This window comes from Zeus faber (assembly GCF_960531495.2).
Source record: "Zeus faber genome assembly, chromosome: 8".
In the NCBI taxonomy this organism is placed as follows: Eukaryota; Metazoa; Chordata; class Actinopteri; order Zeiformes; family Zeidae; genus Zeus; species Zeus faber.
Window position 1 is genome coordinate 16,961,073 of NC_137195.1, and position 67,500 is coordinate 17,028,572.

Genomic DNA, 67,500 nt, shown 5'->3' on the forward strand with positions numbered 1-67,500 from the left:
TACCACAAAGTCTTGTGTCTGGTGTTGTACTTAGCAGGGGCCGGAACGACGAAGGGGGGCAGCTTGGTCCAGACCCCCCCCTTCCTGGGAAAAACAGAGAGTTGTCCCCCTTTATATATCATTGTAAACATTACTATATAAGTTTCAATAATATAATAATATGCATTGAAAGCACTCGTGCTGATTATAGACGCAAAACAATGCATTTCAAAGTTCAGAAAGATTGCGTCCACCCCGCAAATGCCTTACAGTGGTTTGGTCCACTGCCTCCACATTGGCCCTCAGTACGAGTGTCTGTGGAGCAGCCTCTGGACGTGGTGGCCGACCTCCAGTAAGTAGCCACTTTGCAAAGGTTAAATTAAAACAAAGGACGAGTCAGACTTTTTTCTTTACTTCTACCACTCTACCAGTAGAATAAAACGCATTTCCGGTTGTAGCCAGACGGCATTTTGTTTTGTTCGCTGCATTACCTCGCGGGTGAATCTTGTGCGTCAACGCGGCCGGCGTACTGGTGTCTCCTGAGGCACTGGTGCCCCCCCCACCCACATCTCTTCTTCTCAAAGCAAAATGACACCCTTGGGTACTTAGATCATCTTACTTTAGGCCTATGTTTATTGAGCATAAAGGGTGCAAGGAATTTGCCTCAAAAAAAAAATAAAACACCACTCACGCTCCACCCTAATATTGTACGCTTGGACAATGTGATGGACAGGAAGACAGGTAGATCTTGCCAAGACGACGTGGGGTTTTTCCAACAAGTGTCAGGTACAGCTACATACCACCATAGCAACTGCAGACAGACTCCATGTGTGTAAATAGGAAGAGCTCCAATTGTGTGGGAGATCGATTTTTATGAAGGTTAAGGTCATGGTGAAGCTTTTAGACTAAAAGTCTATTTGTGAGGCTGTCTAGATAACAACTCCTCCAGCCCTTGGCAAACAACAGTAACTTTAGGAATAAATACATTTGATTTACAATGTTTTGTCCATCCTTGTGACGTGATAACATCAACACGCCGCCACTGAGAGTGACACCAAGGAAATCAATCACATCAACGAAAATGTTGAAATCTCCGCCTTATGCCCATACTTGGATGGATGGGGGGATGGATGGAGGGATGGATGGAGGGATGATTGGATGGATGGATGGAGGGATGGATGGATGGAGGGATGGATGGATGGATGGATGGATGTACACCAATTCTGTGTGCCCATGTCCATAAGCCCCCAAGCCCCCCCCCCACACACACACACACACTCTCCATACCTCCCTTTTCTCCGTCCCTCTCCCTCCTGACACAGCGGCCATTGTCTCGCTCGGCATTATGGGAGAGCAGAACCGCTCGGCTCGAGCCTGACACTGCGCGACACAGGGAAGTCGATGTGCACAGATAATTGTCTTTTAATCAAAACAATTCCCTTTTCTCTCTCTCTATTTGTTTGTTTTTCTCTGTCTCTCTCTCTCTCTCTCGACCAACCCTCGGTGTGACACTCTTCTCTTGTTATATCTCTGGCTTCTCACTGCTTTTCTCCCTAAATTGCATTACAGTTATATTATACTACCCTACCCCCCTGTAATGAAACTTAAAACATTTTAAGAGGTGTTGATCCAATGTGTGGCTGAAAATATGGAGGTATGGACAGATGGAAGAACGGATGGATGGATGGATGGATGGATGGATGTTGGATGGATGGGTGGATGGACAGGTAGAAGGGTGGCTGGATGGACAGATGGAAGTATGGATGGATGGATGATGGATGGACAGATGGATGCATGGAAGGACAGGCAGCTGGATGGGTGAATGGATGGATGGATGGATGATCGATGGATGGATGTATGCATGGAAGGACAGACAGGTGGATGGCTGAATGGATGGATGGATGGAAAGAATGATGGATGGATGGGGGGACAGGTGGATGGATAGACGGATGGATGGATGGATGGATGGATGAATGGATGGATGGATGGACAGATGTGTGGATGAATGGAGGGATGGAGGGATGGAAAGAATGATGGATGGATGGGTGGACAGGTGATGGATGGGTGGGTGGATGGATGGATGGATGGACAGATGGTTGGATAGATGGATGGATGGATGGACAGATGGGTGGATGGAAAGAAGGGTGGATGGGTGGATGGATAGATGGACGGATGGATGGACGGATGGACGGATGGATGGCTACAGTTTCCAACTAAATGGGCAGTTATTGAGAGCACTCCACCTTGTTCTCTGTCTGAGCGGCAGGTTTAGCACAACTCAAAAAAAAAACAACAAATGTTATTTACTGAGTTTGCTTTTCAGCTGAGGGGCAAACTGCACCTCAAAGGTTACAGACGGTCGAAGGTCAAAGGTTACAGACGTGGTCAAATGCTGACTAGAGGGGAAAGTCACTCCGCCGCTTCGACGCCACGGTGGTGCGGTTTAGCCGCGGGTCTGGTGTGGAACGACATGGTGCAAAGGGAGTAAGCCCTGACTGGGGAGGTTCCCATCGGCTCCCAGAATAGCATTTGTTTATTTCTATTTTTGTTTTTTTTAATCTTCCAAGTTTCGTCATCATCATCAGCGGAGACCTTTTCAAATCACAGTGAATGAAAACCATGTCCATCTGTCTGCAGCACTGGATTAAAGTTAAAATCTAAACGCTGGATCAATGCCCTCAATTAGGACATGGTATACACCGTGACAACATGGTGCTGTGTGTGCGTTACATGGATTTGATTCCCCCAAGGCATCGCTGCCCCCGAAATCTGTCCTACTTGTCCCAAGATCCCATTCTGTCTGTCTACGCTTTGATTGGATGATCATGCTTATGACATGCTGATCATCTTCCTTTAAATGATGAATGAGATCATTTTATCATTAATAATGGATCAATAATTCTAACAGGCAAACATTTCATTTGCCATTTATTGATCGAAATGTTGTCAAAATATTTTGTAATAACTTTATAGCAAAATGACATAATTAGAACCTAGTTACTTGGTTTCCCACATTTAGTTGTTTGGGGGTTTAATGCAACAAATACACTCAGAGTGGATTTGTGAATTGAATTTGGCAATCAAAACCATATAATGGGATTATAAAACTATGGAATTAACATATTTTAATTGATAAATATATGGTACTCCTGGCAAGAGACTAGTCTGGCATTGACACATCACATATTTTGCATAATATACAAGCTATGCTCATAAACATGTGAATAAAAAGCATATATTTTCCAAAATGTTGTCATTATTTTCATGTTTTATATATTAAATCTTTTTTTATAATGATCATAAATTAATTTCAGTTAACTTTCGCTTTTTCATATACATTTTTAATATATTTAAATTTTAAATGTATATGGAAAATCTAAATTTTGTAATATATTCCTGAAGAAAGGTAACAATATATGGGCATACATTACAAAATATAGGCCTATGCGAATTCCTTGCGCATATTCAAATTTATTTATTATTTCTTTCACAAATGACACAGTTTACTGTATGTGTGATATACTGTATACACTCACTGAGCACTTTTTAAGGGAAACCTGTACACCTACTTATTCATTTATTCACATTTTCCACCGTGGTATGATTGCTGGTGCCAGACGGGCTGGTTTGAGTATTTCTCTTAATGCTGATCTCTTGGGATTTTCACGCACAACAGTCTCTAGAGTTTACTCGGAATGGTGAGAAAAACAATTTACCACCAATGAGCAGCGGTTCTGCGGACGGAAACGCCTCGTTGATGAGCCAGGTCAACGGAGGACGGCCGGTCTGGTTGGAGCTGACAGACTAACTCAGATAACCGCTCTGTACATCTGTGGTGAAAAACACCTCAGAACACGTGGAACCTTGAGGCGGATGGGCTACAACAGCAGAAGACCCCGTCGGGTTCCACTGCTGTGAGCCAAGAACAGAAAGCTGAGGCTGCGGTGGGCACAGGCTCACCAGAACTAGAAGAAGACTGGAAAAACACAGCCTTGCCTGGTGAATCTCCATTTCTGCTGAGGCACACAGATGGTAGAGGTCAGAATTTGTTGTCAAAAGCGTGAATCCATGGACCCAACCTGCCTTGTGTCAACAGTCCAGGCTGGTGGCGGTGGTGTGATGGTGTGGGGGATTTTGTCTTGCCACATTTTGGTCCCGTTAATAACAGTCACTCATCCCTTGAACGCCACAGCCTATTTGAGTATTGTTGAGGACCATGTGCATCCCTTCATGGCCGCTTCCAGCACGATAATGCACCGCGTCACAAAGCAAAAGTCGTCTCAAACCGGCTTCATGAACATGACAATGAGTTTGATGTTCTTCAGTTTCCTTCCCAGTCACTGGATCTGAATCCAGTAGAACACCGTTGGGATGTGATAGAACGGGAGATTGGCAGCATGAATGTGCAGCTGACAAATCTGCAGGAATCGCGTGATGCAACCATGTCAACATGGACCGGAATCTCCAAGGAATGTTTCCAACATCTTGTGTTTGAGGAATACACGGCAAGAAGAATTGAGAGCGAAGGGAGGCCCCACGCAGTATTAGTATCGTGTTCATAATAAAGTGCTCAGCGAGTGTGTGTGTGTGTGTGTGTGTGTGTGTGTGTGTGTGTGTGTGAAAAAATAAATAAACACAGTTGAAGTCCAAACACAGAGTGAATCAGAACCAGTATCCAGGGCAGGTACACAGAGCATCCCCAAATATAGCCCAGAGTACACCCACCTTCTCCTCTGTGTTTCTCACCACGTCCTAAACCCGCCTGACCAACTCTCTGTGCGATGGACGGAAAAACAAAATGAATGAGTGAATAAGAGAAGTGACGGACAGAGTCTTACCTCCTAGCAGACGATCTGCACCTTGTGGCGAGCGAAGCTGCAATGCCACCGGACGGAACCCGCACTCCACTGCTCCACTCCCTCATCCCACCCCCTTCTCTCCCTCACTCTATCTCTACCTCCCTCTTTCTCCACCACTCCATCCCTGCATGTCTCCATCCCTGTCTCTCTCGCTCTCCACCCCTCTATCACTCTCTGTCCACTCTCTCTCTCTCCCCTTCTTTACTGCTCTGTACATCTTTCTCTCTTCACCCCTTTATCCCTGTCTGTCTTTCTCTCTTCACCCCTTTATCCCTGTCTGTCTTTCTCTCTTCACCACTTTATCCCCCGTCTGTCTCTCTCTTTACCACTCTATCCCTGTTTCTTTCTATTTCTCCCCACTGTTCTACTCCGGTCTCTCTCTCTCGCTCTCTCTTTCCACCATTCTATCCGTCTCTCTCTCCGACACTCACTAAATTGAATTTAAAGGGCTTCATTAAAAACGAGACCTTTTACGCCGCGAATGCAAGTGGAAAACAAAAAGGTGAAGAATATAACATCTAATAAAAACAAGGGTCAGATCCGAGGATCCGTGAAATCGTTGAAATCGCTCCTCGACGTCGCCTGGACGAGCCAACCTGCCCCAAAGTCCATCCACACCCAGGCAAGAGGACGCCAGTCTTGCCCGGATGTTATGATGGTGACCCATATTACCAACAGCAAATACCAGTATTGAAACAAAGAAGGTACCATTTAAAATGCCTTGTAACATGACCTTCACTGGATGTGAGCAGGGGCGTGCATTTCGGGCTGTTAATCCAACATCATAGATATTCACTCACCTGTTTAGCGGAACAGACTTTGACCAGTGCAGCTCCTCAATGACTCCGCAGCAGCCTCGCTGTCCTGCTGAGGGCAGGGCAGGACGTGCAGGCTGTATTTATGAGGGCGTATTTCCTTCGGGGTCAGGGGTCAAGGACGAGGCGTCGCACTGTCTCGATGGAGAGAAGCTCGTCCACCTGCCCGCATCAATCTTATTTCTCTCCGAGAGTCTGGGAATGTATGTGGGCTACTTCCTACAATTACCTGTGGGGCCCATTATGATTCATATGGGGTCAGATATAGTGTACGGCTCTATCATGTGTATGGGTTACTGTTTTTTTTTTGGGTTTTTTTTTTTCCCCCCCTTCTTCTTCTTCCATTATTCTGACCAAACTAATCACACAATTGACTTTGGATCTTCAATCTCAATAAGTGTCTTGTCTAAAAGCCGCCAGGGAGCTGTGTTTTGGGCGATGTGGCTTGAAACCGTAAAATGGCAAAATCATGATTCCAAACGGAGGTAATTATGAAGAAAACAGCTTTGAGGGGAAGGGGTCTTTGAGTTTGACTACTTAAGCACAATGAGTAATTGAGACATGGGGCCTCCACACACACACCCACCAAGACTCCAGACAATATTCAATTCAAACATATAAATCAAAATCATATAAAGCATATCAATACCACTTTTAATTTGATGGCTATATGCTGAAGTGCACTAATACCTTGCAGTTTTCCTAACACATATAGAAATGAAGTTACAATTTTAACAACTCAAAATATATCGGAAAAGCATAAAAATAAAATATACCTACAGGGAATATAACCATGTTATATTGCAATCTATATACATCCTTATCAGAGAAGCAAGGAGGAAAATGGGAATCCATCAATCGGATAAGTGATTAAACCTGTGCTCGGACTGAGGAAATAGGAAATGTTAAGTTAGAAAATCAAAAACAAAGTAAATGATGAATGAGAGATCAAAATATATTTTTCTAATTTAATTTTTTTTTTTTATAAATGTTTGCAAAGTTTGCAAACCAATAGTGACAACTATAAATAAGATATATTTGTGGTGATGAGTTGGTTTCATTACATATGGACATGACACTGACATCTAGTGGTGTAACCGCGGCAATGAAATAAACGACCAGACCAGGTCTATCTTTTTCTAAGAGCTTTATTGTAAAATGTAAATTTTATCATTCCGGCTTTATATGGTATTAAAGTTAACTTGAGAATTTTCAGGTAATTACTAAAAGGCTGTACAATGTAAAGTGTTATATTTTTCAAACACATGGACTAAAACACTATAACATGAATCATGTGCATCACTACAAGCACTATCAGTATGCACAATGAAACAACAGAGCTGAAACTTTTGTTGTTAAAAACAAAATACATTCTTTACATGTAAAAAAAAATAAAAAAAACCCACACATCTTGTTCAAATGTCTTGAAAAAAGCCCCCGTATTACCAACTCTCATAAAGACAAAATGTAAAATTAACACTAAATATATCACTCTAAAAAGATGAAAGTAAAGTCTACTTTATATGTACTACATACTAGCATTAAAACATAAAAAGTTAGATTTATCTAAAAGTAAAACTGTACAAATTAAGGCACTTGCGGCTGCCATAAGGTTCAGAGGCACACACACAAAAAGCTCTACATTAATATTTAACAGTGATTAGTTCTCATGGTTAGAAGTCTGTACATTCAATATCTCTTTGGCCAATGGTAGAATATAAAATCAGCGCAGCAATCAACAGTATTTACAGTTTCTAAAAATCTATTGGGACCTTTTTTTTTCCCCAGGGATCATAGTTCGGTTAATGGACTTTTGTTTTAGACCACTAGACTCTCACGGCTCACAGCTCCGTTCTGTTGGAAGAGAACAGAAAAGTTTAGTTAAAATATGAGAAAAATATAACTGAAAGTGAATACAGTTAAATAATGTATTGATTGATTGGCTCAACGACGGAGGATGAGTTTACAGTCAATTAGCCTTTTTAAAGAGGCCTTTATGGCAGCAATGTCTTGTTGAAATAAGTTTTCACGAGTCAAAAGATTCATGCCTCACGTACTTAAAAGGGTATTATTTGGGGAAAAAATAAACTGCCTTTTGCTCTTATTATAAATGATGAATGAAACAATCGATCGTCACCTTTCTCAGGTTGCTCTTCTTGGAGGAGGACACGCTCTCCTCGTCGCTGTAGGGTGGAGGAGGAGGCGGGGGGAAGTCGTCCCTCCTGCCTGGGTAGGAGGAGGGCGGGGACAGGGGGAGAGGAGGGGGTCCGCGGGGGGCCCGGCCCCGGTCCGAGCGCTCGCTGTCGTCGTCCAGGCGCTCGCGGCTGCGCGCCCTCTGCTGCTCGCCGAGCTTCTTGCGCTCCATGGCCTCGCGCAGGAAGCTGTCGTCGTACGCGTCGCGTCCGCGGGGGCTGTCGCGCCCGCGGCCCCGGTCCATCTCCATCAGGTCGTCACGGCTGCGGCTGCGTCGCCCCTGGAGGCCTCCGGAGGCCCCGCCTCCTCTCCGGCGGTCATCGGGGGAGTAGTCGCGGCGCCTGCGGTCGTCGTAATCGCGGTCGTTGCCGCTGCGCGCACTGCTACTCCACCCGTCGTCCGAGCTGATGGAGGAGATACGGACAGAGCACCTCAGCCACAGTGGTGTTTGATAAAAATCAAAACTTATTGAATCTCGGCCTGTAGCCAGTTTTTCTACACCAAGCTTAGCTGACACTAAGACTGAGGAGAAGGTCTATTGTTTGATTACTGGTGTTCGAGTAAAAAGGAGGCAAAGAGCCAGGGAGTGCTCAGCAGCTCCTGTCTTCTTACAATTGACTCGTTTCTTTCTGTTAGGAAACTAGATGGGTCAAAAGTAGTCTCCTCAAACAATATGAAGGCCTTTTGAGAGCCTTGTTTAGGAGCCTTATTGAAACCTGCAGCAATAAAGAAAACAAAACACAGCGCACCCTCTCCTGCCTCGGGCCCCGTCGTCACGGCGATGAGGTGGGTAGTTGTCTCTCGGGTGGCGGCGTCCGATGTCATCGAGGTTTTCCATGGACCGGGCCCGCGCCCGGCCCTCCATGTAGCCCCCGCCTCCTCCGCGGGGCCGGTAGTCGGCGCCGCGATCCCGCTGCTGGGACACGCTGCTGATGGTGCTCATGGCTTCGTCACGGTCGTAGACCGTGGCCAGGGGGGGATGGGATCGACCCCCACGACCCCTAGGGTCGAGGGGGTCGTGCAGCGAGCTGACTTCACTCATACCATCCACTAGGGGGAGACAAAGAGAGAGCACTGTACTCTTTAGATCCCCATTAACCAGGAATTGTCAAAGTAGAAGAAGGCAGAGACATGGAGGCCAGTCTCGATTTTGGACTCATGCTCAGTCTTGGCAAGTACCCACGAGTGAGTACTCAGTACTCGCTCCAAGAAAAAAATAAAATAAAAATAAAAAAAGGGTATTCAGCAAAAAAAAACATTAAAAAAAAAACCAGAAAGAACAAATCGCTCATTTGAAATTCCGGCTGGTGGACACAATGGCACTCTACTCATGGGGAGGCTAATTCAATTTTATTTATTTGCGGGCGTAGAATTATTGTACAAAATGGTGAAAGGCAATGATGAAGGAAAAACTGTTTGACAAAACAATGCTTCCAGAAGCACTCAATAAATATTGTAATTGCAAGGTAAGAGAGTGTCTCTTGCATCATTTTTGGGTTTCTGCTCCGTCTCCCACACACCCGTCTGACATAGGTGTGCAAAGCATCTAGATCTGGCTTGAGTGCACATGTAACTCCACCATGTTTATGTAGTAGGGTTGCCGCAGTTACCGCTGTTGGGGCGTACACCGATGACATTACTTGCCCACCACTCCTCGCCATGGCATCCCTAATATGTAGCTCTTAAGACTGTTAAACAGGTTGCCATAGTAACTGTTCGAGCCGTTATGCATTTATGTTGATTAACCGTGATTTGAATATTAATGATATTGCCGTTTATATATTTTATGATCCAAGCACAACCATGATTGGGAAGTGCGCTCAGGTAAGATAAGATAAGATAAACCTTTATTAGTCCCACAACGGCAGCAGTAAAAAGGTGACAGCAGGAAAAGTAAGGTGGTAAGCTCACGGGAACAGGAAGTAAGGTGAAACAATGTCAGAGGCACAGTTTGACTTGACTAGCAGGGGTTTGTTTAAATGTTTGCGACGAAAATGGAATATTGGGATTGTTGTGTTGAACTGATAAGCTATGATCCGCAATAAATACATTAATGGACTCGAACATGCATCGCATTGGTTTAAATTACACGCGTCTGAAGCAGGTTCAACCCCGTCACCGGCCTCTCACTGGATTTTTGTTTAACACCCACGACAGATACTTAATCAAAGATCTGTCGTAATCTGCCACTCACAGCGATTGTAGTTGCTGGGTCTGCTTGGGTCCAGGTTAGCAAGCTCCCGTTCCATGTAGTAGATGGCACGTGTGGCGTTTCCATCTGGGTCCACCTGGATGCGATACCCGCTGCGAGCTGATGGGAAGGGAGGAGGAGTCAGAGAGAGATTTAGGCCTGGAGCTCAATAGCCTTGACTTATTTAAAACTCCTCAGTTTAAATAAGGCAGTGTGTGTCGCAGTGCATATAGAAACATTAACGTTATCTATCCACCTCCTAGGGATCACGCAAAAGTGATCATTAATCTAACAATATTGCACAAACTGATCACATTGATGTTTCCATTTAGATGCTCTCGAGTTGCATTACTTTTGGAAAAATGTTAGTTTTTGAGTTGAAGAGCCTTTTTGACAATATAAAAAAAAAAAAAAACACTTTTCCCCCCCACCTTGGTAGCAACGGGTAAAAGCACAAGGTAGACAGTGACAATAACAGTCACAATAACTCCAAAAGTCTGAGAGAATTAATCGATTTGAGCAAGATCATAAAACAAACCACAACAACAGAACGATGGCGTTACTCACTGGGGTCCACTCCGGCGGAGTCTTGATCATGCAGCAGAGGAACCTGGGAACCCTGCCCCACTGCAGAGACAAGAATACACAAAACCAGCACTGAATGAAGCTGGGTCGACATCATATGGTTCTACATATTCATTTTTTCCACACATTAATCAATTTCTTTATTTCTATGAAATGTATTTTTTAATCACTAATTGTTTTGCTCCTGACTAGATTTTTAGCTTACAAGTACTGTATCACTTGTTAAATACTTTTCATTGTTTGTGGACCATGGGGCAGCTTAATGACAATAAGGTTAAACTGAATAACAAAGCTGACTAGTTGAGGTTACACCTGTAGAGTTTGCTTCCGATCCAAGCTAAATCATCCAGTCACCAAAGTTTTTATAAAGGAGACGATGAATTCACCTGAGCTGGCACCGTCATATTCCCGGCCGTAACCGTTCATGGGCTGAGGAGGCTGGCCGGCTCCGTTGGGCAAGGGGAGCAGCGGCATGCCAGGCTGATTCATTCCCCCCAGGTAGGACGGCTGGGCGTACATGCTGGGGGCGTAGAGGGTCGGAGCGTACTGGCTGGGCACAGCACCTTTCTTCACCGCCTTGCCGGCCTCGTACACTGAAAGAGGGAGACACAAACCGCAATCGTTGGAAATTATCAGGCAGGGTCAATCCAAGGCCCTCAAATAGAAAGAAATAGAAAAGGAATGGTCTCATGCTCTCTGAAAGATCTATCCTCATGGATTTTACAGAGAAAAAAAAAAAAGAATGTTATCGCCTCATAATTTGTTGTTTCATGCATGGGAATCTCTTTTATGACAATTGTAATTAGTATCTGTACTGTGAATCATTTTTCAACTGAATCTCTTTTTTTTTTTTTATATGTATTTTTTCTATAAGTGCTTTGCTTTGAAAATATATATTTTGCTGTTTGGGAAATACTGCATGCTGGGAGATAAGGCATCCCTGTTGTTGTGTACTTACATGCACGTGGGCAGCAGCAGCGGTCGGGACAGCAGGGGCAGCTGACGTAGCAGCAGCAGGTGTGAGGGCAGCACTGGCACCAGCAGATCCCGATGAGGAGAAGCAGAAGCAAGAAGCCCAACACCACGAGTACGACCAAGAGCCAGTCTGGAGGAACAGGGAGGACGACACAAACACAGGTGTTACATCGGAGGTAGACACCATCAACCTGCCACTGGTCAATGAATTATTAGAAATGAGCAGCCAAACGTTTCACTTTTCTGCAGTCAAGTAAACCTCAGTTAAATCAGCTAAATCTGAGTCAACCCGCCAATGTTTCATTTTCTGTGCCACTATAAGTGTAATTACAGTACTATCAATAAAAAAAGCTGTTCTAGACAGATTTCTCCAAGAGTAACATGCATCATGATACATAGAACATTTCCATCCATACTTTGCTGTACAATGCAAACTCTTTGTTTTGAATGTGTTTGGATCTCATATTCTCGACAAATATGGATCAGAGAGAATTAAGTGACCCCCCCCCCCTAAAATTACAAAGTGTGTTCACTTTGTCGTGTCTGTGAAAAGGAGGTTGCCTGGCATCAAAGCCAGCAGGATTTCATGGCCCTGCGAACCTCAACAGAGGCATGTGTCAATGAGTGAAAACGCAGACATTTAATTATCTTCATGAATGGATTCACCTCTTTCTGTGCTGTGACTACAGGTAGGTGTAAACAATGGCATGGTTGTGGGGTAGGCCGTTTCTAGGAGAATGTGACTTCTCCACTTTTAAGAACAAAAGCAGTTTCCAAAAACAATGCAAGGTTGTCCACTTTGCAGTCCAGCAGACTGATTCAGTTAAACGTAATATACTTAACTTAGCTTTAACTTAACTTACACAGTAATTCTTATGACATAGCAAGGCCACACATAGGTAAGGGAACAAAGCAAGGAAGCTTTTTGGGAGCCTGCCAACTAGGTCTAGCTATGAAACCTGGAATAGATCAATGGCTGAAATGTTGACTGGGGTCAATATTTATTTTGAACAACTCACAGTCACACATTAATAGTTCATTTTGATCTATTTAGAGGTATTGAATACTAAATTCTACTAAATAAACTGTGTGTACTGTACTGTTGAAATCTCACCAAACCCAACAGGAATGAGTGTCGTTCAGGAAACCAAAACTTGATTGAAAAATAACCCCAAAAAACATGAATGAATGAACACAAAAAAAATGAAAAACTTTTTTTTCTACAATCAGTCAAAGTGTTTAATTTGAACGTCGCCAGAAGCCAACAGAAATATCTGTTTTTACTCACAGCGTGATCCCTAAACATAAAATAAATACAGCACCAGAGACATTAAACAACATCAAACACTGCCAAAAGCACACATAAATATGTGACTCGGTGGACCGGTAAAAACATTTTTATGAACAGATTCTACTGTGTTCAAAATGAAATTATGGGTGGCACATTTTACAGTAGAGTACAAGTGATTCACAAATGCCAAGTTGAGGTAAGAAATCTTCACTATAAGTAAGTTAAGGGCCCTAAATGGGGAAATGTAAAAAATTAACTTTTTTTTGCAGTATTCAAAACAAAAGATTTTTTTTTCCCAGTATCGATATTATGAAGTGGCAAACCATTTGAAATGTGTAAGGAAATATTTACTACAGATGATGGTTATTAAAAAATAAATAAATAAAAAATCTGCTTCTGATGGTTTGATGTAATGTCAGTAAGCGTTAAGGCTGTTTCCCTTAGATGTGTAAACATGGTGGATGCATTTGTCATTTAGAGGATTTAGACAAAGCAGACAATCAGGTCTGTCCTTCCAATACCATGTGTTAGACTATTCTTTAAGGAAAGAATGTCACACATCACAGAACAACCTCTTAACAACACATCAAGCGATGAGTTCACTTCTCTTTCTTGCTAAAATGGTGGCTGACTTGGCTGAGTTCAGTCCTTTCATTTGGCCTTTTACCGAAACGCAGATAAGAACTGTTTACTGATGAAAGGCCTTTTGTTGGAGCAAGTTAGTGACAGACTCTCTGTGCACAGTGCTGAGCCAAAGATGAGTAGAAAGAATGACTGTGTTGATAAGTATAATCCAAGAATAAAAGATTGTATTAAACTGTGGAACTTTTTTTTTTTTAATAAATATTAAGTGATAAAAGTTTTTATAATTTATATATCTATAAATTGTTTTGTTTTTTTTAATAAATCACACACACGGTATATGGAGCACCAGTGACATTCGTCATGATGCCATGAAGAGAGGAAAAAATAAAAAAATAAATAAGAATCTTTCCAAACATGTCCGAGACTAATCAACAGACACTACATCTCCAGGACTAAGGGTACTACCTTCCATGACCAGTAAGTCAATGCCAGGCAGGAGGTCAGTAGTATTTGACTTTCTCTCTGTGAAAGAAAGATAAAGCCGCAATTACTTTAAAGTGACTTCCGGTCCTGTGACCCCTTTAACCGCTACTGCTCTTAACCGCAACAAATTTGAATATTTAAATCCATTTATTGGAAAGCTAATGTGGCGATAACCACAATTGAAGTAGATATTGATAATTCAGCTTCTCACCATTTAAGTAGCAACCCCAGACAATGTTCAGCTAATTAGCTTTTTTTTTTTTTTTAAACCTAAATGAAAGTGATCATTTGAAGAAATTAAAGTTTTGGTTTTTTTTTGTTTTTTTTTAAAACAAGCCAATGAGAAGAGCGGCTGAGTGAAATACATCGCACGGCCATCTTGTGTGGGTGCGTGTGCACGTGCAGAGTGAAGTCGGTGTTACCTACCCAACACTATCAGCTCCGTATAGTCCTCACTGTTTCCCGAGAGATCCTGGGCAGAGACCACGGAACACAAGTACACGCCGCTGTCGCCCCAGGCCGTCTGGCCGATGTTCAGGTCAGCATCTGTGGAGAGAAACACAATTGGTAGCAGCTGACTGGAAACGACCGTAGTGTCAAACGGAAAACTGTCAAGTTGCAAAGTAGGTTTTCTTCATGGCATCGCTGTTGGCATAGAACTTAACCTGTCCCTCATTGGACAGTTGTCTTTGGACTGTATATCTCTCATGCACTGATACTGCATACATAACATTTAAGCATCAGCTAAGACATATATCGAACAGATCCATTACATCCACTACAATATAGACTGCAAGGTTTGCAGTTCTTAGAAGATAATGATTGCCATATAACCCATTTCATGTCTCTACGTGTCAAAAGAAGCAGGAAAATCAAGTAACTTTGTTTTAATATGTGAGAGATGTGATGCGACTAGTAGCTGACTTTAATAATAGCGTGCAGAGTGCTCTGCGGTGAACTCACTGTTGAGGATACTGATCTTGCGGCCCTCGTACGCTTTGCCGAGCGTGACGGCGTTCCCCTGCTTGGAGGCCACGATTTGCACGGTCCTGAGAGAATCGGCGCACTCGATGTTGGCGTCGAAGTTGGGGTTTCCTTGAGCCAGAATGTTTTCGGCACTGCTGGGGTTAAGGGCCGCTTGGATGGGGTCGCGGCAGTAGGACTTGTACTTCCAGGTGATAACAGGGGGCTGAGTGGAGGTGGTCTGGTAGTTGCATGTGAGGGTGACGGGCTGGAAGAGGATGACTATGTACCTCTTGGTAGGGCACTGCACCGAGATGGCTGTGGTAGAGCCTGAGAAAATACATCAGAGCAATCAGGAGAAAGGCAGAGATTACCCTCTAACCTCACTGTTATTCATTATCAACAAAGTACTACCTTCACATGCAATGTATGGATGAGTGCTAGTTCACCTCAAACACTGTGTGTGAAAGGCACTGCTTGAAACAATGTCTTTCATCAACTACATTAAGGTGGCGATGAGTAAACATATTTGCAGACATGGGGTTGATATACGATACGCACAAGATTACCCCCACATTTCTTCACTCCTAGTATCACCAACACTGGGCGGATGAGTCACCTGTTGCGTTATTGTAATGGCACCAATACCTGGATCCTGACCAAGTTACTTAGTGAATGTCTATATTACTATTCAGACAAAATATGTTTAAAATGTTAAATTAAATAAACAATTTTTAAAAAGCGAGCCCATCTTAAACGGTAGTCTGTGGCTACCTTTACAACGGTCAAAACGGTAATGGTTTTGAAAGCAACCGCCATTGGAATAATATGCTTCAGTTTGCTTGAGGCGTATGCAAATTATTATTATTATTATTTATAATTATAGTTTCCCCCGAAAAAGTCCATTCCCACTCGACACTGGAAATATTACTATGTGATTTATTTGATCAAAACAGGAGAAAAACAACAGCATCCGATGTCAAAACAATAACGACACTTTCCTAGTAAAAAGTACACATTGCGTCGGGACCACCTGACCTTAAATGAATACGTCAAGGAAAACCAAATAAAAAAATAAAATCTCAACCAAAACGTAAACATAATGTATTTTTTGGGGTTGTTGTTTTTTTTTAACGGTTTTGGGCGACAAAGTAAACTGTAGCCTCCGTTTACCGTGTCGGCCTACGAGCTGAAGGGCCCGGCCCTGGGCGGGGGGAGAAACTCGGAAAACAAGGGCCTACCTGCTGCCATTAAAACGGCCGCCGCCACGGTCCAAAGCGCCTTTGAGTCCATCTTGTTGGAGTTTCGAAACGACGCTCCCTCTTATCGTGAGTTTTTTAATCTGTCAAACGATCCTGCAAAAGAGAACGTGGAGAGGCGGACATAGTACGGACGCGGGCCTCACCCAGGTAGAGCCAGCTCCATTTTGTTTGTCTGCGGAGGGTTTGCCTCCAGTCGACAGGTGAGCGTCCAGGTGACACGTATTGCGACACACACAGGGGGGTTGTGGCTACGAATGGGTGGTTAATGCGTTGACGTCATGTATTATTTTAATCACAGGTACACTGACTAGAAGGTTGTTGTTTTTTTAACTCGATGTGACGCATACGTAAATAATGTTTCACTATTTGTTTAAATGATAACGGGTCGACGTGACCAGTATGTGGAAATACCCCCTTTCGTGCAGTTGGTACGATCCAAAGTGATAATGTAAGCCAAGTACTGTTTGTTAATTTTTAACCCGTCGGTGAAAACACAGAGAGAGAGAGTGTGTGTGTGTGTGTGTGTGTGTGTGTGTGTGTGTGTGTGTGTGTGTGTCTGTGTAAAAAGAATTTGCTCTCACCTTATAATCTTTTTTGCAAGATTACCCATATTTGACATCTAACCCATATTAAGTTGGCACTTAAGAAGAAACAGCATCAACAATCCAACAACAACATGTGCTTGTATGTGTGTATGTATGTATGTATGTATATTATGTATATATACATAATTGCCTATTCCGTATACATAAGCATATTCCCTGGGCTATTAGAAATTTTTCCTAGGACATATTGTGTGTTATCACCGGGTGCGTTGCATTACATTTCACTGCATACATGTATGAAAGTATGTATATGTAAGTGACGAATAAAAATCTTGAATCTTGAATCTTATGGATTGAAACACCCAGAATTCCATTCAGAATTCAAATATTTTCTCTCTCTCTCTCTCTCTCTACTTTTAGCTTTAAATGTTAAGTGGGAAATTGTCGCCTTAAGAAAATAAAATAACATTTAAAGTATTCTCAAATAGAGAGGCAGACTGAGGGAAGCATGGAGTGATGCAGTGCTGGTACCAGGCCAGTGCACACACACCGCCCTCCATGGCTCAGGGCCAGGCTCAGGCTCAGGGCCAGGCCCGGGGCCAGGGTTACTGACAGACGTAAGGCGGGGATGAGACGTCGGTCCATGGTCAGTCTAAGAGTCTCGAATCGGATTACGATGTAGATTCAGGTTGTTTGGGGGTGGGAGGAAATCCACGTTAACATTAACCTCCATGCAGATGGTTACCTGAGCCCAGAACCAAACCCTGCAGGGGTTTAAAAAAAAAAACACCCAAAAAAAAAAACATTTTAAGAAAAGCAGCGAATTTTCAACAAAATTCACTCTTATTTTGTGCTTGCTCAAAATGCGTCCCAAGTTTCTGTCGTCGCCGTCAGATATTTATATATAAAAAGTATAAAAGTCAATCAAATCAGTCAACCCCATGGTCAGCTATACTCCTGAGGACCCCCTTTCCACACGTCACATCTGCTAAATGGCATAAGGTCCAACAAGCTCCTGTAAGTTTACTATTTCCCGCCAATTATTGTAATATGTTGTCGGAGAATTTCTCCTGGGTGGTCGGTGAGGTTGTTCTGCCCGCTACAGGAAAACAAAACTGAGAGTATTAAAGATATTTATCGTGCAGAATAAAGAGAATGATTCAGAGCTGCTTCAGAGCAGTGTTCTGATCAGTCTGCCCTCGCTTCTACCGATGAGAGGTCGTGTGCCATTGCTCAGGTGTCATTCACAGGACTGTGCCCCTCAATCACATTCATTCAACAAACTCTCAAACTCCGGTCACAGATACAATCTTACTGTTCCATAAAACAAACCACAATGCTCTGTCGAGCCCCCCCCCCCGGGGATTGTCCTTATCTCCACACCAGGCTGAGTGAAGATGGAATGTGATCTTGTTTTTCATTACTACAGTAGGCATTGTTTACAAAGAGCAGTCTCTTCATACAAACTCTGAGAGACTCAGTAAAAACCCAGAGGAAATGTGTTTTTATAAAGCTACATAACATACAAAAGGCTATTGTCCTATATAAAATGTGTGAAACATCATTCAAAGAATTGATCATGTGCATTTTTCTCTCACAATAGTTATTGAGGTGAGTACCGTCACAACCATGACGTGTCCACACTGTCTCTTTGGTACATAAATAATTGTTTTAAATTATGACGCGAATGTATGTATTTTAAATAAAGTCCAGCGGCGGCGAGCAACAGAGGGAAAACAAGATGGCGCCTGTATTCAACTCATGCGTGTCATGTGAAAAAGTGTGTTGATGTCACCACCGTCAAAAACATCCAAATCATCCTCAACGGAGGCTTGGATATAATTTATGATCACAATAAATAGTAATATGGCTTGTAATGTTTCATTCACGTAATACTTAATACGTCACTTAATTTATAACATACATAATTTCCCCTTTGTTTCTTCCACATACAAGCCTACAATATTTCCTAAATATGTGTATCCCCAATGAAAAAACCCATAAATAAATTCAGTTGCACCATTTCATAATCATTTTATAAAATTTCACCAAATTCAACATAATTTGATTCATTGTAATTTTGCATAATTTCATAGTAATTCCATTCAATTCTGATATTCCAGCAGCTATCGATGGAGGAGAAACAGGGACATGAAAATAGAAAAAAAAATCAAATTTAAAAAAAAAAAAAAAAAAAAAAAAAGCAGAGAGTTAAAGGAGGGATACCTGAGAAAGGAAAAGCAAAGATGGAAGTAGAGGATGGGAAGCCCAAGCTGTTAGTGTTTCGAATGAAGGCGAAAAGAGGAGTAGGAGAAACACAGAAAGGCTATGTGCTTCGAGCCAGGTGAAGCTATTCTGGTCAAACTGATGGAGCCGGATGGTGCAGGAAGGACGAGGGAGATCTACTGCACCGCCCGTCTGCTGGAGTCATGGACCTCATGGAAAATGTGTATTAATCATCCACTTCCTGATGAAGCTGACGGAGCGTTTTGGAAGACTTTCCATTTTTTTTTTTTATTGTATTATTATCTTAAGTTCCTGGTGTGTTTTCTGATGTTTATTCTTGAACATTGCAGTTTTTCTGTCCTTTCTATTTTACTGTTCACTGTTGTTAATATTTACAGAAGGATAAAATGCACATGACACATTTTTATTTGTTGTGCCAAATTGTTGAATACAGTTGTTAAGCAAGGAAACACAGACGTGAGTCGTGAAACGGTTGAAGATGTTTGTTGTAATAAGGCCACTGCCAACACCGTCAGATGGAGCTTTCTTTGTTCAAATTAATTTGCTTACAATCTGTTCCTCCAATGCAGTTGATTTATTAAAGTAATTGTCCCGTTAAAATAAAATGTTTTTTTAATGTCAAAATTGTTATTTTCTATATTTAATTCTCATGATAAAAGTTGCATGATGTAAGTATGTAAAGTACATGTGAAATAGTATAAAAAATGAACAAGTGAATATTCAACATTTAACAGCATACTGTATGTGTAGATACAATGATTCAAAACCTAAATCTACATAAGACTATTTAGCTTTTTATTGTGTCTGACTGTGTTGGCTTAACGACAGGGAAAACACATTTTATGAAAAAAAAAAAAAGAAAAAATCAGGAGGTTGCACCGAAATATTACTTGATTGCTGAGACCTTGTTCCATAAACATACGTTTAGATTTCTTAATATATAAATCGATATATTTTCAAAATGAAAACCTGTCATATCCAAATTCTCAACAGTCAGTGAGACTTGAACATACAGGCGTCAGATAAACTTCCAGAACAAGGCGTGGACACCCTGGGGGCCCTGACTTGGGAGAAAGAGGCGTGGAAGCAGGAATAAAGAGACAAGTATGTTGACTCATGTTCAGACCTGACGCTGCGGCCATCTCACACTGACGCACAGGTAGGTCCTCGATGAGGTTTCTGTCGAATGAGCTTGGGCATCGTTCATTTTTCGTAACTTCATTCATTCCAGTGTGTAGATAATGGCTGATACACATTGATTTATAAAAAAATAAAAAATAAAAAGGAGAGGGAAAGGCATATTTACTGTGTTGAGTCTGTACTGACTGAAAGCTGTTTTGGTGAGGGGATTTTATTTTATAGTGATGGTGATGGGTTAAAATCACGTTATCTTTAACTTATCAAACATTTGAATTTCTTCAGTGTGTTTTATTTTTATTTATTTGACTTCAAAACCACCAAACGGCCCTTCTACCTACTTAACTACCTACCTACCTACCTGCTTACCTGCCTACCTACCTGCCTACTGTACCTACCTAGTAGGAGGGAACTGTCCTGTGTATGACAGGATCTGAGATGCCTTTGTGCCCCGAAAACACGATCGGCTTGTTTTGATGTCGTTTAGTGGGTTACATCCCAACAACCTGGACGGCGGCTCTTGAGTTCAAGGCAGATGGGCCGTCCGAGTCAGATCACATCTCCTATCTGTTGTTACAACACTCGGCTCAAGCGATGCGATAAGGTGTGTGGTAAAGGGGCAACAGAGTGCTGAGCTGAGGTCTATTTTATGTTCCTGAAACAAAGCTTGGGTATTTACCCGACAACTCCGGCCACGGTTGGCCAAGCATTAATTCACAGGATCTGTGGGATGATTTATCTTTCCCCAGAGGCTGGTAACTCAAGCGTGCTACCAAAACTGGTTTCTCTGGATGTAGAAACTCCCATTGGAGATTGGACACCTCCATCAGGTTCATTCAGGGCTCAGAGAATGTTGTCGGGGTGCATTTTCCTTTTTGTTATCGTTTAGCTCCACTGCGATATGGAAATGAATTTCTTTAGTACTGTACAGCCACCTATATACTGCACGTGTGTGTGTGTGTGTGTGTGTGTGTGTACACATCCCAGCTATTGTCTTCTGACCTTATCCTGTGCGCAGCATCGCTTTTTTTGATATTCTGTATATATTTATCTATGTTTAGATTTTTATTCTTTGAGTATGTTTTTCTTCTTTTTATTTAATTTTTTTTTTTACTTTTTGGTATTTTTCTCCATTTTTCCATCCTCGTTTTTATGCTTTCACACTGCTTATGTTTGTTATGCAAACGGTCGTTTGGGCAGCGGCACCGCCACAAATCCCTCGCACCCGAGCGTGCACTGGGCCTAAAGGAACTGGTTTCCCTCCCAGATGGCATACTCCACCGGCACAATAGCGGCGGGCTGTTTCGGCAAGGTGTACAAAGAGAAGTACAACGACACCTGGGCTGCCGTGAAGAGGGTCCCACAGCACCTGATCGACAGGAAGGACCTCGAAAGAGAATGCGAAGTGTACAGGTAGGCGTGCCCGGGATGGCCGTTCAAGGGCCTTATAATGTTGTTATGGAGACTTACACAAATGGGAATTGTTAAAAAATAAATAAACGAACAAACAAATAATTTAATAAATAAATACCATTTTATATATATATATATATATATTTCAAGCCATTTAAAACACATGTTTTTTAAATGACGAGTTGTCCAAGTACAAAAAGTCACGTCATTTGATGTGAAATCCACACGTTTAACCACGTGCCACCACGTTTGGAACGTAGGTGTGTTTTTTTGGTTTTTGTTTTCAAATCCCATGTCCGATGAAAACTTCCAAAAAAAAAAAAAAGCTCCAAAAAGTCACACCGTTTCACAAGACTTTTTTTTTTTTTTTTTTTTAATTCTCTACGTCTGCGAATATTCTGTAATATAACCGTTCTTTGTACGTTGCGTGCCGCGTCTCACTTCAGAATAACGCACATTTTGTTTCAATTTCTTTACTTTTGGATTTAGAATTGAGTGGAAGGCGTTTTTCAAAAGGTAATCGTTTTATCCCTCTCTCTCTCTCTCTCTCTCTCTCCATCCGGAACCACCAAACGCGGATCGTCAGAAAGTGCAGCCATCCCAATATTGTCAAACTACTGGGGAACATTACCCTCAAGAGCTCGAAGTGGATTATTCCTATGGAGTTCATTTTCGGAGAGGACTTGGAGACCACCATCTTCTCAGCGTCAAAGTCTAAAATACAGGTAGGGTCTGGCCGCTGCTGACCTTAAAATGTGGATAAAATAAATCTGTATTCTGATTAAAAAAAATAAAAAACAATAAATTATTATTATTAATAATAATAATAATAATAATAATGAACCAAAGGCAATTGGTGTAAGTAATATAACTTATTATGATGGCATTCATTCATTCAACGATTAGTTTGTTCAGAGTCATGGCTGCTTATTATTCTGAAATGTTAAAGAGGAGTTGGTTATGAAACAGACTGAACAGGTCAGTCCGGTTGAAATGTCATTTCCTTATTCATTTTCGTCCGAAAATCGAGTGAAAGGGTGGAGACAATTGAGTTATTAAATACAGAAGAAAATCTCCAGTTACTGTATATCCCCAGGTATCTCGAAGGCTTAAGGTACGTCACCACAGAAGTGCATCCTTTACATATACACAGGAATATTAACTGGCTTACGACAGTTATCTGAATTACTCTTCGGCTGTTTTTTTTTAACTAAAACGTCAACATGTCAGGACAACATGAAGCCGGTCTGCTGTCGCCAATCGCAGTCAGAAATAAAACAAACAAGTTATTCTATTATGACGCTCGTTTCTGCAGTTGACCACGGCCAACAGGGGCACCATTATAACTGGGATGTGCGAAGGTCTGCTTCACCTTCACTCCAAAGATGTCGTCCATCAAGACCTGAAACCTGACAACATAATGGTGAGCGACGGACGCGACGGTTCTGAAAACACAAGACAACCTGTGCAGTTAAAGTCATGGTTCTATGAGGGGGTGACAATAAATACAAAAAAAAAAAAACCCCAAAAAAACAAAACAATGGACAGTCTGTTTTATCGCTAATAAAAAATAAATGTTTTCCCTCGCTTTGGACGAAATGACAATGTCTTGTTATTGTACAGCACTCACTGAACCATTTTGCTTTACTGAACCGTTTGTTAAAAGAAACGTGTCCTTCCCAGGTCGAACATGGAACCAACAGGGCGGTCATCATCGACCTCGGCCTGGCGAAATTCTTCCGCGGCGGCCTGAACTCTGCCATAAACAGGGGAAACGATGCGTACTCCGCCCCGGAGGTGCTGAGGATGGGCGGCCAACGGGACCAGCGCTCGGACGTGTGGGCCATGGGGAAGATCATCGCCGAGCTCTGCGCGAGGATTAGACTGTACACGCCCAGCGTCAGCCCGGAGAAGATCAAGGAAACCCTGAGGGGTCAGCCGTACTGCCAGGCCGTCTGCAGGATGGTGGAGAGCGACCCGGCTCGGAGGGCTTCCATGCTCGGCGTGATGAGTGACATCAGGAGGGCGGGTGGAGGAATTCTCGACGCCAGGCCCCTGGCGGGGCACCTCCAGCCGCCCGCAGCCCGCCACGAGCTGCGAAACCGCTCCCCGTCGCCGTTAAACGGGACTCCGTCCCGGTTTCAGCGGTCTGAGTCACCGCGGAGGTGGGACCGCGCCCCTTCCCCCAAACCGGAGCCCGCAGCCCTGCGGCCTCAAGCCCCCGTGCAGCGCTCCCCCTCCCCGCGGCTCAGGGAGGACGGGAACAGGAACCCGGCCCCGGTCACGAACACAGCGGGTCTCGGCCAGGACTTTATGAGAATGATGCTCTACAGGGAAGCCGCGAAGGACGTGCCCCACGGCCTGCCCACCACAGGGGTGGTGCGGGTGCGTCGCTTTGAGGAAAAGGACGGAAAGGTGGAAATATTTGAGCAAAAAGAGGTGGTGACAGAGGGCGGAAAGATCATCAAGTACAATGACATCAGAATTAACAAATAAAAAAAAATAAAAATAAAAAGGGCACATTACAAAAATCCCTTTGGGGATGTTGTGGGAGGAACATGTGCTGGGAAATGTATTATTTTAAGTGTAGTCGTTTCGGAGCCATGTTTTGTGGCATTTGTATTGTCGGCTACGTCACTGTCACGTAATGTTAACGGTGGTTGTAGTGAAGATATGACTGTTCACCTGTCAATAAGGAGATACAGGAGCCCTTGTTTCTCTACACTAGACATATCATTTTAATAGAAATGGAACTTCACTTCCGCTCCAAATTGAAACTGGCTGTCGATATCCAGCCCTGGATACTTTACCAACTTCATATGTCTGCACAAAAGAAAAAAAAAAAAAATGCATTTCCAATCAGCAAGACGATACACTCAGTTTCAACTTTACCATTTTGTTGTCTCGAGAAAACCGAAAAAAATATGCCGACAGTAGAATATGTAACAAAGTCAAGAAATTGATTTGGTATTGGTATATGTTTAATTTGGTGAAAAGACTCAACTGTGAATATTTCTGAACGTCTAAGCTATGACTGTATGCTTGCCCTATTGATTGAACGGTGTCTCTATATTTCTATTTAAAATACCTTTTCAAAACCTCTACTGCCAAGTTGTTCTTTTGTACATAAATGAATACAGTTTGAACTGTGCAACACAATGTTTTAATACGTTTTAATAATTATGATTGAAAGATTAAAGACCAAAAAGATGACTTTGAGTAATTAATTTTATTAATCATAATATAAGGCCACTCGGGACTGTGCAGAATTGACAGAGCGGAGTAAAAAGACAAAAAAAACAAAAAACAACAAGTTGTTTATGGAAATGATCAAATCAGATATCAACTTGCACGGAGTGGATTTGGAACCATACGTTTTAAAAACACCAGAAGAAGGATACAAGGTTCATATCCCTGATTATTAACCAGTGAAATTCTCTTTCAAAAGCCCCAGTGAGTGAGGGGTCAACCTTCTAGTTCAGGAGTCTCGAACTACAGGGCCACATCCAGCCTGACGCTACATGGTGATAATACAGTATTGATAAATCTGGCCTGCAATTTTCTTTTTTTTCTTCTTCAAATCACAATGCTTAATGAATCCACACAAATGTACATAATGTTTTTAAAATATAAAACAGAATTAAATAGATCATAAGAGTGCTATTTCTAACAGGATTACAAGGCAATTCACTAATGTGCGGGAGGAAAAAATAAAATAAAATAAAACAGGCCAGTTTCCCCTTGGAGCCCAACACGACACCCCTAGAAGAAGACAACCTGGCCAGTGGCCCCCAGGTCATTAGAGTTTACGACCACTGTTCTAGAGGCTCCCTGGGAAGGCAGGGATTCACTTTGGTAAGAAACCCTCTACAGGGGACAGATACTGGGCCTTTTTTGTAATTTTCTTAAAGTGGGTAAAAAAAAAAAAAAATTACAAATTAAATTAAATAACCAAAGCAAAAAAAAAAAAAAATAACTGGCTGTAGCACTTAATATTGGGATTCAGGATAATTATCAGCATAAGACGATTGACCCTTTACTGGAAGACTGAGGTTTAAAGCATCTGCCCTGCTGCCCTTGAGCAAAGGGCACATGTTTGGGTCAGCGAGTAGCAGTGACTGGGAAGGCAAGCTTTTTTTTTTTTTACCTCCGTTGATACATAAAGTGTCACATATGGGGAAAAACAGACGGAAACCCGCAACTCTAAACACATTCACACTCCTGACATGACCGGGCCTCGACGTTCCAATCAACACACACACACACACACACACACACACACACACACACACACACACACACACACACACACACACACACACACACACACACACACACACACACACACACACACACACACACACACACACACACACACACCATAATTTAGTGTTAATTATAATGTGAGAACGCTTTTGTTGAAGCCACATTTAAAGCAGAATGTGCACAAAAACCTCCACGAAGAAAAGAAAGGATCCTTCTCTCTACCAGGTCTCACACTTTGTATATATCTAGTCCTTTGTACTTTAAAATTACAATACAAAAGCTACATAAAATTAAAGAACTTATTTCGAAAGATATGGTGATAAGCCAGGGCAACGGCTTCACATTTGACAGGAAGGTATAATTGAGAAATTAAAAACGAAAATGAAAAAAGAAATTTGGCTTCGATAGGCTGTGAAACTGAAATCAGGCTGGATCGGTACGGCGCTGGACAGGAAGACATGATAGGAAAAGGCCACACACGGAACGACGCAGAGTACCAGAGACCACGGAGCAGAGTGCCACACACACACACACACACACACACACACACACACACACACACACACACACACACACACACACACACACACACACACACACACACACACACACACACACACACACACTACAATCAGACTTGGACGTCTTTGGTGTCAGGAAGCTGCGTTTCTGCTGTAGTCACGACAATCATATCGGTCAGTGGATCCTAAGTACAGAGGGTTCTGGAGGAAGGCGAGTAAGAAGATGGAGGGATGCCGACGGCAGAAGGCAGCAGACGCCAGGACTACGGGAAGAAAGACAAAGTGTCCTCCTCCTTCAGTATGCCGCTCATATTTTCTAAATGCACGAGGCGTCGCCACAAGCATCGCTGAGATGCGTGTAGCCGTGCAAATGGTGAAGAACCTTGCTTTCAGATTTAACAGAAATGTATTATCTGTTGTGACAGTACTCAGTCATATTGCCAGAACGACTTGTCTCAAATTGGCCTCTTTTCTAAAAACACTTTGCGTGCACTTTCTCCGAGTAGCTTGCCATGCCCTGCATCCGAAATGATGTATTACAAACAACACCCATCATCAGGCGCACTTAAATATGCGAGTAAAAAGGACGACGGCTTTTCAGACAATCTACGTCTTCATAAACCACGTCTTGCCCCCCACAATGCATTGGGAGAAACGCGCTCCAGCGTAGTGTGCAGTGTTTGTATTTTACGATATTTCTCCGGGTATAGTACCTCATCCACCCACTTTTCACACACTACGGTTTCGGTTTTAGAACACTTAAACGCTACTTTGCTATTTGGCCATTTCGGATGCAGCTCTGGTCTCAAAACAGCGACGCTACATGGCGAGTCGGGAACCCGTGGCCCGACGCGTTTCAAGCTGAGAACCATCTTGTAATTCCAGCCTGTGATGTGTTCCTGCACTCGCCCTCCCCGACTGGAACATGTCCCGGTCAGAAAAATTCCAGTGGCGCCCTGCTCGGAACCCCCCACACCCCACCCCCAAGTCCAGAACTCCTAGAACGGCATCGACTGAGGACATGGAAGAGATGTGTACGGTAGAAACATTTTAGCATACAATTGTTCCTTGTATATACACAAGGTGGCGGAAGCCAAGCCAGCAGCAGGTTTACAACAAAAGCCTTTTGAATATCTGTAGCGAAAATATAAACATACTTCTCGACATGATACGGGGACAACGGATATGGAAAGCAGCGGGCTGATCACAGTCACTCTGCCGCCGGTTTATTAAAAGACCACATATGAAACTAATCTAACAGTTGACGCAGGATATGTTGAAAAATAAGGATGTGGGTTGGAAGAAAAGGCTGTTTTGAATGCACTTGACCCCGATGGTGACAAGGACCCATTTCACGCCACGGTGCCTGACTCTACGCAGGCAGTTACGAGGGTCTCATTGTCCTACGAGGCAAAAATCAAATTCAACAGAATGTGGGCTAGGCCTCCCAGACTTTGACTTCCACTTGGAGATCGGCTGAAAGGGACACGCCTCGCGAGCAACAGCTCTTTTATAAATAAGGCCTCGGTAGTTTTCAGTTCGATAACGTCAAAAGGAACTTCCAAGCTCTAAGCAGACACTTAAAACTCTCCATAGTCGTCCTCCTAAAGTCAGCTTTCTAACTCAGGTTTTTACTAGCAGCTTTTCACACTAAACTGGCAAATGGTAAAGATAAAAATAAACATTAAAAAAAAAAAGAAAACTCTCCTAAATCCTCGTTAAGAACGAAATTGAATATTGAAAAGTCAAATTCACCTCCAAATCACAGCGATTTAAAACCACAGCATCTACTCGACAGCCACCTAAAATCGGAAACGTTTCAAACTAAATGGGAAAAAACAAAGACGGAGATGAGATTCTAAGGCAACGCGAGGTGTAACCAGCTATCACAGCGCTGTAGATACAACTTCATATATTTAGATACATTAAAAACTCATAGAGTCCATCATTTAACCGTCTCCTCTTCCCTGCAGGTCCATCAGAAGGTCCAACCAGCGGTCCAACAGGACAGCGCTCCCAACGAACCCCATCCCTCCATCCCAGCAACCGTTCCTCATATACAGTACAGACTTCTGCCGGTGTCCACAAAAATGCCTCTTTCTGGGTTCATGGAAGCAAAATGGCTGCAAAGGCTCCCGATGGGTCGGTAAAAACCTCCAGGCTGCCGAGGAGAAATGATTCAACCCAAGAGGAAGGTTACAAAAAAGAAAAAAGAAAAACAGAGAGTCCAGCGGTTCTGTTAGTCCCTCCCGCTCAGGCACTAGCTCCGGGGCCGGTTGTCCTTGAGCTCCGTGGACGCTTTGGCTGAGGACACGGGGCCGCCTTTCCCCGCGGCCCGCGGGGGAGGCGGCGGGGTGGGCGGAACGGCGTGGAGGCCGGCCTCGGTGCCAATGTTGACGGTGATATTGGTGTAGAGCGGCAGGTAGTGGCGCGATACCACCTCGTACTCTGCCGTATTCATGCCGTCCAGCTTCCACGTCTGGCGAGTCTTGGAAAGCATGTTGAACCTTGGAGTTGGGAGACGGATGGAGGAGGAAGGGGGGCATGAGGGTATTAAGGACATTCATGATTAATCAATGACTGATTATTCTTCAGCGTTCCATCACATCGATGAAGCTCATAACATTGACGGAATAATGTTGCCATTTTGCGAAGAATAAAAATGTAATGATTACAGCCGTCCACTAGAGGGAGCAAATTAAAACGCCATTGAGTAAATGACATCCCTGTTCTATGCACCAGAGAGGGACCCTGAAAATGATAATGGGAACCCAAATGCCCCTGAAAGTGTATTTTCTTAACTGCAGAAATAATAGAAGAGTCTAAAAATTAGACTGACCCTAAATATGTGTCAATATGCTTGTATTTCTTACCTCAAGTGAAGGCATAAAGATTTAGTCTGTTTTTATGTGTGCGACTTAAGTCCATTTCAAACTGTAAATCAGATGCCATTGTTTTGCCGAATGTGGACAGGTCACCAACAGAAACATTATTTCAATGATCATAAGCACTCAGCCATCAGCTAAACCCGTCTAATACTTTCACCGTGATGGCGCAATGGCACTTAGCGACCGGCGATTATTCATTCATCCATTATTGATTGAGATTGTTTTTTCTGGTAACGTGCCTCCCTTGATGGCGTTTAGTGAGGAGCCGGAATGAAAACGTTTCGTGCAGACATTTCAATTTTACCTTTTTGGATTGACATCGTTGCCTTTATCCAGCTTGTGTTTGATCATCTTGTACCGTCCGACTTTGAGAGACGGACGCGTGATAATCATTCCTCCGAGGGAAACCCTGGAAAGGACCAGAAAAAAAAAAGACGTTTCTACACTGTGAGCAGCCGCCGCGCACGCCCCGCCCACACACAGGACTAAGCTTTGCTCCCCGGTCTGGAAGAAAACCCCATACCTGACCCCGATGTCGTCGTCCTCCCCGCCCCAGCCCCAGTAGTTGTTGGGGAAGCCGTTCATCTTGAGGTAGTGCAGTGGTGTCAGCGCAGACACTCCTCCAAAATACATCTTGTATGGAAGCCTGTAGGAACAAACAGAGAGTGGGAAACACAAATTAACCATTGTGCATCAAAATATAATGTAGCATTTGATGCCAAATATTTGATGCAAATTGATCGAGGCAAAGATGTTATTTAAATGCAGTATTTAACCTTGAAAAATAAATCTACTATTGGGAAAAAAAGAATTATTTAGGAATGGGTTTTAAACCCAAGGTACCTGGATTAATTGGTTACCACGAATGACAAATCAAAGGGAATTTAACACAATAACGATATACCAGCCATGGCGTGTGGGGAATGAAGTCTACACTGTCTGGTTCGATCCCACAGAGGAGCTACTGTAGCACAGATTGTTGAAAAAGTGAATGCTGCTATGATAGAAAGGTGTCAGAACACACAGTGCACCACAGCTTGCTGCGTATGGGGCTGCGAACAGCAGTGCCAATGCTGACCCCTGTCCACCACTGAAAGCACCTACAATGGGCATGTGAGCGTCAGAACTGGACCATGAAGCAATGGAGGAAGGTGGCCTGGTCTGATGAATCACGTTTTCTTCTACATCATGTGGATGGTCGGGGTTAGGGTCCGATCCAATCGAGCATCTGTGGGATGTGCTGGAACAACAAGCCTGATCCACGGGGGCCACACCTGACAACTTCCAGGACTTAAAGGATCTGCTGCCAACGTCTTGGTGCCAGATGCCACAGGACAACTTCAGAGGTCTTGTGGAGTCCACCCCTCGACGGGTCAGAGCTGTTTTGGCAGCACGAGGGGGGAGCTACACAATATTAGTGGTGGTTTGTTGTGGCTTATCGTTGTTAATCAGATTATCTGCTATTTATATTCAAAATCCCATGTTAAAAGAATCCAACAGAGTTCAACTTTATTTCTCCTCCCCCCAGATGAGAAAACCTAGAACGACATATTTGATAACCGCTTCAAAAGGGAGGCAGCCCAAAATCCCCCTGGTTCACTCTCATTGGTCAGGATGTCAATTAAACTGCCGGAAAACTGCCAAAGTTCCGGGCACTCAAAATACTGGGGAGGACTTTTACTTTCCCAACCTGGATGTCCACAGACTTACTTATAGCCAAATTTATCCATAGCCACAGCTGCGTGCTTGGGGTTGGAGTCGCAGGTGTAGGTGTTGCGATCGTCCTCGGGGATGAGGTCGACATCGTGGAAGAAGAGGCAGTCCCAGTCCTCCTCCCTCATGGCTTCTCTGAAGCCCACGTTCATCAGCTTGGCCCTGTTGAAGGTGTAGTTCCCCGCCTGAGTGTGGGAGAAGCAGACAAAACACACCGTTGGCATCACCTCGGCGATATTCACAGAAGAACACCACGCACTTGTGTCTCGGTGACGCAGCATCACAAGCCGAACGCAAAAACAAAATGGTGAGGCTGAAATCAAAGTATGACAGGCGGTTTGGGTAAATACACCAGAGAAAGTCTCGGCGCGTTGATCTACTGTCACAATCAGAGCTGCAGTAATACACCGAAACATCCGTCAGTATAACGAATCCTGTTCAACTGGGTGAACAAAGTGCTGTTGTTGACGACCAGAGGACAGAAGTGCGCCGTCCCCCGGGTAAAGTAACCATGACAACCCAAGACTATTTCCAGCGCCGTTTTGCTGATGCGTGCAAGGAAAAAATGCAGCACAGCTCCATGTGCACGACGTGTGGAGCTAGTCGTACGTGGTGAGATTCAACAACAAAGCAAGTTCAAAAGGTGTAGAGATAAAGAGATGGACGTTAAAGATGAATGGATTGTCACAAGGAGCTCAAGAGCATACACACTCTTAAGCCTCTCAAGTCAAGAACCCGCAGGCACCTGCATGTCCACAAAGTGATCACTAGATGGCGCTGGCCATTCAGCTTAGATTCCACCTGGCTGCTGCATACTAAGAGAACCACATACGCCACATGGTTTGCTAAGAACCAGTCTATCAATAGGCTTCTAAAAACTGAAATGCTTAAATACAACAATGAAATTGCTGTGCGCCAGGTAGCGCACTATGCGCCTCACCTGGTGGATTATGTAAATGCCATAGTTGAGCTGCTGCCGCTGCAGGAAGGGGTGCAGGTAGTAGAGGAGGAACTTGAGGTGGTGTTCTCGGCTCCTGTGAGGGATGATGATGGCGGTGCGGTGCCGTGCCTCACAGTTGGGCGGCCTGTAGCGCCCCCCTCGGACCACCATTGGATTTTTACGCTGGACCTCCGCCAGGGTGAGACCTGACGGAAAGCTAACGTGGATCGGTCCACCTGTGGGGGGAAAAAAAAAGGATGCCATTTTGAAACAGCTGTTACTACAGTAACAACCCCCGCCCCCAACCTCCTCTGCTGCAAATTACCAGGATGTGACTGAATCACCTGCTAATCTTTATTTAAGGGAATGGTTTCCAGCTGGGTTGCAGGCAACCACGGCAGTTACAGAGAAACGGAGGACGACAAGCATTTTAATGTGGTGATGTATGGATATGAGGGTAAATATTGGCTCTGCAAATAGGGAACACAGGGAGTTGATTCAATAAACAATTCAATAAAGGTTGAGCCGTGCATAATTAGAATTTAATCCTATTTGTGAGGAAATCGGAAGATTTTCTTTTGGTTTTGCTTGAGTTATACTGAGCCCCTTCCTTGGTCTGGGCGGTACCTCATCATTTAGCATCAACAGACATCACCATCGCCAGGTGAAATATAGCTGTAGTCTTTGGCAGAAGATATGACCCAAAGTTTATTGAAATATGTTGTAATAAACAACATAAACATGTAATAAACTGATAGTGTGACATTCCAAAAATACGTGATAAGACAACACACTCTTTCATTTTCCTGGTCACATGTGTTGACTCTCGGGGAAGCGGGCCAGTGACTTCTCCTCTTCTTGTCAAACCCTCTCCCATCAAACGGTGGGTGGGTTCATTAATAATTGTTCCGCCCGGTTGAATGTTCGGCAATACCTCAGTGACCTTTTATTCCTGGAACTAATAATGACCCCCCCCACAGGTTTAAGCCGCAGCCCTACGGATCAGTAATCAGGATGTAGTGTGAAATTGGTTATAACGTTATATAAATGCTGGTCGCCTGTCACACCCCCCCCCCCCCCCTCGGATCCAACATCCTGGTCAAGCACCTTACCCATAAACAAATATGATAGTTTTTCAGCCAGTAATAAGACCTAATGTTTTTATAACTAGGGCTGGGGTAATCGAGAACCAGCTTGTAAATGGTCAAATGCAGTGGAACTGATAAGACACCGCTCAGACAATCCTCTCTCATTAGCGTCGAGCAGCTGGGCGCTGCCGAGGACACCGACGCGACCAGTTTACGGTATGTCGTTTTTGTAAAGCAGTCGATCTCGATCACTGACACAACTCCATGTCAGAGTTGCTACGTGCTGAGAAGATGGCTGGCAAACAAAAGTGAAACAGGTGTTGAAATACAAGGGAAAAAATATAATTTGTGGGCAACAAAACAAGGTGAAGTCTACCGATGATGTTAAAGGATTTATTCTCCCCCTGACAATTTGTACAGAGGGAACCAATAAAGAGTCTTCATTTTGAAAAACTCACCTTTTCAGTGCTTGTGCACATACTGTACAACAATCAGCCACCACATAAAAACCACCACTAATAACAACAAATTTTGCGTAGCTTCCCCTCGTGCCAAAACAGCTCTGACTCCTCGAGGCATGGATGCCAGTTGACCGGTTGTCCTTCCTTGGACCTCTTTTGGTAGGTACTAACCACTGCCTACCAGGAAAACCCCACAAGACCTGCTGTTTTGGAGATGCTCTGACCCAGTCGTCCAGCCATCACAATTTGGTCCTTGTCAAAGTGGCTCAGATCCTTACGTTTGCCCATTTTTCCTGCTTCCAACACATCAACTTCAACAACTGACTGTTCACTTGCTGCCTCATATATCCCACCCCATGACAGGTGCCTTTGGAACGAGATGAGCAATGTTAGTCACTTCAACTGTCAGTGGTTTTAATGTTGTGGCCAATCTGTTTACCTTCGGGTCTCTGATGGGCCTACTAACACACAAACTGTGAAATAAGACAACTCACCGACATTTACATGAAACAAAAAGTCCCTGCGTATTGTGTAATCCACAAGCCTGCCGTACGACACTGAAAGTTGGAACAAACTTTTAAATGAGGCCTCGTAGATCTAATAAGAGTCAAGATTCAGCAACTGGATTGCTTATTCCTTGCATCACATTTGTTCTGAAACTGACTTTGGTGGACTGATAATGTGAAATAAGTGAACGTTTATGGAGAAAATACAACAGAACCCGGAAGTGAAGCTCAAACCCCATTGGCTCACAGAATGTAGAACTCGTAGTCAAACCCCATTGGCTCACAGAATTAGGGGCCTCGGGAGGGAAGCGCCATCCACTGAACCTCAGATACATATATTAACTTGGTGAAAAGACCTATGATTACAAAATGGCATTTCCTTCTAGCTCGCAGATATTAGACTTGAACAATTAAGGATATTTAATATTGGGGTCCATGTATTTTGATATATCGATCACGTGATCTGCAGTTCTCATTCACGCCCATCAGCCAAAACAAACAAGGACAATATAGGAAGATGGATTACACACTTACAGACTCTCTCTGTGAGAGTTATGAAGCAGCGACAGCAGGGAATGTGGTCATTAAAATAAGCTGTCAATAACTCCTGTGACTTCCAACACCCAACTCCAAAATATCACACTTATCACACCTCTGCTTCTGGCTGTCATGGTAAAGCAGGCACCAAAGTCGGTGAACTGTCATTCATTTGTCAGGTTGCAGAAGCTGGATTTGGTTTGAGCACCATTACTTTATCAGACCTGCCAACCTCGGGGAAATATTTTGAGCACCACAATAGTGTAACAGGGAGCCTCCGTGGCGTGGAGTTACTGCAACTAAATGACTCCATCAGTTATTCACACCGTAGCCGTCTCGTAACGAGGCTTATCACTTACGCGCTTATCACAAGCGACTACTAGAGCTAACTATATACAGTATACAAATTCATATCATCAGGATATACCCCTTGAAATGCATCATCTCATAAAGTTACCCAACATTTTTACCTACTAGAGATGCACCGATTGCAATTTTCTCGGCCGATTCCGATAACCCTTTTAATTCAGTTGAATGTTCATAATAAAACATTGACTATAAAGTTACTTTTACATTGTTGTCCAATCATTTTGAGTTTACATCCGTGATCGGAGAAATCTAATCCTTATCATTTGGTCCCATTGGGTATACAGTATCTGCTGTACGTCAATGACAAATGCATTGTGTGATCTGATCACGCTCATGTGATAGGCAGCTGTGCATACAGACGAGACAAGAGATAACTTGCTTGAGATTTTGGGGGTTTATTATTGTTAATTATTTACTATCGAACAATAATAGAACACGGAACGGTCTCTGAGTTCCAATTATAATAGAATTTAGGACTGTCACTAAGTTTCAGTATAATGCAACCTGAAACACTCAGTCTCCTCAAACTCGTTCACTGGAAGTCCTCCCTCGCACACCGTGCATTCCACCAACTGAATAAAATCGAACGACTCGTTTTACTGAATGACTCGTCAAGACCCGAGTCTCAAAAAACAGTCAAACCTTTCATCAGACGTGCACTACGAACAACCAGAGCAGACGCACCGCTGTGGTGACACAATAGATAAATAATTTATCTAATCTTCTTTGTTTACCTTGAAGTACCTCCTAACAGCCATGATTTTCTTTCTTTCGCTATCTTTGAGCGTCAACTACGTTACATTAGGTTGGTATCGGGTTTGAGTATCGGAGCATTTTTAAGAGTACATGAGCACTGTGTGTGTTATGTGTGTGTATTTATTTCTCTACTTTTTTAATTTTTAATGGAAAGAATGCTCCCGGATGTAAATTTCAATGTAAATTCTTATAGGCAAAACACAACAAGAAAATTCCCGAGCAGGAAGAACTTCGCACCTGTCATCACACAAGGAGACCAGGTTTATACAGCTGAGAGGTTCCATCAATGCTGTTTTCACATTGATGGATATTTAGGTCCAAGTTGTTGTTGAGCGACATCCAAAGGATTTCTATCACTTAACACTTGAAACTGAAATTTAAACTTCAGTGAAATTAGCTTATGATGGTGCAGCCATAATCACCATTCATCATTCATTAACCCATGGTTGGATAAAGAGATCTCCCCAGTACTAAAGTGAAAAAGGATAATAAAAGATAAAATAGATAATAATTAACAACATTTCTCTAGAGATTGTATATTGTTTTAGAACTTTCATTGTGTAGAACATTAGCGCACATTTTCGTATCGTTTAATTAATAACAAAACTGTGACAAAACAAGGAAGGAGCTCGGCGGGGGAACTCACTGGTATAGGGCGAAGTCTTGGGGCAGTAGGGCATCTGCTCCGCAGCGCTGTGGACCTTGGCAAGAACGGAGAGGTTGGCATAGACATCACTGCCGCCGGCTCCTCCGCCCGCCGTGTGGTTGCGGCCCGCGGCGTCCGTCTTGCGAAAGATGCGGATGAAGTAGTTGACTCTCTTTTGGTATCCCTCCCGGGACAGCAGGGCCATGACCACCAGCTGGACCCCAAGGAACATGAACAGGTAGCGCCATTTGGACTGGATGCTCACCATGGCGACAGCACTTTGGTCGCCACAGGGATGGGAGCCGGGAGGTTTGGGCGTCACTTGTTGGCTTGTCACTATGGCAGCTTGTCCAAAGACTGAATCACAAAGGGTTTGGTGGCTAGTAAGGGCAGTGTAAACAACCTGGGATTATGGAGTCAAACAGTACCATTCATGTCTCTAAAACAGCGGAATGGGCGTGAACTGTCATATTCCTAGTTGATACGTAGAAGAAAAAAAAAAAAAAAAAAAAAAATGGAAAAGCAATCCAAAGGGCACTTATCGTAGGTCGTTAATGTGAGAAACCACCAAAAACTGAGATTTAAAAAAAAAAAATCTAAAATAAAATTTAAAATCCTTTAACCGAACTTTGGGTCTATGTTCCTCCAGTTCACCGCATTCCGGGCCGCAGGTCGGCGAGTGGCAGAGAGCTGCGTAGGGTTCTGCTGGTCCTCTTGGCAGCCTGGACTGTGTGGCAAGGTCTAGTCCACATCATGCAGGGCCCCCCACCACCACCGAATTCCGTGGGATGTTCAGCTCAGCTCCCACTCCTCCAGTCGAAAAACGGCAGCGTCAGTTATCTCTCTCTCTCTCTCTCTCTCTCATTCAGTCACTCTCTCTATTATGTTGCCTTCTGCTCTCCTGAGGGGGGGCCTCCCCAAAAATAACAGGCGGCACAGCAAAAAGGGAGCATGTGTGTCCATAAAGGCCCTATCCTTTACAAGGGATTACAACTTCCAACTGGCCCACTACGGGGCTGACTGGCTGAGTGACTGGCTGGCTGCACAGGCAGAAAGACCAGACTGTGGGAGGGGTGGTCAGAGCTGTGTTTGGAATTGTTGGGGTGGGTCGTGGAGGGGGGGGGGGGGGGGGGGGGTCAGGCACAGAGAAGCAGAGAAGAAGCCGGAGGGTGAGGAGGTGGGTGAGAGAGCAAGGGAGGACAAACAGGAGGAGGGGAGAGCACCCTTTGTCCTGCTGCTATTGTCCCATGGTGACGCAAACGGCGGCTCGCACACGCTTCAGGGGACAGTGTGATCCATGTGGGGCGGGGGCGGCAGAGCCACCAGACTGGACGGAGGAGAACCGCAGCCAATCACAGGAGCCTGAAAAAGAACCACAGCAGAGAAAGAGGGAGAGTTGATATTGACTCACACTCGAAGGGTCGAAACTGTTGAGGCTAGCAGGTTTTGCCCAATTACAGCGGAACAGGCTCGCCGCGTAAACAATGATGAGCGGCACAAAGGAAACGCAGCGCGGACAAACACCGTGTTTACTGTATTTACAATAACGCCACACGTTTGGACGGAGGGGACACTGAACAGGTCTGACGCGGAGAAGTCATGGAGACGTCCACAGTGGAATTAAAACGACTGCGCTTCACCTTGCGGGTGATAAAAACGGTCTCCGGCCTTCCTAGAGTAGATCAGTTAGAACGAGAGAATGTATGAACATGCACAAAGACTACCATGGTTAGAATGGGCGCTGTAAATAAGCCAATGCAAAAAAGAAGAACAGAAAGTTGATGGAAGGAGAACAAAAGGGGAGACAAGTAACGTTTGTGTGTGTGTGTGTGTGTCCAACGCCCCATAATCCCCCAATCCTCGAGTGCTGTGCTATCCCACACATACTCACAAATCAATTAGTGCTTGTTAAAGTAGCCAGAGTCTAACTACTAATCCTAATCCCAGGGAGCGCTGCAAGAAGTGCAGATTAAGAAAGAATGGCAAAATGAGAGAGCGAGCGAGCGAGCGAGCGAGAGAGAAAGAGATAGAAGGGCAGAGAGTTTAAAAATGGAGCCAGGTGAGACACTACTCTCACGACACCAACAAAAATTGCAATTACTCTTAGATGCAGTTGAAATGATCACATGATTTGGAACACTGCCCCTTTTTTACTATCTAAAGTATTATTAATTATATTCATATTGGAAGGTAAATGTGAAACCACGGCACATCAGAAAGTCCCCCCAACTTTGGATGTGGTGGGATAAGTGAGGATCTTTAAATAATGCAACTTTTAAACAGATTTCCGTCCCTCACCACTTTCATTTCTTCTTCCTCATTGGAGGTTTATAAAAAATGTATCTTATAAAAAAAAAAAAAATAGGGCGTATTTAGCGAGCGTTGTTATATGGACTAAGTCAATTCCAACTGCAACATCAATATTAAACCTACATGCCGTTCAGCCCTCAACCTACATGTCATGTGTACACAGTCAACAATGCATAACGTCATTTGCGCATTTATGTGCGCAGTGCACATTCGCTTCTGCAGCAGTTCCTGAACCTCCCAACTAGTCACACAGCATCACACACATCACACACTGCTCGTTAGCTTATATAAATAGGCAAAGAAAGAAAAATTTGGAGTGTTGAAGTAAAGATAAGCCATCTATGGACAAATATTATCGGCGAGCTGAAAAAATTTATAGAAACAAATACATACAATTTAAATCACAATATATTGCGATACGCTATCTTGCCATACCCTATCGATACACCGGTTATGCGCTTTGTTCACCTTGCTTTTATATCTGGTATGTAAAATTCTGTGAAACAGACCGCTTAAAAATGCACTAAATAAATATAGTATGATTACCCACCCGTTAATAAAGAATAATTATGATATTTGACAAGGCATGATCACGATGAAGAACAAACATACTGAGTTGCATGTCACTTTACAGCTTTCATTTCAAAGTACCAATGTCAACCCTGCAAACTAGAAACACTACATTTACAATCTTTTAGCATTTACAAACAATAATTCTGTACTATCATTTTATTTTGACTCGTTTCAAATCATTTGTATGTCCTTTACAAATGGAACTGCCAGTATGGAGGAACAACCTTCTGGAGATCTAGGATTATCTTTATTTCGGCCCGTCGTGCACACCACCAGCGCGTTAAACCGCAGCACGCACATCCCAGCGATCGGATTTATCTCAAGGCTATGGCAGAAGACAGAGAGGAATTGTCATTCTTGAGAAGGAAAAAAAAAAAAAAGAATAAAGAAAAAAGAAAAATTGCTGTGTTCTTGAGAAGTGGGAACCAGACAGAAGCCGACGCCTCGTGTTGCTACAGAGGAGTTTGGACATGAGCAGATGGGGAGGGATGTGACCTCTTCATAATCACCTCATAGATGATGGATATGATTCATGTAGTCCATGTGATTATGACTTCTCTTAATCCTACAGGAGTGGAGTTCAACTACCCAGTGGAGGAAGGGGAACCAGAACACAAGCATAAGCTTTAAATCTAAGGAATCAAAAGTTGACATGACCTTCAAACATAATACCACTTGGAAAAACATTTTCTTGGATAAGCTTGAAGCTTATCCAACTGCTTTGTTTTGTCAAATCTATATATTTTTTGTTTTTATCAATGTTAAAATTTACAATGAGAAAGTTCAACATTTTCAGCTGAGAGAGCTCAACCTCCCATTGAAAAAGAACACTGTAAAAAGCCTGTGGAGCGCGCGCGCGCACACACACACACACAGACACACACAAAAAGAACAATGACTCCAGCCTGCTTTTCATACTTCCTCCTCATTCTACTGTCAGCCACAGTTCTCTACAGACGAGTAATGATCTGTCAGACTTGTTTTAGCGCCGTAGGACTGCATTGAACATGAGCTGTGCTACACAGTGGAGGAATTTGGCAGCAATGACTCCTTCAACAAAGCAGAGGACTTGACTTAGCATGTGTATAAAGAGAGGCCCCGGCACCCGGAATTAGATTATTTTAGTTTCTCCCTTTCTTCGTTTCTTTTAAAAAAACAGGGGAAAAAAAATAAAAATTAAAAAAATAAATAAAAAACTCGCACTGAGCTTCACCTCGAGAGATGAAGCGGGAGGCAAAGACAGGCGGACAAACAGGGGAGCTGGAAGGGGAGAACGAGGAAGCAGCCAACGGCCAGGACAGAAACCCCTCTTCTACTACCCCCCTCCCCCCCGACGGAAAACACCTCTTCTCTACATTTAAAACAAAGAGAGAAAGGATGTGCATGGTTGAAATGGCACTAGAGGCTCCCAAGCGCCACACTGTTAACCGCCTCATGTAGGGACGGCGATGATGGTGGATAAGGGCGAACAAATGGTGTCTCCTCTGCCTGGGGGGCATAAATATTACAGATCTGTATACAGTGTGTCCACATGCATGCTCACACACACTCGAATGAGCGCCAGAGCCGCCTGGGGAGGCCGGCGTGGGGATCTGGATGAGCGGAGAGGACAAGAGGATGAGGAGAGCGGGGGAGTCCGAAGAAAAGATGCGTATGCAACACCTAAAAATAGAGCAGACGCCGCCTGGCCATAGAAAACCTGTTACACGCGTTTTGGTTAAGTGAGGCAAGATGCCACACATCTGCATTCTGCTTTCCTCATATTTGATTCAGAAAGCCCTTAATGGATATTTTATGTGTGGCTTCACTAAGGAGCTTGGTGGGGCGGGCTGCAGCATTTTTTTTTGTAACCATTAAGCTGTATTGAGGCCATGAAAAAAAAAAGCCAATAGAATACAGAGAATGAAGCAAATCTGGAGAGCATCTGGCAGGAGCAAGGGGAGGCTGCACAGGGCACAGGTTGATGCAGCCACGGGGCTGGACTACGTTGGTCAAGGCTTCCACCTCGTAACCCCATGACAGTGGAGAAAGGCTTCTTTAGAGGATGAGTCCTCCCATCTGCTCCAAAGTGCTGTATCACTGAGTGCTCACCGGCCTTGAATACCAAATCTTTGCCACAAATCCTCTCCATCCAGAAAACCCAATCAAATCCTGCTCACTGCAGGGGAATAATAATAAAAAAAAAAAAAAAGAAGCTCTTACAGCGCGGAGCCGTGTTTCTCGGTCCAGTCCTCCGGTACCGCTTTGCCTGCAAGTTTTAGCTCCAACTCTACCATTTCACACCTGGAAGGACACACTCAGAGAGAGAGTAGAGTTTGAGCTGAAACTACTGTAAGTGGTTACTGGAGGTCCGGGTTTGGAAACACTGGTGTAGGATACAGTCTGACTGGAGGAATTGCAGGTGCGTGGGCAAAGCATTTGCCAGAGTGGGTTTTATTTGTACCTAAACTTTAATCCTAATCTGGATGAAAATCCCAGAACGTAATTGTAAAAAACAAAACAAAAACAATAAACACTTACAAAAGGCACAAGACAATATCAAAAGGGAGAATATAATTCATAGAAAAGTGTTAAATATACAGTATACTTGCCATAAAAACTGCATTAACTCACCGCTCAAGAGAAGGAAGAATACTACCCTGAGACAGCGGTTTGTCGACTACATCTCTTCCGCTCACTATCAGTATCACGCAACCATGAGGCCACAAGTTCAGCGACTGGACCGACCACACCCACTAACTGAGCCACAGTTAGAGCCACGCCCACTGCCGGAGAGCCCCTAAGGATAGTTCTGAATTTGTTTAGCCTCATTGAGGATGTAATTTCAGTATCCGGCAAAAAACCTGTCTCTGGGGAGATTTTCGTGCAAGGCTTTCAACACTTTGGAGGAGAGATGCATGATGGTGGTATCAGGTATCAGCCAGATACCTTATCAGAGTATCCTAAATGCAAATATCCAATACCCAGGGCCATATCATACTGTACATGTTAAGTGAGAAACGCAATTTGATTTGATGTGCTTTTGCGTCTCCATTTGAGATTTGACAACTTGAAATCAGTATCAGCTGTGAAAATGTGCTACATGTAGATGCCCTGGGCTCTGGTTGTGTGTGTGTGTGTGTGTGTGTGTGTGTGTGTGTGTGTGTGTGTGTGTGTGTGTGTGTGTGTGTGTGTGTGTGTGTAGGTGGATCGGGTGGCACCCGTGGGACTTAAATGTGTTCATGCAGAACACATTTGTTTCTATGTACAGGTGGTTTGAAACCTGCTGAGCACCAATGCGAGGCGGGGATGGGGCAGAGTAAAGATGTCTCTCTCTCCCTCCGCTCTGTATACTTTAGCTGAATGTGAAATTTTTCGACACTTGAAAAGAGTCAGCCTCAACAGCGTAATTGCCGCCTGCTTACCGTACATCAGATTGTATTATACTACAACTATCAACTAGTAAAGGCAGAACGCTTATTCGTCTATAACATTTCAAATACAAAGTGCTTTGGATAAAACATAAAATACATTATATAAAGGCAAATAGTAATACGAGGATATAAATAAAAAGCAAAAAAAAACAGATAGACATTTTCAATTTTATGATTTGTGATTGACCGTGCCCAAAGGTCCAACCATGTTTTCCAATCTGCCGGGCAAAATTGTACGGTTGACTGTGTCATATCATACAGCAACATGGACTGAAATTTTCACTCGGGGTCTGAGAACGTCATTAAGGACCTGAATAAGAGTCATCTCAGTACTGTGCCCCAAGATCCAGATTGGAAGTTATCCAATTAGTCAACAGTCCCTGTCCAATGGTTTTTAACAGGGACTTAATAAGAGCTGTTTTTAGGGTCTGTGGAAAGATTCTTGATACAGTAAGGGGGAGCTGTTAACTATTTGCAACACATCTATCGTCAGCCAATAGAGAACGTGTCTGGGAAAAAACCCGCCGGCAGAGCACCAGTGACATTACAATTTTGTTTGGCATGAGAGGTTTGATGGCTCGTCTAATATTTACAACTTTGTCCCTAAAAAAAGGGAAGAACATCGTTGCATTTATTTGTAGGGAGAAGCGCACGATATCTGCAATTATAAGCGTTGATTGTTTTAAAACCATCAATTGAAGTGTTTTTAACTAGGATTATTTGTTTATAATGTCTACTGTGTTGATTCAAATAAATTAAATTAGTCATGAGGTTTTTTTTTTTTTTGTTATCTTACCCACAGCTCAAAGAGATTATGTTAATTTGGTTTTAAGGTTGATTTGTCATTCAGGCTGCAAACTCGTCTACTTAAAAAGGAAAGATTAAAAAAAAAAAAGTATATACAGTACCTGCACACCGCAAACATCTAAATAGTGTGCTATGTGCAGCATCAGGAGCGTTACATTCCCTCACGCTGTCTACTGCTGTATAATTTAACACCCTGGATTAGAACGACTGAGGGCTTAAAATTCTTGGCAGGGCAGATTTGAGATAAGTTTATTGCCAACCTCATAGAAAGAGAAGGTGTGCTTCGATGTCAGCTCACCGCGGCACCGTAAGAGAACAACATCAAGCCAAAGTGGAGGCCCACGTTTCTAACAGAAAGGCACCTGGCAAACCACGAAACCAAGATCCTCAGGGTGAGAAACTGGAGAAAGTAAGCGGATCATTCATGTTCAGAGGAGAAAACAAAAAGCTGAACACCGTTGGGTGTTTTCGTTATCGTGTAACACAAAACAGTATTTGAGGTTAAATTTCCTCATGGTGACAAACATGGTTTGACTTCCTAAAGCAGAACCTGTAATGGAGACAGAAACCGCCACCATCACTTTGATATAAGAGCACGTAATAACGCATTACCACCTCCAAACATAGTCCGTCAATTTCAAATGTACATAATGTACTTAATATTTTCTTGGCATAGAAGGTTTATGCCCATAGAAGTGTTTATAAAATTAGCATAATATGAAACTTACTACGTTAAAAAAATAACTTTCTTTCTGCAATACTCCCTTGGAATGACTGGACTGTGGCTCCCGTAGTGTTTCCCTGTGAACAAGCAATGCTGCGTTTTTGGTCCCAATATCGACATAAAGTCTAAAATATAAAGTATTTATAAGACAAAGTATTTCCGGTCACAGAAAATTACAGAATCAGCAGTAATTATGAGTTCTAAGTTCAATGCTTAAAAAAATAAGTTATCTGAATAAATTACTTTGGTATATACAGGCTAATCTCAATTTAAAACTGAAAATCGACACATGAATACGATTATATCATAATTAGCCACAATTATAATATAAATATCAGAATATAAAACATTTAGAAATATATATTATCGATAAAATTGTGACATAAAAGATTATCAAATGATAATATTGTTACCTGTGGTTGAATACTACGTGTAACACAGTACCTAACTACGGGTGGGAATGTGATCAGGTTGTTATGTGGATCTCGGGTGAGGCTCATTTCACTGATCCACGGTATCGTCGGCTGGCAAGCGGCTCGGGGTCAACACCTCAAGCATTCGCAGATGCATAATAACGTGCGATGTTTTGCGCAGCAGGAGGCTCATTCTCCACGTAGCTGCCAAGGGCTCAGGGGTGGACCAAACTGCACTCCCAGGACTTCAGGATCTGGTAGAAATTCCCCTGAACGCTCCCCGTGGGCTAAGTCCTGGCTGCAACCTCACGCACTGACTGGGGGAGACCAGGGAGTTGGATCATGGGTAAATAGGTATGGGCATTGCTTCAAAATAATAAAAAAAACTCAAATCGAACCTTAAGAGTTCCATACCAGTTTGTAGACAATTCATTCGATACCACACAAGTACCAAATTTTGATGCCCAGCTCTACTCTTCCCACGATCCGACTCTGGGGGCACCGGGCTGTTGTGGGGGTTCAAAAGCACAAGACGGTCACCTTGACGCCCCCCCCCGGCGGGGCCACGCTCCCACGCGCAGAGCGCAACCAGGAGACATTCGTGTGCAAAAAAAAACAAAAACAACCCACATTCAAAGACGGGTGCATGCGCAGCGACGGGCGCCAAAGCCTCGCCATGGCAACCCCTCTATCGCACTCGGCCACTTATCATGGGTCCAGCTGGTACTCGTCTCTAGGGCCCGACACCAACGGGGACAGGCTGAGCGATCGAGCAAGAGAGAGAGGGAGAGAGAGAGAGAGAGAGAGACTCCGGATAAAGGCGAACCAAACCCCAGGGAACGCTCACAACAAACCAGGGCAACAGGATCTATGGGAAACAAATGACTCAGCAAGGAAACCAACCAAAGGCTTCGCTCATTTAGAGTGTGGGGGCGGCTGGGAACGACGCCTGTGGAAGAAGCTAGGCTCTTCGATGGGGGAAACCCTTTCGGGGGCCAAATCTACGCCCGATAACGTGGCAATGCCAACTGGGGTTGGTCCAGCCACTCTGAAGGACTGTGTCCTCGCTTCCCCGTGATAACACACGCACGCACACACACACGCACGTTGCGGAAATGCAGAAGGCCAAGTCAGATGTGAAAGCAAATACGAATGCGTGGAAAGGGTTTGTTTATGTGGGTTCGTCCTGGTTTCCCGTGCGTTCTGAGCACCGACAAGGACCGACGGTTGTTGTGCCTTACTGCCTGGTTGTGTTGTTCACACACTATGGAAACCTACCTGTGTAGGTGAGACATCATTCAAAGGGGCATGACAACATCAGAAGTGCTCTCTGATAAGGCTATCAGCCGGCCGCCTCTCCTTTTGGAGATGGTAAAGTCCACCAATCCGACCTCCCCTGGCGGGGTTCAAGGATGGACCGCGGCGACCTGCCGATGCGGCGGGGGGAGGGTCGCGCGGCCGGCGGCCTTTTGTTTTGGACCACTCGGGCCGCCCTCCCTCCCTCCCCTGGACTCAACATTGAGGCGCAGAAGGGTCTAACTCAGGCGGGCAAACGTTTTCGCGAGGATAACGCAAAAAAAACAAACAAACAAACAAACAAACAAACAAACACGACGGACGATAACCCAACCCATGTCAGCGGTGCATCGATTTCAGAGTTTCAGCTCTCGAAAGCCAGCGCCACATTCGCCGGCGTTCGAACGCTGCGCTCGGGGCTCCTGTGGGAGTTGCGAGCCACCCCCACTCGAAAACACCGTCGGCGTCGGCTTTTAAGCGGTCAATACGGCTCGTGTAACGAATCAAAAGAGTTTCGACTTTTGCGCCACGTCCCTTCCAACTGACCGCATCAACGAGGAAGAGAGCTTACATCTGGAAGACAGTTTGAGTAGCCTCGGGATGAAGCGCATAACAATACTAATATTATACAAACACTGACATCAACGCGCAGAAGCCGGTGTGTGTAATATATGAAACACCACTCGGTTGTTTGATTCAAGATAATTGACCTCACCCCGCTGGCCTTCGGTGTAGACCGTTTTTTGGTAAAACGGGTTAATAACAACTTGTTAATAATCCAAAAATTCGCCGGCCCGCCCCCGCCCCTGGTGCTGGAACGACTTTCGGACGAGGTCCCGCAAGCGCCGACATCGCACGGGATAGGACGGCGGACCCACCGTGCCGTCACTTCCAACGCGACTCGAACGCAGCATTGAACGAACGCCCGTTCGCAACTTTTGCGCAACTCCGGCGCGTTTGCGAAAATCCGCCCGCCGAGCACGACACTCGGGAGGACGACGACGCGTGGAACTACATTCGAAAGAAAACGACGGTCCCCTCGACATCGAGGTGGAGCCGGAGGACGAAATCCTCCAAGCTCCCTCAGAAAACTCATTAGCCAGTTAGCTAGCTAGCGCCAAGCCGCACAGTGTGATGGTTTTGTGTTGTTGTTAGGTCGACTTACCGGTCTGGCCCGGGTCTCTTTTTTTGCCGTCCGTACCCCGTCGGTTACGGCCGCTATCGGGGTTTATTTCGTTGCGTTTATAGGTGGGATCCGCAACTCGTGGCGTGGCGAGACGGGACCTCCCCCGGTGGCGGAGGAGCGGACTGGAAGTAAGTGCGGCAGCCCGAACCGTTCTCTCCGCCCTCCGCCCTCCCCCCTGAACGCAGCACCGACGGAGCCGGACAAACCGCCCCGAAGCCCCCGAAAGCGTCACACAGGCATCACGGATTAATATCCACGTTCACACGCAAAACTGTTCAAATAAATAAACAACATCACCGAAAATAAATCCGTTTCCCTCCGAAAACGTCACCCCAAAACCACGGGTTCCCCCCGAGAACGTCACTCAAAGGATCCCCGGTTACACTGAAACCAAGAACACCAAAAAGTTTCCCCTGAAACCAGAGTCGAAATAAAAACCAGTTTTCCAATGAAAAACATACAGAGAAACGTCCAAATGTTTCAAGTGAAAAACCTTATTTCTGGATGAATGTATTGGTGTAAAAAGTCATAAAATAACACAACAATTCGAATTTGACAGCATGGGGCCCGACGCTGACTACAAGAGGACACAAAGTTGACAACCATGCGTCATGAAAGTGATACTGACATATTGACAATAACATATTTATTTAAAATGTTTTAATTGTTGAATTTAACATGGTTTGTTTTTTTAAAACGGTCTGTCTTGTTTTAAGGTAAAAAAAACAAGCGCTGCCATTTACACATTATATATACAGACACATACATATTTTCATATAATAATATTTTGTGAGACATCTGGCTTGAGCCGCAGATTCCAAATATAAAACTGAATCTAATGTTTTCTGAAATGTCCAAATGCCCGAAAGAGCAGCCTTGCCCCCTTCCAATCACCGACCCAGAGGAAAACGTAGGAGAAAGCGGGTAAATATTTCTAATCAAGAGCACATCGTCCAAATAAATTATCTTTTTTTTTTTTTTATGCCCGATCATTGATGTCACGCAACCCGCTGGGGAACTGTCCCACCCGGCACAACGCGGCATTTCATGTGCTACCTTGCTCCACCTTGCGGTCCGTCGGGTGAACTACAACCTGAGCTGCTTTGAATCTTGGGCCGATTCGGAGAGGATATAAAATACCGCTTCACAAAAACAAAAAAAACAAAAATTGTTGGAATCTGTGTTTTAAATACACAATGAGATGTGTTCTAAATACAAGTAACGTTTCAACCCAAATGATCTACGAATCTCTTCAGATTTTTTTCAGTAATGTTTTTGCTGCATTGCTGCATCACATTTATATGTATTAATCCCAAACAGGAAAAAGGTTCCCCGACACTGCGCTAAATCATCACCTACCTACCTACGCATCGCCTATACATTAAGGGCCAAGAGCAGATGTTCCGAGTGGAAAAAAGCAATTTATGACAAATTCCACTTTCAAAACACACCCATAAAATAGTGCAAGTAAGGACCATTGTAATTGATGCTATTCCTCAGTCACACGACTTGCTGGGAGCGTCGTCCATAATCACCTCTTTTAGTAATCAAATTACACTTGTCATAACTGTGATGCTCATTTCGTTGGACAATTCAACTACTCCTGGGTCAAAAATAACCATGTTTCAACGCAGGAAGGAAAAATAACAGTGGGTCTTTAATGGATTTTTTTGTCTTTCATCAAGCGAGTACATACAGATACAAACTTTCGCTAATATTCTAACTACAGACAGGTCAGAAGTACTCAGGAACCTCCATAGACACCGTAAGATACACTCCATCACTGTGTGTGGATGTGTGTGTGTGTGTGTGTGTGTGTGTGTGTGTGTGTGTGTGCTGTCAAGGCTGGACTCCAAGGCCCAAAGTGGCCGCTGGCCCCTGTGTGGGAGTAAATAACGTCCAAGGTCAAAGCTGACTCAGGGCCTGGGGCGTCCACAAATAGATACACCGTAAAAACACAAATGCATGAAGCCAAAACTGGCTACATTGTGTCTGAACAACTTGCTTTGTTGTTTTTGTTTTTTTAAAGAGGTGTGTGTGTGTGTGTCTGGGGGGGGGGGTAACTGGTGGTAATTCAGGTCTACTTGTAGAACTCATGCTCTTGTTCATCCTTCTTGATGACAGTCTTGTAAGCCTTTTCAAAGTCTTTGGCCAGAACGATGTACCGGTTCTCACGCACCGCCAACATGCCCGCCTGAGAGAGAGGGAGAGGGTGGGGGAAACACATCAGTCCAAACAAATTCTATGTACAATTTACACGTTTTTTGTTTGAATTCCAACTCACCTCCTGGCAGATGGAGTTGATGTCCGCCCCTGAGATCTTGTCTGGTCGAGCCACATCTACACAGTCGTCAAGGATATCCCCGTGACAACATAACAACAGGACCAGATAACCACTAATCGCTGTTCCTGGAGTGTGATTTGACTAACAACCAATAATGGCCGGGCATTAATTCTTTGCTGAATGCATGTAGGAAGTCTTCGCTCAACCTAGCACGCCTTTGTTGGACAAATTTGATAAACCGAATTAGTGGGTATACCCATTTTTTATTTCTTTTTTTTTTTTTTTTTTTTAATGCAGGTGAGCCCTGGTGTGTCACGTTTGGTGTCACGAACACCGCAAAAGGGGTGTGTCATGGTTCCAGTGCGATTGAGAAAAAACAGTCAAGCAGCATGCAGTATCCAAACCCGCATCCGCAGCGCACGCACGAGGCTTGAGGCGGCGAGTAGCGGAGACGCTGCCCGGGTTTGAGAGACGGGCTTGGGGCGGTGCTGGAGTGGCTCCGAGCCCAGCGGGGGGGCATGGTCCCGCATGTGGGGAAAATGTCATTAACTTCTCATTTTGGATTCTAAATGGGATATGAAATGATCTAACGATACAGGGATACTCCTGTGCGTCACATTGCACCGGTAAAGGGTCAAAAATTAGCATTCGACCCGGGTGTGATGTCTGCATCACTGGTGACCGGAGCCGGAGGCGATAAACACCTGTGATTACTGCAGGGTCATTTGTCCCAGGACTGAAACCCGGGTGTAAAAATCTTACAACTTCACTCAAACAAAATGACTTATTTTGGTGACTTTCTCATTTCCCAGGTGCACAGAACAGAGGCCAACAAGGTTCATTCAGTGGGTCCTTGAAGCAGTAAGGATACAGTCCTCCAGGTCCACCTCCTCAGACAGGTTCATCTTGCTGGTGATGGTGGAGAAGATGAGTCGTTTCTGCCTACGGTCAGGCAGGGGGAATTCGATCTTCCTGTCAAGTCGTCCCGGACGCAGCAGGGCGGGGTCCAGTGTGTCTGCTCGGTTGGTTGCCATGATCACCTGAGGGAAACAGTAGAGGTCTCTCCTTCAGTGAAGCTGCCTCCACCTGATCGGCACAAAAGCGCTAAGTGCAGCGGCAAACCACTCCTCCCCTCCGGACAGCACACAGACAACCCATCGTCCCCCTCACCCCGACCCAAAATAAAACTATTTTTAAGAATTGCAAATTCATTGAATTAGCAATTGATTACAATCAATACAAAAAAAAGATATATTTGAACAACAATAATTGGGAAATATTACATACACCAAGGAAACAATTTGGGTAAAGTTTGCCACTCAGCCCTTAAGTGTTTTACACTGTGCTTGAATCTTGCCGTGTCAATTATGGGAAATGAGATCATAGCAAGAGATTTGGATCATGAGGTTAATGATTCAAAATGATTTAAAGCTTTTCATGACCCTGTGAAGATTTAGTAACTGTATAGCTGCCAATACCAACAGTAATCAACTGCATTAAATCAGTTCAATCCGTCCATTAAAGAACACATGAAATTGTATTTATTACATTTAAGAAAAGGGATTGAGGATGTCATCGTAACAGTAAGTGTATCATCATCTGCTCGACCATAAAATGATCAGAATCATTTGCAAAGTGCCCATGAAACACGAGTCCAAATATAAAAAAAAAATTCCTGCCAGCATTAAGACGATCTCTTTAATGACAAAAAGCCTTTGTTGTACGAGCAAGCTGCACTGAATCCAAGAACGTGTGTAAAAAGCAAACTTAATGTGGGAAAATAATTTTTCAATAAACCTTTGGAGCGCTTCCTGAGCTGAATGGATTAACAAAATGTTGAACGGGTGGGGCAGGATGAATGAATGAATGAACGAACGGATGGATGGATAAACAGACTGAATGAATAAGTGGGATAGAGGGACGTCCGAGTTGCATGACCACGGATAGGAGCCAGCTCAGAGACTGGGAGTCAGACTGAGCGTCCAGACTGTGCAGCAAACCGCTGACTCGGCTCACCTTGACGTTGACGTTCTGGTCGAAGCCGTCCATCTGATTGAGCAGCTCCAGTAGGATTCTCTGCACCTCTCTGTCGGCTGCAGGGAACAAACAGAGCCAGCGGACGGGGGGGGGGGGGGGGGGGGGGGGGGGGATGGATGGTTGCTGGTCAGAGAGCTGGAGCTACAAGATGGCCGAGGCAGCAGGCGCTCCAGGGGACAGTTAAACAGTTAATTATGAAACAAAAGCGCCTCGACAAGTGCTCAGCAGCAAAAATGTAAACACATCACAGCCAAGGCCCACAGCTGTGAAACCAGACGGTTTGCTAGAAAAACAAGATTTCATCTTGGGAAGAAAATAAAAACCCGCTGTCTTGTAAAGAGGTTACGTTGTATGCACAGGTAACAATTGTTCCTTCATCGCCGAAGACAAACAACTTAAAAATTATATATTACCCGTGAGGGACAATTAATATTGGTCTGAAAAAAATGATGTACGAATTCTTGAGCAAGTAAGTGCCGTCTTGCTTTTCAGGGAGCTACATCAGGAAACCATGATTGGGAGGGGCGGGGGCATGGAACTGTACGGGACAAAACCATGCCGTGTTCGCGTCTGTGTCCGGACGTAGACGAATCCCGTAAAAATATATTTATGAATCCCCTTATTTATAATACCTCTTTGAAATGTTTTCCCTGTGCATTTTGTAAGATTCTGTTTTATGGTGTTATTGTAAGACACACTCAATGACAAAAAAATTTAAAAAATTTAAAAAAGCTTCTCGACTTGAATATTCTCAGATGACTGACGGGCTGGCCACTGGTGACTCGACTCGCTGACTTTCAGGGGGCAGCCCGAGAAATAATGAAGCAGTACCTCCAGTCTGCGCATCAAAACGCTTTGTGGCGATGGCATCTATCTCGTCAATGAAGATGATGGCCGGTGCGTTCTCTTTGGCCAGCCTGAACACATCTCGCACCATACGTGGCCCTTCACCCAAGTACTTCTGGACAAACTCTGAGCCGACCACGCGGATAAAAGCAGCTGCAAAGGAAGGAAACCAAAATCGAGCCGGGCGATTCACACATAATATATCAAACAAACAAACAAATACATAATAACATATATTTATGATTCCCCTCGTTTATAATTCCTCATTGCACACACACACACACACACACACACACACACACACACACACACACACACACACACACACACACACACACACACACCCCCCCCCCCCCCCCCTACCTAAATGTATTCAGAACTACAAGGACTCATATTCCAAAAAATCCAATTGAAATAGTGGCTCAGAAGTAAAAATATATATACATTTTTACATCCATAGGAAGACTTCTGTGAATTCTGTTGACTACACATTCATATTTTGGTGAAAACAACTTTGCACTAATGCTGATGTTTATGTAATGTTTCACTAACAGCAATTTAACAATCTCGATGGGGGGGTGAGAGCAGTTCTCAGATGGGAGGCTTACCTGTAGTGTGATGTGCTACAGCCTTAGCCAGCATGGTCTTTCCACAGCCTGGGGGGCCGTACATCAGGACACCCCTGGGTGGGTCGATGCCAATCTGGGGGAAAACATCGCATTGGTTAGTTGGATATAAAGATATGGCTCAGGTGTTGCGGTGTGACTCAGCATAGAATCAAAATCAGGCTTTATTGGCCAACTATGCTGACGCATGCAAGGAATTTGACTCTGGTTCGCACAGAACAAACAGTAAAATGTAAAAAATAGCCAATTTTAAGAAAGGTATTTACATACACTAGGTAGGATCTGTAATAAACAATATTTTAATGTGAGCGACAGTTAGGCAGCATATTCAAGGATAGTAAAATCTTTGTGAAACGGTGGAAAGGCTGGAAAACCTTATCTCTGGTACTCTCAGCCTTTTACTTTCCAATAGCTACACCGTTATGAAACCACTGGAACAGACCTGTTTGTAGAGCTCGAAGTGTGTCAGGGGCAGCTCCACAGCTTCTCTCACTTCCTGTTTCTGGATGTCCATGCCACCAATATCAGCATACATCACATCTGGCTTTTGGTCTAGTGACACAAAAGAGTGCATATTTTTTGGTATCTCTGGACAGTCATGCTACTAGTAAACAACAGATTATAGAATAAGGCCAACGTAATTGTTTACATTCCTATTGATTAAAAAGAGCAAATCCTACATTGCATTTTTCCTCCCAACAAGTTGGGACATCTAGCCACCGTCAGCAATACATGTGTAGATAGATGTGCACAAATGTGTTATCGTAAGCGAATTGCAAATTTTCTTTTTCTGGGCTCCACTGTTTTTGTTGCCGTAGCGCCTGAATTTCCCTCCAGGGATCAATAAATTGTTGTCTTAGCTGAATTAAATAAGAGTAGGGGAGTATCTCAGAATATTGAGTGGGAGAGAAAAGCATAGTAGGCTTTAGTCTTTTCATAGGTTATGTTGACAATAAGAAAGTTTAATCAAGTAAAACATTGTACTGTGAAGACATTCAGGTGAAATTGGATTACGATAATACATTTGAGAGAGAGAGAGAGAAAAAAAAGTACAATTTCAGATTTTTCAGGAAACCGCTGAGAGCGTATTACCTGAGGTGAGCATCATGATGCTGCTGTCGGCCTCAGGGGGGAGCACGTCCACCAGGGCATTGCTGTGCTTGTGCAGCGCCACCGAGGCGTTGGGTTTCAGCAGCTCTCTGTCAATGGTGCTCAGGATGCGCACGTAGTAATTTGAGCCTAACAGAAGGTGTGTTGGAATATAAGTCAATTTTGCAGAAAGAAAAATCCTCGCCCATCAAGATTTATGGTGATGTCCATCCCTGCGGTGTCATTATGTGTGCTGGAAGCTCTCCCCCATCAATAAAGTCTACATGGAGAGTACCGGGTTCAACTAGTGTATCTTTGTGTCTTTTAGCTCTGCAGAGACTACCGTTCGGTTCACACCAGCATTCATTCACAGCGATATTGAGCTCCAAATTTCGTTCATTTCAAGAGAATCTTGGCAACCAGTAGATTTGAGCCTGATAGCCAAATCAATTTGCAGTGATACATTGCCTTTACATAGAATTGTACTTTGGTGAAGTCTTGACACAAATTTGTAGCATTGCGCACTAATAAACATGCTTTGGCTGTGTTGTGCGGAAGAGCGCAAAGTGGAGGACACTCATTTTAGCTGTGTGACCTCAGCTGAATTCATACAGCTCCACAAAAAATATATATATATTGAAAAAAAAACAACAAAAAAAAAAGGTGGTTTGCAGTGAGTCATGAGGCAAGAGTAGATGATATAAATAGGTTTCTGTATTTTGCTTCACTATTCACGGTTGGAGAGCAGAGCTAGTTTTCTAAACAACCGTATAGCTTTGAAATAGTACCGCCTATTTTTCAAGGACAGGGTCCAATTCTATTCACTATGCTACACTGAGACGGCGCCATTTTGACCCAAGTACCTACATTTTCTAGCAGTCATTTTACATCAATGGCCTGCACTGGGTAAAAAAAAAAAAACCTGGTGCTCTGGGCCTTGTTACTTGGAATGCACTATAACAAAATTGCAGGAGCTTTTTGATGTGATTGAATTAAGGTAAAAGCTTTTCTGGTAAGTGGAAGGGCTTCCTGTAAATGGTTGAACACCCAGATTTACAGGCGACTTCACATTATCCCTATACATGATTCACTGCGTGTACTTATACAGTGTCCATGTGCTCCTTTCTCAGTTAAAAGGGATTTAATATGAAAGAGATAAAATAATCTTAACCAGTCTATGAGTCGTGCCCCGCCCCAACTGTTTTTAGATGTTTTATTTGGAGGAACGGGGCAGGGCGATCGAGGCGCACAGAGAGCTGTGTTCGATTCCCACATAAAAATATATTTATGATTACCCTTATTTAAAATTCCTCATTGAAATATTATCCCTGTGCATTTTGTAAGCTTCTTTTATATCATGTTATTGTAATGCACACTGACAAGGAAAAAAAAAAAAGCCTGCTCAACTTGAAGAATCTTAGTCGACTGACTAGTTTCCAACTGATGACTCTTCAACATTTAGGGGGCAGCCCTATAAAAATGTGACTTTTTAATAAAGCCAAACAAACCTAACGATTAAATATCAGTCCTCTTTAAAAATGATTCTATATTATTTAGATGTTTTAATGATCCCTTTAATAATGTGAATATGAAAACGGGAATTATGTTGCAAGGGTTAACTTTGATTTTCCCCCCTAACTGTACCTGTGGTGGAACCGACGATGGCAGTGTTCTGGTCCACAGCCTCCAGGAACTGTCCAATGACTAGAGGAATGCTCTGTATTCTCTTCACCTCCTCCTGTGCATGGAGGAACTCTTTTTTCAGGTTCTTCTGTTCATCTTTGATGTACTCCTCCTGCACCTCCAGGAACTCAAGCTCCTGTTGCAGCTTCTGCAACCAAACAACAATGACAGTGGATAGTGAGAACACGGCAGAGACCGAGGTCGGGGCATCTAGGGGTGGGACGAATAACTGAATAATCCATCAAGTAAATATCATAGAATAAATTGGAATAATCAGTTGGTAGATGAAAAAAATAAAAGCCAACATTTGCAACTTTAACAAATGTGAATTCTTGAGTGATGGCTACCCTCCAGCACTAATTACCACCACCAATACCATACTGCCACTGTTAATGCATGCTCAGTGTCGCCACAATCTGCTCCCTCTCCAAAAACAACAACAAGGCAGGTCAGTAGTGTACGCAATAAGCTGTGGAACCTGGAGCTGTGTGCCAATTCCTGGTAAGACACACCAGGTTAAGAAACACTAAGACATTAACGCTAAACTGATATGTTATGTGTCATCTATTAGGCTTGGGCAGTCGTGCAAAGTTCCAAACACCGATCACTCACGCATAGCGTATGTAATGTGTAGTGTAATGTAATGTTGCAAACGCCGTCTCCACGTTCCAGAAGTGCAGGATTTATTATTTACAAGTATTTGCACAAAAACATCCAGTTGTAACAACATTAAGACACCATAGCAACTGAAAGCAACAGGGAGATTGCATCCTGACAGTGAGGACACAAAGGTTTGTTGGAACAGTAAGGAGTAAGGACTTGGAAAGTCCCTTAACACAGTTGTGTTTAAAACTGTTGTTTCATACATGTAGGAAACAAACAAAAATAAATAAATAGGTCTAAAATAAAAAGACAGCCACGGGAGCTGGTGTGCACCGCTGTCTGGAGGAGAAATTAAAAAAACTCCACTCCAGCTATAGGTTTACGTTTTTCATTTTCCATACAAGTGAGAAACTAAGGAAATAAAATAAACTGCACTCACATCATTTCAATTCTCAGATGAAAAAAAACAAACTAAAAATCGATTGTCATCAATGTCAATCGCGATCGATGGAGTCAATCGCCAATAGACGATTTAATCGTAAATCGGCCCAAGCCTATCTATAATATATTTTCTCGTGTGAAATACATCGTTTTTTTGTGTCTAATATAGCTCATTGGCCTGGAAAAGCATATCATATCAAGTCACGGCATTTCAAATGGAATTGAGATCTTCACCTGATTTTAATTAGGCTCTCTTGCGGACATGCTTGAAAAAAAAAGGTGTAGTACAGAGTACTTTGGTGATGCGTCATCCGTCAGAGCCTCCCAAATCTTTTTATTTTCAATTTTACCTCAATCTCTTTAAAAGGAGAGCGTGAACTAGCCTGGTTACCCCGTTCTCAGATACAGAGAACAGTAGGAATTGGTTCTATGAAATACCTAATAACTCAGGGTGAATAGTTTTGGCCATTTTAGGAAAGAAAACCGGTGGTATTCCCCACCAAACAAACCAAAATCAAGGGCATGACACTATATAAATGTGATTTGTATAACAAAAGTTAGCTGTTTTAAGTCTTTGATGAGTTGTCAGCCTTAAGACGCAGGCACGCACACACCACACACACACACACACACACACACACACACACACACACACACACACACACACACACACACACACACACAAAAGCGCTGTGTAGTATATATGGCCAGCACCCATCATGATACCTCAACAGACCTTGTATCTGCTGTAAAGGTCCTCTAGATCCTCTGGTTCTGGGGCCAGGAAGGACAGGCCGGTCTGAGGTCTGGAGATCAGCATGGTTGGTACGTCTTCCTGTGATGAGATGACAACAATCATTCCCAACTGCACTTTGGGATGTACTGTTCCTCAACAACTCTTTTTAAGAGAATGGCCATTTACGCACGAGGGTTTGTTTATTGCTTACCGTTATAATTTCGGTTTAGTGTATATTATCACTTTTTTTATTCGAATTACTTGATTACTGTTGTCCATTGTTTTGACGTGTGCTGCTGTAACGCCGCAATTTCCCTCCGGGGAGGAATAAAGTATTTAGCAGTAACACAGGTTGAACACTCAGTTTGTCTGGTAGCTAGCTAGCATTAGCTAGATAAGCTAAAGTAGATAATAAATACAAGGAGTTATTTCCAAGCGATTCAAGCAGCGCTAGCAAATGATACACCAACATAAAATCCCCGTACATTGGATATAGAGTAATGCAGTAAAAACACAAGAAAAGAAAGTAATTTCCAGGAGCCTGGTCAGGATCGAGCTAAACGCATCAAACTAGCATGACACGGCAAATGCACCGAGTACACTGGGAATGAATCGGCGCATTTAGATCACAGTAATCCTTGAGATAACAGTCGCCAAAAGGCAGAACAAATGCAACACATTGCCAAACGTTTTCACCCAAAATCGCCACAGAAAAACGGCGTTGGCACAAAATATCCCCAGATTTCACTCAATCCTTTTTTTCCTTGGTCGTACCGGGTTCTTCTCCACAGCTAGGATGTCCTCCATGTTGGATTTTCCTACGTAACTGACGCTGACGTAATGCGCACGGGGGGCGTATGGGTAATTGAGTTTGTGGCGCCATGGCTGCGCTGACCACGTCCAGTAACTACAATGACAGTAACGACAGCGTATTTTATTCAATAATTTACTTTCTCTTCGTATTGTTTTAGCTCATAATTGCATGAACACGTACCACGTATTTACCCATGGCGCGGCACATCATAATAATAATAATAAGAAAAAAAAACAAAACATAGTAATATTTGTTCCATTCCCAAACGGCTGGTCATTGGTAATTGAAGTGTATTTATTCTCAGAGCTTCATTGACTAATATAATTAATTTTATTTGAAGAAATAAAATGCACATTTCTTTATTATTTTAATAGAAATGCAACGCTCGCTCATAAATGTGAATTAATAAATTCAGAATTATTTTCTTCATTATTTGGATAAATGTTATTTATTCAAAATAAATGAATACATAAATATATCATATTTTTTTTAAATAATTGAATACATAAATATATAACAGTAACAACTAGATGATTCCTGGTGAAATCCATGCGCCGGCCCTTTGTATCTATGTGTGTCTACGACACTTGCATGTGTATGCGTGTATATGTGCCAGCACACTTACTTTCGTTTCTTCTTTTCTTCTATCCTTTATTCCTTTCTTTGTAGCCCTTTCTCACGTGTGTATGTGCACAGGTCTTACTCTTCTTTGGCGTAAAATGGCAAACGCTCAGCTTTTAGAAGACACGATTTGTGACATCACAAAGACAGCACGCAATGATGCTCAGTGGTAGCTGCAGCAAACGGGAGGCGGAGCTATGTTTACATGCGTTACCAAGACAGTTGGATTGCCCTCCTGCGCTCCTTTTCGGCTGTAATTTTGGAAAAACGTTGGCCAAATAGTTCCTCAAACAAATAGCACATCGAACCGGTCATTTTGATATACTGTATGTCAGTTCTGGGTGGCTTAAAACCTGTGGGAGGAGTAGCATACCACAATTTGGCTATAATAATAATAATAAGATGTGTGGAATAATATAGTAAATGCTCCCCATGGTTTTTACAGTAAATGTTTACACAGATCAGCCACAAATTTGAAACCACTGACAGGTGAAGGGAATCACATTGCTCCTCTTGTTCCAGTGGCACCTGTCAAGGGGTGGGATATATTTGGCAGCAAGTGAACAGTCAGTTCTTGAAGTTAATGTGTTGGAAGCAGAAAAAATGGACAAACGTAAGGATCTGAATGACTTTGACAAGGACCAAATTGCGATGGCTGGACGACTGGGTCAGAGCAATCCCAGAAACGACATGGTCTTATGGGGTGTTCCTGGCATGCAGTGGTTAGTGCCTACCAAAAGTGGTCCAAGGAAGGACAGCTGGTGACAGGGTCATGGGCGCCCATGCACTCATAGAGGAACCCAGGGAGCAAAGTCTTAACTCGTCTGGTCAGATCCCACAGAAGAGCTACTGTAGCACAGTTTGCTGAAAAAGTTAATGCTGCTATGATAGAAAGGTGTCAGAACACACAGTGCACCACAGCTTGCTGCGTATGAGGCTACGTAGCCGCAGACCGGTCAGAGTGTCCATGCTGACCCTCGTCCACCGCCGGAAGCACCTACAATGGGCAAGTAAGTGTCAGAACTGGACCATGGAGCAATGGTAGAAGGTGTCCTGGTCTGATGAATCACGTTTTGTTTTTTACATCATGTGGATCGCTGGGTGCATGTGCATCCTTTACCTGGGGAAGAGATGGCACCAGGTTGCACTATGGGAAGAAGGCAAGTCGGCGGAGGCAGTGTTATGCTCTGGGCAATGTTGTGCTGGGAAACCTTAGGTCCTGGCATTCATGTGTGTGTTACTTTGACACGTACCACCTACCTAAACACTTTTTAGGAGGATCAGAGCTGTTTTGGCGGCACAAGGCGGACCTACACAATATTCGGCGGGTGGTTTTAATGTTGTGGCTGATCGATGTATACTGTAATTGTATCCTAGCGCTAACCCCTAACCCTAGAATCCTGATTGGGGTGTTAATAAACTGTATATGTTGCTCCTGTTAGATATGACTTTAGTTACTCTCCGTTTATGAACAGGCTGCTACTTACACAACCCAATTTCCTGTAATGACATTTTCTGAAATGAAGGATCCATGATGTTGGTGTGTTTAATGACGCTCTCCTACAGCGCTGCATCAAAGCAAATATTCTATCCAAAAATAAGTTGAATCGAAGTCAGAGATGTTCTTTTCAAGCTATGTCATGGTGAACATTTCCTCCATGTTTCTATTAAGACACACAAGGGGGAAGGGGAAGCACTTCTAAACTGCACCTGCAGAGAACTGAACCGCAGCAGAGTAGTCGGCAGTGAGCGTCAAACCAGACGCTCGCCTTGAAGCCTCCATGACTGCAATGATGCTCGTCTTACACTGGAAGAATTTGGGGATTTTGTGGATGTTTTTCCGCATGCTCTCAGGTAAAGTTAGCGAAGATGCTGAAAATCTTTTAACGGTAACACGTATGTTCTTCAACTGGAAATCCCATAGTTATTACTGTACTTTAATTCTTAAATCTAAATGATTAATAATATTGATATTTATACTAATGAATCATTATTTAAATAAATGAATAATTAAATGAATACATGTCTTAATCTAAATGACATTCATACAAAATGAAATGATTTTTAGACTATTAAATAAACAAAACGTAAATTTAAGTTAATGACACTAAACCTATGCTCAGTTCAGCGGCCGCCTTAGACTTTCCCCTCAACCACATGCAAACAAAAAGTCCCAAAACCTGACAAATATTGACTGCATACACAATTCTGATTATATACCCATTGTAAGTCTCACTTTGGTAGAGAGAGAAGACGCGAGTTTGAAGTGGATTGGATGAACCGCCGCGGAGGACTTTGCAAAAGAACGGAGAATGAAAATGACCAAAAAGTGACCAAAAACTCACGTAAACACTGCCTTTCTTTCGAAACATGAAATTCAACGCTTTGCCACGGCCTCACTGTGTGAGGAAAACTCAAGCTTTTAATAACTTTCATTCGTGAAGGTGTCTCATAGACACTTGCCAAGTTTGGAATCGATACGATAAATCAATTAGGAGGAGTTTAAAAGTACAAAGCATAAAAATTACCAAAAAGTGACTAAAATGGCACCTTTAATTAAATTTAAAAAATACTTTCTGTTGGGTTTGGGTCATGGCAGTAATATACTTTTTTTTTAAGTCTCGTTAGTTACATATGTGAACTGAATTTCGTGAGTATTCGTGGAAATAAAAGCGAATAGTGAGTTTGATTTTATCTTAAGTTATCTTATGATCTAGGAGGCCTAGCGAGCCATTTTGCCATGCCCATGCACAGGCCTAACGAGTGTGCAATGTTTTGTGAGTTTTTTACGTATCTTAAGGCCCCCAAAAAGGTGATTTAAAAAGGCTGAAGAAGAAGAATAAATGGACAATAACAATAGGGTCCTCACCCACATGCGGTGGACTCGGACCCTTATAATAAAAAGCTTGTAATAATAGATTCAAGATTCAAGATTCAAGAGGTTTATTCGTCACATACATATACATACTTTCATACATATATGCAGTGAAATGTAATGCAACGCACCCGGTGATAGCACACAATATGTCCTAGGAAAAATGTATTTCTAATAGACCAACTAATTGATTCTTTAAACGTAATACAGTAAGTCAAATACATATAGAATAGAATAAAAATATATAGAATAAAATAAAATACAGTAAAATAAAATGAAATAAAATGGAATAGATAGAGGGAATAGCCAATAACGGTAGAAAATAATAGCAAGACCGATTGATAAGTGTATTATTCATCATATGTTATTGGGTACAGGACAGGATTATGTAATTTTATAATGTAATATAGATATATATATATTCTCCTACTGCTAATATGGTGCTTATTCCTATCGAAATTTTGACTTTGATCATTTTCGTAATTATACAAAAATGATCAAAGTCCAGGAAAATAGCCACTTTATATAGAAATATTCAATAGTATGCATTCTGTAGGTACACTAGTGTAGAATGTTATATACCATGGAATCATGGGATATCACTGCCATCATTGTTGTTTTGTGTATTTCATTTAGATTGCCACTCCTTCATCACTGTTTCCCAGAGCCCTGCTGTCGCAGCTCCTCTCGGTCACAACGTCACCTTACCGTGCCAACTTGCATATTCCTCCGAGGATGAGCCGTCCAACATACCCGTTCTGTACTGGGAGTACGGAACGTCGCCTGGAGTGTGGCAACCCGAGAAAAGGTACCGGGGCCGCGTGGAGCGCCTGAATGACAAGAAATCCCCCAACAAGTCCATTCTGCTCAAGGCCGTCCAGTGGGAGGACGGAGGGACATACTGGTGTAAACTTTCAGTCATTATGAGACAGACGGAGAGTAGGAGAATCAAAGGAGCAGGAACGACACTGAGGGTGCACGGTGAATAAAACCTTTAAGTTTGTTCTTCCCACAGGAAGCTCCCTTCTTCAACACGGAATTATAAGCGCGCGAGTGTGTGTGTGTGTGTTTGTGCGTGCGTGCGTGCATTTTTCAGATACCATGTTCTTCAACACCTCCGCCGGGGACGACACCCAACTTCAGTGCGCCGTGAATGTGTCTCGTGATCCAGGGTTCAGCCTGTTTGTGTCGAGCGGTGGACATGACGAGCATCGGTATCCGTTGCCGAGGGAGACGACGGCCACGGCCGCGCCCTACGTCTGTCTCTCTGGGAGCATTTCACTGACGCACGTGGGACCCTACAAATGTCAGCTCATTCTAAACACAACAACAATACTCCAAAAAGTCTTCCAGTACAACCACTCTGGTATGGCGCAACTTGGATGTTAAAGCGGCAGAAAGGCAACATGTACAATGTGCAGATATACAGTATAGACAATGTATTCCATTTCTGTGTATGGATTTTGTATTTTTAATCTTTTATGCTCAAAAGCTCAGCTCATTTCAATGCCCCTGAGAAGTATGTGCACATTAAGAATTCCATTTCACAGTGTCATTTGTTTCCCCTATACATGTGCAGATAAACTACTTGAACTTGAACATAATAAAACAATCCAATGTGCAAAATGTGAAACGAGTGCGAGAAAATGTCAATCTTCTCAAAATGTTGCCTGAGCCGCCTGCCTTTGGTTCTGTGTTTAGAGACGGCAGAGAAACCAAAACCGTGGTTCCTGTACAACGCCGCCATCCTGGTCCCGCTCACCGTCCTCATGGCCCTGGTGACCGGCCTGGTGGCCTGCCGATCCTGACCCCCTCGGCCCACGGCTCCGGTAACCATGGCAACGGGGTTGGCAGTAGAACAAAGTCTGGAATGGAAACCTGCCTTAAGGTCCTCGTCTTCCACAATAAGGGATTATTTGTTTGAATTGATATTTATACTTAGATGGTCTAAGTGGTTATGTGTGAAATCTGCAAAAAAGATACGTACAGGTAGTCTATTTTCAAAGAGGCGGGTGGGGGAAATAATTAGTGTCAAAACCTAATGGAATTTTTAAAAACGTATGAAAGTTTTTAAGCCTTGAAATCAAGTATATATGACATGTATTGTATTTTTATATACAGAAAACTTACATGAACAAAGTTTATCCTGCATTGGCCACATGAACGGTGTAAGCACAAGCCGGTTAGTTCAATATTTCTTAAAAATATGAAGTGGGTGAAAAAAAACCACAGCTTTCCGCAAGACGTTTCTGATCAAATAAAGCACTCTCTCAGACCACATGGCTTCCTTGACGCTTTAAGGGACATCTGTTTGTTCGAGAATTTAACCCCTGGTAAAGTTGTCTTTCCGTTTGGCCTCACTGACTTGAAAAAGTATGAAATAAAGTTTACAGATAAGGAATTATTTTTTGTGTACCCAGACCGCTGATGTCAATTTCCATTGTTCCATTGTTCCTTATATATAAGAAGTGTTTGAGGATTTGCTTTAGGGACTGTTTCCTATGACACTGCAACGCATACTTTACTAATTCTGGCGAAGAAGCAAAACTGAGATTTAATAATTGACACGTGAAGGTGTTTTTGTCATCATGTATCTCATCTATCTATCTACTGTTTATCTATCTATCTATCTATCTATCTATCTGCCTGCCTGCCTGTCTGTCTGTCTGTCTGTCTGTCTGTCTATCTATCGATTTATCATTCGGTTAATCAATCAATCAATCAAATGTATGATATGTGTGATATACTGCATATATACAGTGACAAAACATATTGTAGCAACCTTATTCGAAATGTTCAAACTGTGTTACCGATGTGTTCATTGTTAGCGTGTTGCGGTCTTAGATGCTCGAGGCGGCAGGGTCCAGGAAGTGTGGGGAGAGAGACCGGACGTGGGAAACGAGAGCTACGGCGTGGTTAGGGCCGACAGTAGCCTATGCTGTTGTTCAGTAAATGCACTGGACTACAGCATTTTTAGAAGGAGAATCTTTGTTCATCACACGACACACCACACTACAACACAGGCTTTGACATTAGATTGACATTTTGACAGAAGATTGACATTTTCCCTCACTCATTTCACATTTTGCACATTGGAACGACGAGAAGACGCCATTCTGGTGAATGGTGGGGACTCGTCGCCCAATGTTCCAGAAGGAACGGGAGGAACTGAACTGAACTGATTGTTTATTATGTTCAAGTTCAAGTAGTTTATCTGCATATGCATAGGGGAAACAAATGACAAATGTGCACATACTTCTCGGAGGCATTATCACCACTTGTGTTTATTTGAAGTGTTGAGCAGAGCGCTACATTTGGTGTCAGAAGCTTTGTTAGCCTTTAGCTTAGCCGGATAGCTGCCACCACCTGTTGGAGGTGATGCAGTGGAACGGGGCACGCCCGAAGAAGTATGCTTCGGCGTCGGGTCTGGCGACAGAGTTTGGACGTGCTTCGGTGGAACACAAAACCCGCCGTGATGGAGACGGTCAGGACACTGGCCAGAGGTATATGCGGTGCCGGACCGGAAGGCAGGGACTGTGGTGGATGCCGTGTTCAGTTGGTTTTGGAGCGGCAGAGCCTATCCACAGCGACCAGGGAAGGAACTCTGAGTCGCGTGTCTTCGCCACAATGTGCAAGCGTCTGGGCCTGCGCACGACTCGGACCGCAGCCCCGGGGTGATGGTCTCGTAGAACGGTTAAATAGAACCCTGGAGCAGCAGCTGGCCCTACCTCACCGCTGAGTACCAACGGGACTGGGACACGCACCTTACTCTGGTCCTCATGGCCTACAGGTCTGCTGGGCAGGACTCCGCCCCCTGCACATTTCGGGCCGGGAGATCCGGACGCCCGCAGAGGTGGCATTTGGCAAGCCCCCTGACGCCCCCGTAGTTCCTCCGGGGCGAGAGTACACTCGGAAACTCCAAGATCGGTTGGGGTCAGCCCACACCTTTGCTCGGGACCAGCTGGGGAAGGCGGGTGTGAGACAGAAAATAAATGATGATGTGGGGGCCAGAGGGAGGCACTTCCAAGCTGGAGAGCTGGTTTCGGTGTATAGCCCGAGGAGGAGGAGGGGCCGGTACCCTAAGTTGGACTGTCACTGGGTTGGGCCTTGTGTGGTACTGGAAAGGATGGGTGAGGTGGTGTACAGCAGGGGTGCCCACACTTTTTCAGCTTGCGAGCTACTTGTAAAATGACCAGGTCAAAATGCATAAAAAAGTGCTAAATATATTTATTTATATACTGTATACGTATATACTGAGTATACTTTATATATACAATTTATGTTGGAGTACCTTGCATCACTGCATGAACCCTTACAACACAATACAATTAAAATACATTTATGGTCACTACCTTACTCTGATGACTTGCACTGAATGGAGTCAGCGGGGGTTCCGGACAGTAACTGCTGGTAGCCAGCCTCAAGCAGGCTTCCAAATGATCATCAGTCATGGCGAACGGTATTTGGACTTAATAATCTTCATGTGGTAAAAATGCTGACTCATATAAATAAGTAGAGCTGAGTAATGCAGTCAAGGAGGTAGCACATTTCCTCATGTTTGGGTACTTTTCCTCTGTGAGTAAGTTCCAAAACTGTCCATGAGCCCTGGACTTGAGCTGAATGTCAGCCTGTAGTTTCAACATCTCATCCTCCACTGCAGACGAGTTCAGGTGAATCAGTGTTGCGATTTTTGATGCGAGTGAATCAACCTCAACATCTTCCCTAAATGGGCAGCAAATTAATGTTACGATTGGCCCGAGTAAAGCAAAGTCTCGAAACCGTTTGTCAAAGTCTAACGGACAATTTTCAATTTGCTCTGTGTAGCGCGTACGCTGTCAAGTTGCGCACACGCCTTCCCTTGGGTCTCCAGCTCTGATGCGAGGTTTTCGAAAGTTCCCCAAATCATGGCGCTGCAGCTTTGAGGACAGAAGTTGCAATTTTTCATTTAAAAGCATTAACTGAACTGATTATGCTGACCACGGATGTCTTTTCCTTGCAGCTCTAAATTAAGCTCATTCAACATGTTGGTCAGATCGGTTATTGGGCAATCGACGTGCTGGGCACCCCTGGTGTACAGGGTCCAGAAGGTGGCAGTGCACAGGGACGGGTTGGCCCCGTACAGAGGGGGCTCTGGTCCCCTTCAGGCCCTGGCACCCTCCCAGGGAGACAGCGACTCAAACACCACGCCTAGCAACCGGCTCAGGCCGAGGGGAGCTGGCCTCAGACCACCAAACGCCCTCCTTCCCCCTGCGCCAAATTCTCCAGATTCGCCGTCTGCGTCGCCCATGCACACTCCCGGTCCCGTTCACCAGACCAGAGTCGCCTCTGCCAATACCAGGATCACGACCCCAGAGACCGAGACGGGCCCCGGGTCATCGCAGAGACTTTGTTTGACCCCTCGGGACGAGGGACTTCGTGAAGCGGCAGCGGTGTAGCAACCCTGTTCGAAATGTTCAAACTGTGTTACCGATGTGCTCATTGTGACCGTGTTGCTGTCTTAGATGCTCAAGGGGGGGCGGGTCCAGGAAGTAGTGGGAGAGAGACCGAAAGTGGGAACTGAGAGCCAGGTTGACGAGCCTCTTCGTGGTTACGGCCGACAGCAGCCTATGCTATTGTTCAATAAATGCACTGGACTACAATATAAATATTGCATTGAATCGTGCATGTGAAATACAACTATTTTGTGTTTGTGTGTGTGTGTGTGTGTGTGTGTGTGTGTGTGTGTGTGCGTGTTTCAACGAACGCCTCGAAAAAAACACGTGGGGGCTTTTCATGGGACGAAAACATCACATTAAATCACAGTTGCCATGACGACAGCTCTAACCCTCTCCCCCATCCCTCTCTCCCCTCTCTCCGTCCCACTGCTGCAGTGCATCACTCCTCCACCCCACCCCATCCCTCTCCCACCC

General features: G+C 43.7%; 4 protein-coding genes across 5 annotated transcripts; 1 reads left to right on the forward strand and 3 right to left on the reverse strand.

Annotated features, from left to right (window-relative positions):
* Positions 1-6,794: 6,794 nt before the first annotated feature.
* Positions 6,795-16,337, reverse strand: lsr (lipolysis stimulated lipoprotein receptor). The gene is made up of 10 exons (XM_080004980.1): positions 16,161-16,337; positions 14,920-15,249; positions 14,383-14,502; positions 11,581-11,727; positions 11,009-11,215; positions 10,605-10,664; positions 10,041-10,157; positions 8,596-8,896; positions 7,791-8,250; positions 6,795-7,507 (listed from the first exon to the last, which is right to left on the reverse strand). Exons 1-10 carry the CDS (start codon positions 16,210-16,212, stop codon positions 7,472-7,474), a joined length of 1,830 nt encoding a protein of 609 aa, XP_079861106.1. The 5' UTR covers positions 16,213-16,337; the 3' UTR covers positions 6,795-7,471.
* A 5,040-nt stretch (positions 16,338-21,377) lies between these two features.
* Positions 21,378-24,625, forward strand: LOC307234325 (uncharacterized protein; the record flags this gene model as incomplete). The annotated part of the gene is made up of 4 exons (XM_080005998.1): positions 21,378-21,523; positions 22,110-22,248; positions 22,839-22,946; positions 23,207-24,625. 4 exons carry the CDS (start codon positions 21,378-21,380, stop codon positions 24,017-24,019), a joined length of 1,206 nt encoding a protein of 401 aa, XP_079862124.1. The 3' UTR covers positions 24,020-24,625.
* A 3,945-nt stretch (positions 24,626-28,570) lies between these two features.
* LOC307233466 (beta-1,4-galactosyltransferase 3) lies at positions 28,571-36,482 on the reverse strand (the record flags this gene model as incomplete). Its single annotated transcript, XM_080004802.1, has 6 exons — positions 28,571-28,817; positions 29,503-29,607; positions 29,722-29,844; positions 30,909-31,096; positions 31,852-32,087; positions 36,215-36,482. 6 exons carry the CDS (start codon positions 36,480-36,482, stop codon positions 28,571-28,573), a joined length of 1,167 nt encoding a protein of 388 aa, XP_079860928.1.
* Positions 36,483-48,574: 12,092 nt separating this feature from the next.
* On the reverse strand, positions 48,575-58,094 carry psmc4 (proteasome 26S subunit, ATPase 4). Of its 2 annotated transcripts, none has more exons than XM_080005570.1 (11): positions 58,056-58,094; positions 57,282-57,380; positions 55,463-55,649; positions 53,822-53,968; positions 53,172-53,281; positions 52,712-52,805; positions 52,089-52,256; positions 51,237-51,313; positions 50,092-50,260; positions 49,221-49,276; positions 48,575-49,130 (listed from the first exon to the last, which is right to left on the reverse strand). In XM_080005570.1, exons 1-11 carry the CDS (start codon positions 58,086-58,088, stop codon positions 49,017-49,019), a joined length of 1,254 nt encoding a protein of 417 aa, XP_079861696.1. In that variant the 5' UTR covers positions 58,089-58,094; the 3' UTR covers positions 48,575-49,016. The 2 variants fall into 2 exon arrangements, with proteins under 2 accessions (XP_079861696.1, XP_079861697.1); XM_080005571.1 differs by having other exon boundaries at positions 57,978-58,071.
* Between the last annotated feature and the right edge of the window lie 9,406 nt (positions 58,095-67,500).

Excerpts from the sequence above, each read along its gene's own strand:
- lsr (XM_080004980.1), bottom strand. The coding sequence starts at position 16,212 with ATGGACTCAAAGGCGCTTTGGACCGTGGCGGCGGCCGTTTTAATGGCA. Across the intron at positions 15,250-16,160 it reads GGCCGTTTTAATGGCAGCAG|GCTCTACCACAGCCATCTCG; the intron begins GTAGGCCCTTGT and ends GTATTTTCTCAG. Across the intron at positions 10,158-10,604 it reads CTCCGCCGGAGTGGACCCCA|CTCGCAGCGGGTATCGCATC; the intron begins GTGAGTAACGCC and ends CCTTCCCATCAG.
- psmc4 (XM_080005570.1), bottom strand. The coding sequence starts at position 58,088 with ATGGAGGACATCCTAGCTGTGGAGAAGAACCCG. Across the intron at positions 53,282-53,821 it reads CATCATGATGCTCACCTCAG|ACCAAAAGCCAGATGTGATG; the intron begins GTAATACGCTCT and ends TTGTGTCACTAG. Across the intron at positions 50,261-51,236 it reads ACCAGAACGTCAACGTCAAG|GTGATCATGGCAACCAACCG; the intron begins GTGAGCCGAGTC and ends TGTTTCCCTCAG.